Source organism: Lytechinus variegatus, chromosome 4, assembly GCF_018143015.1.
Source record: "Lytechinus variegatus isolate NC3 chromosome 4, Lvar_3.0, whole genome shotgun sequence".
NCBI lineage: Eukaryota > Metazoa > Echinodermata > Echinoidea > Temnopleuroida > Toxopneustidae > Lytechinus > Lytechinus variegatus.
The window spans coordinates 19861517-19922464 of record NC_054743.1 but is presented as its reverse complement, the minus strand read 5'-3'; the positions used below and the strand labels follow the sequence as shown (position 1 = coordinate 19922464).

General features: G+C 35.4%; 1 protein-coding gene across 3 annotated transcripts; it reads left to right on the top strand.

Annotated features, from left to right (window-relative positions):
- Nucleotides 1-733: 733 nt before the first annotated feature.
- Nucleotides 734-40796, top strand: LOC121413570 (CNK3/IPCEF1 fusion protein-like). 3 transcript variants are annotated; one of them, XM_041606434.1, is made up of 17 exons: nucleotides 734-897; nucleotides 7529-7746; nucleotides 10089-10221; nucleotides 15643-15825; nucleotides 16652-16720; nucleotides 17917-18200; nucleotides 19399-19452; nucleotides 20441-20640; nucleotides 20799-21315; nucleotides 21823-21889; nucleotides 23139-23321; nucleotides 25716-25789; nucleotides 26293-26471; nucleotides 30949-31119; nucleotides 36348-36541; nucleotides 37234-37394; nucleotides 38737-40796. In XM_041606434.1, exons 1-17 carry the CDS (start codon nucleotides 805-807, stop codon nucleotides 39140-39142), a joined length of 3186 nt encoding a protein of 1061 aa, XP_041462368.1. In that variant the 5' UTR covers nucleotides 734-804; the 3' UTR covers nucleotides 39143-40796. The 3 variants fall into 3 exon arrangements, with proteins under 3 accessions (XP_041462368.1, XP_041462366.1, XP_041462367.1); XM_041606432.1 differs by having other exon boundaries at nucleotides 30949-31446; XM_041606433.1 differs by lacking the exon at nucleotides 19399-19452 and having other exon boundaries at nucleotides 30949-31446.
- Nucleotides 40797-60948: the final 20152 nt, after the last annotated feature.

Sequence of the window (60948 nt, the reverse complement as noted above, 5' to 3'; positions counted from 1 at the left end):
CTGTATTCCATCTTATCGTTCTTCTCCGTTGAGATTTCATCCTTCTCCCTGGATTCATCATCACGTATCTCACTTTAAAAGTTATTAGTGTGATTGGGAGGTAGGATGATTAGTGGCATGACCATGTTGAATACTTCTCCATATTTGGTTCATTCACACACCACAGAAACTGCATTTTTAATCTTGTATGTCTTCAGAATAAATCAGAGAGACTTTTTTTCTTTGTGAAAGCCACATTGCCCTTCGTGTAGAACCAAGAATGATAACCCCATTATAAACAGATTGGAAAGTTTTTTTTTTCAAATTCCTTTTTGTGTAAAGGGGGCTTAGGGTTCTGACCCACTTCTCAAAATATAAACTGGCATATGGAAATAAGGTGCTGCAATAGTCCGTAAGGTTCATGGTCACCAAGAAAATGGAACAAAATTTGTTTCCTTTTTAGAAAAGGAAAAATATGATTGTGGGATTTCATTTGTGCTTTCACATGTAGGCCCATATATCCTTTTCACCCAAGTGTGCCACTCCTTATAACTACTGTTGTTGTTGATGTTGTCCTTTTGTTTTTTGTGTCCTGCTCATTTTCTATAAAATACTTTCTTCTTTGTATTCTTGTGTTTTTCTTCCTTCCTGCACAGTATGAAATATATATAAAAAAGGTTAATATATTTATCAAAGTTATGTAAATTGTAACTTATTTCTTATTTATCTTTTGTCACCATTCATTGTACAGGTTTGGATAGTGTACTGCAGCCTTACATCAACAATATATTGACCAAGAGAGTGAGTGGTGACCGTCTGCTCTTTATGACCACGTCACAGCATTTAGAAGATCTTGGCATACACAAAGTTGGACACCAAGAAATCATGCTTGACGCCATCAATTTACTATGCAATCTGGTAAGAATGGAAATGAACTCTTTTTGACAAAATGTAGGGTTTTCATACATTCTCCTCCCTTTGTTTCATCTGGCAAATTTCTCTAACAACACTCAATGCTGTTTGTAAGTTGACGCTTTCAGACATTGTCTTTGTTTTTCTTTGTCTTTCAGTGTCTAGCTCAATTAAGTATGTAATGAATTGTACCATGTACATTTGATAACTTGCATGCAATTTCCATTTCCTTATATCATAATGGATTGAAGCCCTTTCCAAAAGAAGGAAAGATCACATAACACTGAACATTGTCTGTGTAGACTGTGATTTCCAGGCACAGGTCAAGCGAGTGTTTCATGAAGCTTCTTGTCAGTCATTTTCACAGACAAATTTGCTCTAAGCCAATCAGATGCAAGGATTTCAGTAGCTTATAACAGTTGTCAGTGGAAATAATTGACTATTAGTTTCATGAAGTGCTCCCCTTGTCATGATGAGTTCTTCCTTCCTCCATGTATTCCCTCTTTTCCTCTTTTAAAGGTAACTGTTGAGTATCAAATTACGGTACAAGCATTTTGCATGATGACTGATAATCTACTGGAAATTACAGCTTCTGATACACTTGCTACTAGTAAACGTGATTTTTCCATAATTATTGATTATGAGTTTCATAAGAGTAGTTCTACTGAGCGCCGGTGATGGTAGCTCGAGCTAAAGCCAGGGTAATAATAGCAGCGCTTTGTATCCTCGGGCAAAAGGCACTTTATAAATACAGCTATTATTATTATCATTATTACTAGAAACAATATGGTTGTAGTATGTGTATCACCTCTCAAAATATTATTTAGAAATGGGGGGTGAGTAATACATTTCAAACAAGCTTTCCTCAAACTGCACCAAGGAAAAAAAATGTTGGTACTTGGGGTAAAATTGTCCCAAAATGCCCTAAACAGCCCTGGAAAAGGGACAAAGAGCAAATTCCTGTCCGGGATGTAACTATATTAATGTAGCAAGATTGGGCCGGTGAGCTAAAATAAAAGGGACCCCCGAAATAAAATTGCCCTGAACTAAAGTACACTCAACTAAAACCCACCAGGGTCCAATGGAAAGGGTGACACATTGTTTGGCAATTATTCAGGGGGAGGGGGCAATCTATTGATTTTATAATAAATTTTTTTCGTTTCCTTTATAGCTGATGATAATTGAAAATAATACCCAAGTACATACATGTGTGATACTATACATGGCTTGTAGAATGTTTTCTGATGGTTGGGGAGGGGTCATTATGAATAGGAATTTGGGATACTTGTGGATATAAAGCCAACAAACTTTTTTTTCAAAAAAAAAATATTGGAGGCCCCCCCCAAAAAAAACTCTTTTAAAAATCAGCCTTATTGGTACAATGCATTCATGGATGGGAAACCTCCATCGTGAATGAAGTCCCCAATTTAATTGCATTAAAAATTACTAATAAATTTATATTGAATCATTATCCTATTCTTCTACCACACTTGTAGATCGTTGCCTCATGTAAGGGGTGTATTCTTTCGTATTATGTAATCGACACCCCAATACATGCAGTTGATGTCACACTTCCTGTCTTTAGAGGTTAACCGCAATCTATTATGAGAAAAGTACTACATTATAATTAAATTATTAACCCTTTGAAAGCCAAGCTCAAGGCATCTTGGTCAAGTCAATGCTAAAAGTGTGTAAGGTATACAATTTAAGTGGACTCAGGTCTAAAGGGTTAAATGGCGCGCTTGTTTGTTCTGGAATCAGTGTCATGTGAATAATGGAATACGGCTGATTGTAATAAAGGAGTCATTTGATCAACCAAGGTTACAGGTATGACGAGGTGCATGCATTCGATGATGCAATTCAAAAGTTATTTGATGAGATTAGTCTGAAAAGAAAATAGTAAAATGAAATACTGAATAGATTGTTAATCATCAAAGTTGTTTTTGATGTTGTATAGAACCCTTGGTCTACTTCTAGCTATAACTACTCTCCAAAAAGTAGTTAATATGTTTAGTAGAGCTCTGATTGTCTGTTCTAACTAAACTAGGACCTACAGTAAAATGGGTGCATGTACATGTAAGTGTATGATATTCACCAACTTTGTGGTTAATATATATATATATATATATACATACAGCAGCTGAGAGTGGATGACATTCTTGTAGATTTGCATCATTTCAGGATTGTTTTTGTCACCTCATAAAATTTGGAAAGTGTCCCCTCTGTTCCGACTTGTGCCTGTGAATCAGAGAATCCTGGGGACAGTTGTACCCCAGGCCTTAATTTCATCCCCAAGAAATTGAGCCACATTGTGCTGCACTCACCTCATGTGAGGTAAACCAGGGACCTGGCTGGAATCATTTGTTCCTCGAAATTATGTGCTATTGAGAGTGGATAATAGCTGTTCAGGGGCCCGTTGCAGAAAGAGTTGCGATCAGACGCAACTTAAAAAATCTTGCGCAACTTTATTTTAGCCGATGAAGCACCCATGAATTCGGGACTTGCGTTTGTTATTTTGACTTGCGTTTAAATGCAACTCTTTCTGCAACAGGCCCCTGCTGGTTAATACCAGGGTAATTATGCTGCAGTACAAGTGGTACTTTCATGCTCTACAAATACATATAAGTGTCAGTTATAAATAAATTTATAGTACAAGTACATTGTACATATGCACTTTTACATGTAAATGAATAGCCTATGGTTTAAGTTCTGGTTTAGAAGATAGAGAACCATATTGAAAGTGAAAGTGAAAGAGAAATTATCTAAAATTTTCATTCCTTTTTAGAATTTTAAAAAATAACTCTTTAAAGGGACTTGGAATGTAAAAAGTGGATATTATGATCCAGGATCTGGTTGATAATTTGCTTGCACATTTCCCTTATCTTACCTTTCATGATTTCTTCTCCTCACATCAAAAGGAAGTCAACTTTGCTTAGTAATGGTCATTAAAAATGTGTGATCAATCAATACCCTAGCTGTTCGAAAACTGAATGCTTTATTCATGATTTTGTACCTGCCAGGCCACCCTGTCCAATAAGGATGTTTCTGGTATGTGTATTTCCTCTTAGCTGAAGGGAATTTTTCTCTTCGGTCTTCTTCTTATTGAAAATAAAATTCCAGTCCTACATTGCCTTGTAATATTATGATATCGTAATGAGTTTGGGACATTTGAGAATTTCCTCTTCATTACATTAGTGCTAGCAGTGATGTACAGGAAATTCCTTTACTTATGGTTTGTTAGTATATATATGGCTTTGATTTTGGTTTCATTTCATTTTATTTTGCTTAGAGTTTAATATCTCTCTTTTAATCAAAGAGAGAAAATGCATTCAATGCTTCCTCTTGTATAAAACTTGAATGCCTCCCTCTTTTGTTAGATGATAGAAAAAGAACTATTCTATATAAAGGCATATCCTTTGCTGTGGATATCAAAAGCTATGTTAATGGCTACAGGATGTCAACTGATGGGTTGACACATTTGATTGTTTTTCTGAGATATTTATTCTTGTTTTTTCTTTTTATAAGCCTTTAATTTTTGTATTATATAATGTAAACAACTGTTCCGTAGGTATAGATCTCTTTTTTCTCTTTAGGTTAATTCTATAAAAAAATCTCTTGTAATGAAAAGCAATTTCTGTATTTGATTTGATTGTTTTGGAGCTTGGCTTTTATATAAGGCTCAGCCTTTCTGCCACTCCTAATTAATTTCTATTCGAGTAAAGTAATTTTTCATTCTTGTTTTTTTATTGTTTTGCTTACTATTAATGTCATAATTATTTGTATTATATTTTGTATATGTTATTTTGTCTTTATATATGTTTGTTTTTAATGAAATCATTAATTAAATGAATTGAATTAAATTGAATTGTACTTAATTTGTGTTACAATATACTGTTGTCTGAAAAATATAGTACATGTATGTGCATTTACAGTAGGAGACCGGGGTTAGTTGGAACATGGGGTAAGTTGAAACATTGTAATTTTCTTTAACGCCTGTAAAATAAATTTATGCAATACTGCCCTCAATTTATTGCTATGATAATTCAACACTGTTGTATTATTAATAGCAATAAATTGAGGGCAGTATTGCATAAATTTATTTTACAGGCGTTAAAGAAAATTACAATGTTTCAACTTACCCCATTTCCAACTAACCCGGTCTCCCCTAAACTAGACATTTTGCAAAAGCCAGGTAATGGATCCATAATTCAATATATCAAAATTCATGGCTTGATGTCTTGATTTAATTCATCATTATGACACATCCAGTCCCCTCCATATAAACCAAGCAGCCCAGGTGCTTTACACATCACGTTCAGTTTCCCAAGTTTGGAACAATAAGTGATTTTGCACTTGATATAACAATTAGCTTCCTGCCAATATGTTGCATGCTATAAATGCAGATGTCACATTTACTGGTTTAGGGCAGGGGTGGATGACTGATAATGATTTTCACACTGCATTTCCTTAACCCCATACCATCCTTAACCCCATACTATCTTTTTTCAATTCACACTGTCTTTCTTCACCCCATACTATCTGCTCAGCCGTACTATTTACTGTGCTAGCCTACTTTGCTAAAATGTAGTTTGAACACGAAGTGGGCTAAGCTTAACCCTGGGAAATTGGTGGGGCTAATACCCCCCCTTAGCCCCACCAATTTCCCGGGGTTAAGGAAAAAAGGTGCAGTGTGAAAAGCATATGAGATAGGGGGGAGGCACTACATGTAATACCCCTTTCATAAACCCAATTATGCGGCTAATAGCAGCATAATTTGGTCGTAAAATTGGAGGAGGACCAGAGTTATCCGCATTATTTTGATGCTGCTATTATCCGCATAATAGCAGCATCGGGACAAGATTTTGAGTTTATGAACGCATTTCCAAATAATGCGGATAATTGCCATGGTGCGGTCACAAGGTCATCCTTTTCCAACACAACCGCATCGGAGGGGGCGTGTCCAGTTGTCATGACGATTATCCGCCTTTTTCAGGACGGGCGCTCGTAAAAAAATGTGGTTTATTTTCGGAGTTTGTGAACGCAATTTTTATTGAATTATCCGCATTACTCTTAGGCGGCTAATTGGAGGATAGGTTTATGAAAAGGGTATTAGACTGAGATCAAAACAGTGGAGTGGTATAGCCAAGTGATTTGAAAGGCTATGCTCACCCCAGCAAGAAAAGAGTAAAAAAATCAAACAAGCATAACACTGTCAATTCAATAGCCTATCTGATATATTCGCTTGGCTAGTGGGGAAAGTTCATATACTGTTGCACAAATTTAAAGAACACATGTTCAAGGAGACTAACCGCCTGTCAGTTTCCTACATGTATGCAATTTCTGCATGAATAATAAATAATTTCCCTAGTACTGGTTCCTCACATTTCTGATAGGTCATTCAAAATTGGATTAATGGAGCAAAACTTAGATATGCAGTAACTTTAATTTTGTATGTCCAATTTTGATGAAATTGTCATGCTACATTATGCTTGTCTCATTTCTGTTTACCATAGTCAAATTAGCTTCTTGTAATTGTTATAGTGGACTTGGCATTTAATAGTGACGAATTATTAACTCATGTTTTGAAAAAAAATCTCAGCAGGAGCATTACATATGATTTAGATCAAACTGTTGTTTGTCTTGTTAATATAAAAAATAGCTTGTACACCTGCATTTCAGAGGAAATATATTTTTAAAGTGTGTTAGAATGTGTGTTGGAATATATGCTTTTTAATAATTTGCTATTTTCTGTGGAATATGAAACATTGTGAATTGTTAAAAGTGAATTGGCTATTTAAAGTAACAATACTATCAGTTGTTTTACTACTAAAATACTGCAGCAGAAGTAGAGGTTTCACTTTCGGGGAAATTTAACATGAATCATCGTTGAGAGGTTTGCCCGTGCGGTACCTTATCCCATGGAACAACGCTCTTCCTTCCGGTCGGCCGGAAGGATGTGAGTGTAGTGCTTATCCATAGTGGTCGCTTCCTCATCAGTTTATCTATTTTCCATCTGTCGCACCGTTCAGGATCTGCTCGCTGTTTTCATTCAACCTCCACTCTAGGATACCTGACTTGCCAAGTTTGTTACTTTCTTTTCTTTGGACAGGTAGATGTTTCCTCAGTGGTCTTCATAATTTCATCTGTAGCTCTGATCGTCTTGAGTTGAGAACCTGAACTGCCTCACCACAATATTTTCCATAAAATATTGTTGTCTGTCTGAGAGATACAGTGTACATCTTTTTTTCAACAGAGCTCCATCTTATAATGTTTACTTCTTTTCTAACTGTAACATTGTAATGCGGATGACATTAGTTTTGTCATATGTCAACTATACGATCAAAACGAGGACAAACTATCTCAGCTAGATCTCCCATTCAGTGTTTTCTTCACTCTCTTTTATAGACAGATAAATTCATCCAGTGTTAGAAGTCTTCATCTTATACCTTTTTTGAAATAATATCCATCTGATCCATTCACTGCCAGGGCTTAGAGGACCTTAGAGTTGCATTCTATAGAAGGATGAACTCTCTTGCAATGTTGGTTTAGTAGAATTCAAAACAAAAAATGATTATTTTAATTTGAAGTTATAGTTTGAGTGATGGTTATCTTGTTCTTTTATCTCTCCCATTTGTAGCATTATCGGCAGAGTTTTGAGGATCTGCAGTCCGTCACTCTGAACCTGAACACCAGGACAAACTGTCTTACAAAGTTTCTTCAGAGTCGTAGCAGGAATGGTAGCTATCACACAGGACGTAATGGAACCAATGTACCTCAGAGTATCCCAGCCTCTGTACTGGTGCTCATTGCTGAGATCATAACGGCAGCCAAGACGGTCATATCCTGGCTTGACAGGTTTGTGATGGAACATCATTATTTCAAGTGGCAAGAATTTTTTTACCGGTATTCAAATTTGTTACATGTAGGTTCTGCCCTTAAAGACACTTATTTACACTTTGAACGCATAGTGAATTTCATAGAGTTTCTTGAATTATAGTTTATGTTGCTTCAAGAAACTGATGATGACATTGATCTTGTTTACATGTATGGCCCTCCAAGTGAAATGTTATTTCAAATTAAAGTGTAAAAGGACATAACCCCAAAATAATTCTCTTTGCAACTAGTCCTGTACTATATGAAGTATGAAGTTTATTTTATATATTTCATGACTATTATTCCTAATGCTGCTTTTGAATAAATTCTGGATCATCAAATCCCTCTGTATAATAAAGCTAATCTATGAATTTCATGTCAATGAATTTATACAGTACATAGATTGCTACATCTTGAAGATAGCTCTGTAGACCCCAATGCGTCCGAATATTTTGAAGTGTGAGTTATTAGCAGATGATGACAATCCCATCTGGATAATGATGGCTTTTAGTTCTAAGCTTAAGTCATCAATCATTGAATGGTATGCATCAAACCATATCATTGGTGAGGAACCAAAGGAATATATATTCTCCAACTTTGTGTTCGGAAATAGTCTGTATTAATGTTTACAAGCGAGCGAGCGCAGCATCTACTTGTATTGCATTTATCAATTCCAAGATGTGACCCTGATCTGGCTTCATTGCAGACAATTATAGTAATAAAAATGATGGAGATTGGTCTAGCCCTCACCCTTTCTATATTTTATTTGTTAAACGTGGGGGCATCGTGGTCTAGTGGTTAAGACTCTCGTCTTTCAATCTGAAGGACATGGGTTCGCTTCCCAGCCATGGCGTGTTTTCATTCAGCAAGAAATTTACACTACCACATTATGCTGCACTCAACCCAGGTGAGGTAAGTGGGTACTGGCATGAAGTAATTCCTCAAAAAGCTGTGCGCACCGGAATCGGTAGACTAGCTTAGCCGAGGTAGTAGGAGTGCCTTGAGCACCTAGCAAGGTGGAAACATGCGCTGTGCAAATCCTATGTTATTATTATTAAACATTTTGCATATTGTCTGCATCGATATGGATGATATCAGGCTATCATTAGCTGTGAGAGTGAATGCGTCCCTGTAGGCCTGTATACAATGTAATATTTACATGTAGGAGTTTTAAGTAACCTCATTTGACCCTCCCCTCCGCCCCCTCCCAATAGACTGCAGATTAAAGAAGCAATAAACTATTAGACTTTGAGTGTTTTTATTTGGGCTGTTATGAGATCATTATGATACTGATGGAAGGTGTTTTCTTGTTTGATTTGTCATATCAATAATGAATTTCAGACACCTATAAATTGTGGTAACCCATTGTTGTAAATATGAATGCAAGTCATATGAATGGAGTGATATTTGTATGTTTAACAGCAATCACATTTCACTTTCAACATTAATGTGACATAATATTGTTAAATGCAAACAGACACTATATAGTCATTATACAATATTTTGTGTGTATTTCTCTTCCACGATATTTCTCCTCCACGATATTTCTCCTTGTGAGAATGAACACCTAGGTCATGTAAATGTGGGTGGATGTTGCGATTACACATTTCAAACTGTAATCTGGTGATGAAATGTTCCTTTCTAGCTAATCAAACTTCTGAACAGCCCTGGCCCTATAAGCCTGGAGATTATCAGTCCGCCTCTTTAGATTACTTCATTTGAGGCAAAACTGCAATATATGCATATATTTTTTAAATTCTGATGGGAGATTATGGGTTGTAGTAAGAATAAAGACATATCTTTCTCAGCCAGGGTTTGGGAGTATGCCATGAACAGGTGGGATTGGGGTTGTATCCTAATTTAGCTCACTTTAATTGATATTGTACAATCTATCAGACTGTTATTACTCCTTCAGAGCTTGTAGGTGTTGATTAATAATGCCAATGAACACAGGGCAAAAATCAATTCTTGGTGTGGCTTATATGAAGCATGATAGTTGGCTAGATTTTTATCTAGATTAGTTTTTGAAAAGTAATTTTCAAATGAAAAAAATAATTTGTTTTGTGTTTTAATTCCTGAATTGTGACTTTAATAAAATTGATTATTGAGCATTAAGTGAAAGTAGGAATATATAAGGCATAAAAGGTATTATAGTCGTACAATGTAAATGTTCAAGAGAAGTACTAGATGAGCTATAAGTAAATACATGTGTAGATTTGAAATATAAAAATTAAAGAAAAAATAGATTGAAAGTAATATTAAAAATCAGAAGAAATCATTCAATTTTTATTAGATGTCCGCTTTTTCTTTTTATCACTTTGTAGACCTCCATTTGTCACTGGAGATCACTTCTTCAAAATGTTCAGGGAGGACATTTTAAAATCAGCCTTGGATCTTACACAAGTTGGTCAACAGACGGGATCTCTTCAACAGATAGAGGAACGACTCCTGGAAATTGTGAGTACCCAATTATCTGAAGAAAATCTTCTGAATGACCACCAATTTTTTTTTCTTACTCCTTTTTCCTCTCTTCCATTTCTCTTTCCTACTGATGATGTCGTCCACTCTCACTATTTCTTTTGTATTTTATTATATGAAGTATTCTAATTTTCTCCTCATTGTCAAGAGAAACAACTATTAATTCCTCCCTGAATATGTGGAATTGTCATAATTGTTTAATACTATATGGTTCAGTCAAGTTGGTCCTTGTCAAATCTGTAACAAATGAAATATTGTATAATTCAAACAATAAATAACATAAGAAATAGTGAGTGATGGACATCATCAATTGACTCATCTAGTTGTGCATATCACTGTTTTGTGAAAAATAAGTGAAAATTTAAAATGCCATAACTTTCTTATTTTACATCCGATTTTGATGAAATTTTCAATGTTATGGTAGTTGGATTTTCTCTATTTATTCAAATCAACATATTTGTGGAGTGGACTTGACCTTTAAAGTTGGGAGTGTGCACAGTACGTTCTGAGTAGCAGACAAGGTGCACAAGTCCAAAATCATGAATGGCAACCCAAGCCCGGTGGGGGCACTTACATTGACGAGTGGATACCATGCGCGACCAAAAAAACACTAAAAAGGATGTCTTTTTCAAGATAGGGCATGTGATGTATGTAACGTGATAAGGGTGTCAAAAACACAAAATTATTGAAAAAAGGGTATCTATTTCGCTCGGAAAAATATATGTGTTTAGGGTCAAATATGCGAAGATGATAAAACAAAATCAAAATGTTTTATAAAGGATGTCCTGTTTGCCCCAACACTACAAGTTTAGAGTCCGATTTGCACGAGGTGTGGAAGGTGGGGCCGTACTTAACCAAAATGATGGTGTCTAAAGGTAAAACCGACAACCGACGGACGCGTGACATAACAATAAAATATCTCTGTACTTGTTTAGGGGTTCATTTCAGGGAATGCTTGCTAAGAGTATCGTTTTTTACGTTTTCAGAATATGGAAAAAACATCGCTGTACTTGTTTAGGGGCTCAGTTCTGGGAATACTTGCCAATAGTATTTGTTTTTGAAATACTTGTTAAGGGTAGGGTTTCACACGCCAATACTGGTTAAGGGGTGTATTTTCAGAATATGGGAAATACTAGTATGTGTTTAGGGTGCTTTTCAAGACCCAGTGGTATCCACTCGTCAATGGAAGTGCCCCCCCCCCCGGAACCCAAGCACCCTCCTTCCTTGTCTCTCTATCTTGTTCTTTGAGCCTCCTTCTTCCTTTTGGTCCACTTCCTGCTCTTCTAATTTTTAACAGCATGTGTCTTCTCTTATATGAATGTTTTGTTTCTATGTCAGTAATTGTCTTCAACCAATCTATATTTACATGAAATGGAAATCATTCATTTGCACCTCCTTCCCTTGTCTTACCTTGAAAGCCCACATATCTCATCTTTGCCAATTTACAAAGATTGATAAATGAGTGATGTGCCAGAGATATTTCTTTGAGACACAAAACAATCTTCTTTGTGTTTGTTTTTATTTTCCCAGCTCTATCTAATACCCTTTCATAAACCTATCCTCCAATTAGCCGCCTAAGAGTAATGCGGATAATTCAATAAAAATTGCGTTCACAAACTCTGAAAATAATATGCACTATTTTTATGAGCGCCCATCCTGAAAAAGGCGGATAATCGTCATGACAACTGGACACACCCCCTCCGATGTGGTGGTGTTGGAAAAGGGTGACCTTGTGACCGCACCATGGCAATTATCCGCATTACTTGGAAATGCGTTCATAAAGTAAAAATCTGGTCCCGATGCTTCTATTATGTGGATAATAGAAGCATCAAAATAATGCAGATAACTCTGGTCCTCCTCCGATTTTACGACCAAATTATGCTGCTATTAGCCGCATAATTGGGTTAATGAAAGGGGTATTATACTCTATCTGTTCATTTCCTCTGCCATTCTTTCTTTCCTAAGTTCCTTCTTTCTGTCCTTTCTTTCCTTTTTTTCTTCCTTTCTTCTGTATTTCTTGCATTCTGTGTTTTCTTCCCCCCTTTCTCTATTTTAGTTTTTAATTTTTATTAATTTTTTTATTTTTCTGTACACTGTATATCATTTTTTCTTTCTCCTTTATTTCTTTTCTGAGTCTCCTTTAGCTGCCTCACTCTCACTTTTCTTTCACTTTCTATTTCAAGAAGTGTGATGATTTGATAATGAGTTTGTTGTGGCTACTTAATTGGTTGGTGTTATCATTAACACAACACAGGTTCAACAGCTTGACTTCATCTGTGTTAACGATCATTAGTGTCATTAATTTCATTCGTTTGCACTAGTCAGCTCAGACAAGGAGCACGTCTTATTGCAAGAAGAGTGAACTTTGGATGTTCAGGTTAACCTAGAATCATTTCCCATCCTTTGTGTAATTTTAAGATTGTTGCTATACATGCGAGGAAGGATCAATTTATTAGTGCTCTCTCGTAGCATTTACCCAAATAATTATGCGGTTGCCACGTGCACAGTTAAGTTACCTCCATTTTGGACACGTGTGTACTCATGCCCTCTCGTTGCCAGACTTGGCTAATGCACAAAAAATGTGTAGGAATGAATTGGGACAGTTGTTAAAATTCTTTGAAAGGAATTTTGGGAGTTATTATTTGTTTCAAGGTCTATTGTGTTTATTCTGGGGACTTTTTTGTCAATGATATTTATACATTGAGCAATTATTCAATTGCTCCCTTTACATTGTGCAATGTGTATTCACTCATTAGTAATGTTAATAAAAACATCACTGATGGGGTTAGGCTATTATTCAGTTGTTTGTACAGAACAGAAATTCAACAATTAATTTCTGAGCAGAATATGGTTATGAGTAATTCTGGAGCATTTCAGGCAGTACATTGGGCAAGATCATAACTTTTTAGAATTTCAGTTGTATTTCATTTAGAAGAAAGATTGAAAAGATTATATGTATTCACTGATACAGAAGCAAAATATATCACTTTGACAGTCATTATGGTTTTCATGTTTGAAACCCTTCAATTGAAAACTGTTTTCATATTGATCTGACTGATACATTAGGGGGGGTTATCGATAGGCTTATCGGTTGATACTGAATGATAGAAAAAAGAATGAATATATTCTCAATTTTCTTTGTGAATAATATTGATCCAAATAACTTTTTACCCTCGCATCATAGTTCTGTCCAATTGTTGGCCTGTATAGTTTAATAACTCAACCCATATTTCAGTACAATATTTGTTTTGTTGTAAATCAAATTTTCCCTCCTCATCACCATAATAGCCTCTCCTGCCTCGCAGATTTGATATTTTCCATCCAGCTTCTTCCGTCTGGCATTCTTTAGTGAAAGCTTTAAAGAAGGAAGGTCCAGATTTTCTTTCAATGAAGCCATCCATCTATGACAGGGGATGAATGATAAGTTTAGAATCATAAAACCTTCCGAAGTACAACAATCAAACAAAAGAGACCAATAGAATTGATTGTAAACTCTGCTCCAGCACTCACAAGCAATAACAATAGAACTACATTGCTGGATGGATAGTCAACCCTGGGATACATACTGTACAGGTGATTGGGGTTAGGAATAAAATGATAGTAGCTTCCTCCTTCTCTCCCCTCTCTCTTCTGCGGGATGTTTAAGTTATTGACTTCCTACTGTGAGGACACACTTGTTTTTATAACCATGGACTCTGTCTTGAATGTAGCTATATGATATTCCTTCTTGGTGAGTAGGTGATTTGAGTTACGGTAGGTGTGTTATCAGAATATTGAGTATATAATTTGAAATACATTTCTTACGGAGCTTGGAACAGAATGAATGGAAGTATGTAAAGATGTGAATGCTGTGGACATTTTTGTACTTTGGATCCGATTCGGTGCAATGCACGGAAATTAGACACCCGTTTCGTCTGCTGTTTTGAATAGATCATGGAACAATTCGAGAGCTGTGCATGGGTGTAACTTTATGTTGGTGAATTTATCATATGAAGCTATTCTTGTTTTGATCTCGAGTGATAAGCTTTATAATGAATGCCAATATTGACTTACCAGGAGGCTGATTGTTGCAATTCCAGTGTCGCGGATCCGTGTTTCATGTTTACATATTATTAACTGTAATACTCTTGTAGTAATAGAGCTTGGAAGTGTACTTAGTAGTAGTAGTGGTAGTCATGTTAGACCTACATGTACATTTACGTTTTTTTGTAAGATTTGATATGCTTTTGTGCAAATCCTACATGCACATGTAGCTCACAAACCAGAGATACAACTTTAGAAAATCACTCCATCAAATCTTAATCAAGATTGAATAAGGTATACCAATCATATAGGCCTATGCTATTTTTTTGATTCATTATGGCTTTAAACTATAACCATGTAGGCCTACACTCTTAATTTAAGGATTTAAAATAAATCTAGATCGGCAATGAATAAGGACCAGTCAAACGTTTGGTTTAAATTAAACATTGTGGATTTTAATTTAAAGTGAAAAGATTTGAATATAAATTCTTTGAGATTTAAAAATAGGTCCTCAGGATTCAAAATATATTCAATATTTGGCTAGTCCCTATAAAATCCTTCAAATTCATATTGTAGCCTACATGCATATGTATATACAGCAATAAGCAATAAGTTTTATGACATGGTAAATATTGGACGTTCCTTTCTTTTTATTTCATTCTGGTTCAGTTGTTCTGATTTGGGGAAGAACTCCTTTCAGCTATAGTCATTCATTTGTACACAGTTTTTGTTTAAAATGGACTAATTATGAATTGATAAGCATGGGAAAGTCAAAGAGAGAAAGAGGGTAAGAGATGGTGGTGCAGAGGTGAATTCACAATGAGTTCATGTCGAAATGGGCTCTAAAATTCATTGGTTCTTGGAGTAAAGACGAACCTTCCAAAGTCAGGTCTTTTGACATATAGCACCAATTCCATTATTCTGATAGAGGAACTTCATGAGAAAGCATTGGACCATTTCTTTATCGCTAGTACCCTTTCCATTGTGGGTATAATTTGATGTTATTTTTGTCAACAGATTTCCATCAATCAATCATTATTCTGAACATCACGGGATAAAGAAAAACTTTTAGAACGAATCCAACTTCAGAGCATAGCAAGTTATGCCTGCCATGACTGTGGAACTCCCAGTGAAGAACAAAAAGCACTTTGAATGGGTGATGCTACGAGCTAGGAGTGTTGCTATGTCAGAGAATGTATTATTGTATGCAAGGCATATTTAAACCCCCTCCCTGTTAAAAAACAAACAATAAAACAATATTCAAAGCAACTACTGGTAAATGGCAGGGCTCCCTTGCGATGCAGGTGTCTGCCTTGAAAGGAAAACAGAATAAAATCAAATCAGATTTCATTACCCTTTCTGGTTTTGTTATTGCAGAGTAAAGAGCTAGGTGATTTCAGTGATAACCTGGTGAAGAAGGCATCAGATCCTCTCATTATCCAGACGGCTACCATCGACTTTGTCTCCATCAAGAAGAAGAGATCGGACGAAGAGCTGGGACTGGAGATTAGGACGTCTGCTATCGATGGGACACATCTTATCACACTAGTCAAACCAAACGTGAGTATGCTGCCTTTTCTCTGTTAATCTTGCCCGTTCACATTAATTCCAGTTCAACCTTTTTACACTTTTTCCTACATCATTATAGCATAAATATTTTTAGCACATTGTTTAAGCCTTTTTACCAAAAGCATTGTTTAAACTTTGTTTGAAATTTATTAACTTTTTGAAACAATTGTTTAAAAACTTTAAACAACTTTGAAAAAACTTTAAACAATTTGTTTGAACAACTTGTTTTTAAATAGAGTGAATATCGCACTAAAATGTTAAACAGCATCTTGACAGTGTAAGTTTGAAATTCGTAAGCCAGTGTTATGCTCCTTGTGGCCAACCTTTGCCTTGGAACTGGCTTCAAGGACAGTTTCAAGAACATTTATATACCCTTGGCCTTAGACGTCTTGGTTGTGGCCTCGGAGGTCTGGAAAATGTCCTTGGCCTTAGCATTTTTACTCCAGATCTTGCCCTCTTTAACCAATTTTTAGTTACATTTCTCTCTCTTCCTCTCTCCATTATTTCTCTCTATTTATCTACATATCCTCTGCATACATTTTTGTACACAACCTATGCACATAGTTGTATATTGACTCAGTCTAATTATTATATCCCACATATTTGTACTTACGCTTTAAAGTGGAAAGCGTTTTTGAGAAATTGGGAACTTCCTGAACAACTGTTGTCTTTCCTGTGCTTTTAGATAGAGGTTTACATCCCGTTAACTACATGTATACCTGAAGTAATCCAGTTCTTTATTTGTAACCATAGCATTGCTATTATGAGTAGACATGAATGATCAGCTGCTTTCTCTTGTGTGTGTGTTTGATTCCAGAGTGCCTCAGGATCCACAGATAGAGTTCATATTGGAGATGAGATACTGCAAGTGAACTACCAGACAGTGGTGAGTTTATTTATTGATTGTTGTGTCTATTTATTTATTAATTAATTGATTAATTAACATGTCTTTTTATTAATTCCTCCACGTTTATTCACAAAATCATTTTGATATAAAACTTATTGTGTTGTAGGAAATTTTTGCATAACAATGACATTTTGTATTACAGGTGTGTAAATTTATCTGTTATATTTAGTTGAAAATTAAAATGAAGAAATAAGAAATAATGTTAATTGCAAGCTTCTATTTTAAACTACTGGAATGCTGATGTTTGAATGGGTGATATCCAATTTGTCACAGAGCACTTGAATTTGTTTACAACTATAATTCCATGAGAGGCATACTTTCTGAAGGGTATGGCATTGTTACTGTTAGCAAGAATTTAGCCTGAAAGCATAGTTGGTGCGGTACATACCAATCTAAAGGAGGAACTATGTCACAAATATCAAATTGTAGATGACCAATTGGTTTACATGTAAATGTTATACCTAGCCTGAATCTATAATGAATCAATTTTTAGTTACTCATGGTTGTTCAATGAAATTTAATCATTGGTAGAGTCATATTGGCCCTATTGTTACCTTTGATTTGTTGACGTCTTTAGAGTTCATCAAACCTATTTAATTGGTTATCATCTAATTTGCGATAGAACTAAATCTACATGCACAAGATTGCTAGAGCTATCCCTTATTTGCTTCTAGCACAAAATCAGTTGACATATGGAGGTAGACCAGGGGGGCATTTCATGAAATTTTATCCGACAGTTACCATTGGAACAGTGCTTCTCAGCCAATCAAAATCATGGAAAGATGTCAGGTTAGACAACTTGTCGGATGAAAATATTGATGAAGCGCTCCCCTGGATCTAGTGGGAGTGGAAATCAGAGATCGACACCGTCATATCTACGGGTCATTATGCTCTTTGGATGTGCAAGTTGTCTAAATGTTGTAATCAAATGGCACTAAATTATGGAATATATACACAAAGCAAGATTTTACATTTATATGAAATGAGGATATCAGAAAAATTAACTGATGCCTGTTGCCCCTGATAATGAGCATATTTTTAAATTTAAATGTGGTTTAAGCCCTCACTTATGACCAGTCTCATGATTGGATTATTAAACTTTTTAGAAAAAAAACACAAGTGAGGTATTTGATAAATTGTGTGAATCTGTTAAACATTCTGTTTTCATTCTAAAGGTTGGTTGGCATCACAGCAAAGTCATTGAAGCGTTGAAATGCAACGTTGGCGACATCACATTCACTCTCAAGAAACGACCAAGACATCTTAGCCAGCCGGGTCAGATCCAGAGACCCAAACAGAACCCCTTCCTGCATCCAAGCAACCTTGGAATCAGCTCGTTGCCATACCGACGACCTTCAGCTGGACGCAAGAGGGTAGTTGTCAAGGACGACATGTATCTTCCTCACAGGGAAGCTGAGAAGAGACAACAAGGGGAGGAGGAGGAGGAAGAAGAAGAAAGGTATGTATGAAGCACAAGAGTCTAGTGTTCCTGGTGGTTGTTTCATAAAGCTGTTCTTAAGTTAAGAGTGACTTTAAGAACGACTGGTGATCATTTCTTGTGGTAAATGGTATATACCAAATGTTCCTTGGCGATGGTTTAGAGCGGAAGAAAAGTTCACCAGTCCATTCTTAAAATTGCTCTTAACTTATGAACAGCTTTATGAAACAGCCCCCTTGTGATTTTATTGCCAGGATAGTTGTTCTTTTCTTGGTTTACAAGTAGATGGTCTACTTCTTATACCACATGGGTACACCCAGTTGGTCCAATTGCCATTTGGTTTACATTACAATTGGTCTCATGCCCACTTTAGTATTATTCTCATTTTGTCTATTGCCTAGGATGGTCTCACTTGCACTTCGTAAGCTTGTTTTTGATTTGCTTTGTAAAATGAAAATGTGGTTCATAAACAGTTCTTGAACCACATAGACTCAGTGCTGTTAGACCAAGTGAAGAGTAGTATGTAGCCTGTGTGGAAATAAATTAACGGTAAATAGGCAAAATGGCAATTAGACTAAATAGTTTGTGGACGAACTAGTTATAGTAAGAATTACCTTACCAATCAAGCAACCTCAAATGCAGGTCCATTTTTGTTATGCCCTCCAGAACAATGCATCATTTATGTTTTAGATAGTTGTGACAAGCACAAAGGCAAATCATGGTGCTATAACTTTTTCCTCATCAAAATGAATAATTAACAATACCATGAAATTATGTCCAGTTTATTAGATTTTTCCCTGCCACCTTGCCAAGAAAGTGAAACGTTATTGGTTGTAAGTTTGTGTTTGAAACCCATGGGAACATTGCAGATTGTACTGTTCTGAATGGTATAAGTTTAAAGTATGTCATAACATGGGTCAAAATATACTTTTGATTCATCTATACAAATTGTTAAACTTCTCTCAAAATTATGATGAAAATTTTGGATGATCTCACACATTTATCTTTGGGCGATAATTTGACATAAACTGTAGCAGTTTCAGAAAAAGTTCTTTTTCCTCCTTGGAAATGAATAAAAATGATGATACAGGTAGTGTATCAAAAATGTTTCATTACATTCAAGGAGATCATTTTCTCTGTTAGATAATCATATTTTGCCTTTTTTATTGAGTTAAATGAGGATGAATGTGACAGATTGGAAATGTTTTCTGACTTATAGGTTCGGCATCACCATCACAGTACCCAAGCGGAAACAATCTTTAAAGCAGTTTAGGTATACAACAATGACATTACCAGTTTTTCAGAGTGGATCCTATCTTTTCTTCCTGTCATTTTAGATCTTTTTTTTGAGAGTGGGGAACTATTATCAATAGTCAATAATACCTCTGTCTATGAAAGCAATTTATTCAATTATCTGGAACTTTCTGTAATATGCTGTGTTTGGATTATGTGCTTGTTGTTGTTGTTTTTTTGTTCATTTGTGGTGTGTGTCTTCTGAAGACAAGATGCATGGATTTTTTTTGTTTTACTTCCAATCCAATACTCTAGCCTTATATAATTTTCCCAGGTTTGCTGTTTTCTTTCTGCCTATCTATAAATGGCTGTGTATTTTCTTTTTTTTCTCTAGCTTTGCTGTTTGTTTATGGATTTTTTGTAAACTCTATATACATGTATTTCTATTTTGGAGACTGTTTCCCGCTGAGAGTTTCCCTCAGAATTAACATGTACTTCAAAAGTTTTAAAACAGAATTTTCTGACATTCTAAACACATTGTTTATAGTAGCTCGAAACCATTTGCTGATCTTGATAGTAAACTTGATTTAATAATATTTCTTTTAATCTTCTTGAACTCTAAGAATTATATCACACAGTTTCCTTTCAGTTTCTGTTACTCATGCAGTAATTTATATTAAAATATTGCCACCCCTCCCCCTTTGGTTAAGATTATTTTTTATTATTCTTAAAATATATTCCATCATGCCCCTCCCATCCCACAAGACAACAGTCCCTACACTTCATAGGCCTGTCAGCTATTCCATATGAGGTGGAACTTTTGTTACATTTTGACATCTTTTTGTTCCTAATTTTGAATACAAAACAAATATCATTATCAAAGTAAAATGAGGAATGTCATTGAGTCATTAAATTTAAATTAGAATATGCACAAAGTTGTCATAATCTCTTCTCTACATTTGCTTATTTGAATCTTTATATTATGAAAGTTTACTTCATTATTTTTCTGTTCTCTCCTTTTTTAACAGACCCCCAGACACCCCATCAGGGATCCTTGATTCGCCCCTTGACTCGCCCCTGGCTGATACAAGCTTCCTACCACCTAGGGGATTCCCCCTCGGTCGACGCCCTACCATGGTCCCTGGTATGGCCCATGCTAGGAGGAAGAACAAGGTCAGGCAGGATAGACCACGCTCACTACCATCTGATCTCGAAGAGCTTAGAAAAGGTGAGATGGAGTTGTTTTTATATTATAATCATGAATCCCAAAACAACATCATTAATGCAAACACAGTCAGTTACTCCAGGATAGAATTCAAGCAATTTTTCCTCTACGCTGTTTCTCCCTCTTCATTTATATGACTTTTTCTCTTTTCCTCTTTAAAGAACTGAACAAATCATCCCTGGGAAAGACGGACGAAACCACCGAGAAGATCAAGCCATTACCGGCAGACTTCCGCATTCCGACCACAAAGATCAACGGTAGGTTCTCTGATACGGAGCCCATGCCAGAAACCAAGAGTCTCTTCCCTCAAAGTGACAAGGAAGATGATCAACAGCAACAAGCCAGTGCAGCAGGTGCAGCATCGGAGGCAACAGATGCACCCCAGTTGATCCGGAAGACCACCGCAAAAGGGGTCAGCGTAAAGTTCAAGGATGATGTTGTGAGCCCGACGAAGGTCTCGGATGACCACCAAAGCGACGAGGTCGATGGTGTTACCGGACAGGACGGTGGGGTCAAAGGTCAAGGGTCAAATGACAGTGCAAGCGTTGTAAACACAAATAACAATGAGGACACTGAGATTCCTAGCGAGCTGAAAGACTTGATTGAAGTGGTAGATGATATGACAGTATCTGATGAGTTTGTGGTGGTAGAAATGCCAAGTCCGGATCAAACGGATGGGTAAGTCCAGTCTAAATTAGAGCTACATTGGAAGAGCTGCAGTACTTATGTTTCAAAAGATATATTTTAGCTCATTAACTTTTAATATAAATTTAGTTATTGGTATTGATCTTGGCCCATAACACCTTAACAAGCTTTTGTAATCACTTGATTGTGTACTGTTGCCTGTGATGACTAGACTTATTCAGGTTGTATGAAAATACGGGCCAGACTTGAAGGTACGGATTTATTTTGAACAACAATACCTCAGTTTTTTTATTCATATCTTTTGATTGATGATTTTATTCATGATTTACTACATGTTCAATGCGTCTTCCACCAATCATTTTCAGTTAACTTGCCACCATCTTAACTGTTCATTATTCCAACAAGTAGATGTAGGTTATTTTCTTTTCATGCACACTCTGTATCATTTCCACTTGTAATATTGACTCCATATAGTTCACCATTGTTGAATGATTATGTCCATATAGAGTGAACTTCACTTTTGTTTTTCTTTGTCCTCAGACCTGGAAGATTGTTGAAACAGACAAAGAGATCTGAATCGACATCTACGGTTGATTCCACAGATTCGGTAAGTTAATGTCAATTTTGTAAATGACTGACGGTAAAGTACGTTGTAAAATTTGGATGTTTACATTTTACTTTGGCTGAGTGAGTATATTTATGATATATACTTTGGTCAATTATGTGTTTTTGTGGTAATACTGTTGGAATTGGTATCAACCAGTGATAGATTATTAGATAGCAAGCTTCTTGAAGAATCTAAAGATTGCAAGGTAGGTTTTTTTTTTGAGCCACTCACAAGGACAAATATTTTGCTTCTCTTTCGGTTACAGACTACATGCCATCGTACATTTTCCTAATTCAAATTTAATTCAACTTTATATATGTATATATTTTCTTTAGAAAGATTTTGAAGGATTAAGAGAAATCTCTTAATGCACTAGGGCAATTCCTTGTGTAGAGAATTTGAGTTTTGGAGGTGTTACTCTAGTCCATCAATTGTGAGTGTTAACCATTTGAACGCAATTTCAGTTCAATATATACATATTTCCCCATGCAACCTTGCCTGAGTTATCTCGAGCATAGTGCTCTACATATTAAAGGTCAAGTCTACCCCAGAAAATTATTGATTTGAATCAATAGAGAAAAGTCAAACAAACATAACGCTGTAAATTTTATCGAAATCGGATGTAGAATAAGAAAGTTATGACATTTTTAAAGTTTCGCTTATTTTTCACAAAACAGTTAAATGCACAACTCACCGATATGCAAATGAGAGAGTCGATGATGTCCATCACTCACTATTTCTTTTGTTTTTTATTGTTTGAATAATACAATATTTCAATTTTTAGAGATTTGACAATAAGGATCAACTTAACTTAACCACATAATTGTTAAAATAATAATTCCACCTGTTCAGGGAGAAGTAAAACTTTGTTTCGCTTGACAAGGAGGATAAAATTAGAATATTTCATATAATGAAATACAAAAGAAATAGTGAGTGGGTGACGTCATCAGTCTGCAAATTTGCATATCGGTGAGTTGTGGATATGCATATAACTGTTTTTGTGAAATTAAGCGAGACTTCAAAATGTCATAACTTTCTTATTTTACATCCGATTTTGATGAAATTTTCAGTGTTTTGCCTGTTGGATTTTTTTACTTTTTTTCAAATCAATTTTTTGTTGAGGTGGACTTGTCCTTCAATCGAATAGTGAATTGAATGATACATGTATATAAGCACATTTTCCCTATTACTGTTATGATCATTGCTGTAGCTGCTTGTCATCATCATTGTCATTTTGATGCTATTGTAGGTCAGATTAAGAAAGCACAAGACCAAAGGTCGATTCAAGAGAGGCGTCTCGTGTGCTGATCTCGGACCAGGAGAGTGCGAAGGACAACTGTGGATAAAGAGACAAGATAGGATAGGACAAAAATGGCACTCGATGTGGTTTGTTCTCAAAGAGTTTGTCCTATATTACTACAAAGATCAAAAGGTGAGATGTTAAAAGAGGAAATTTCACTATGATTACGCAGCGCGCATAACAGCTGCACTGCTAAAGCCAGGGTAATTATGCTGCATACATACTGTAGAGCGCTTAGAGACTTCTGACAAAGTAAGTATCAAGCGCTATACATGTATAAGCAAGTATGAACCTTTACGATGTCTTTTTCATTTTCATAAATGCATTATCATGAGAGGAATAGGTTAATGAAAATAAGACAAATCTAAGATGAGAGATTTATGGACTTTAAGTTCTTTAATGATATCTCATGCAACCAGCTACCCCATCCTTTGTATAAATGAAATAAGTTACCACCCTTAACTACTTCATAATGATTGAAAATATATTTCGAGAAACATGTGTATTTTATGTGTGTGATGATATGCAGGTACATGTACATGTACATATAAAAATTGCAAGTAAAATTATTTTGAATTTTATGAATATTGGCAGGGGCAATGGGCTTGCATGTTAGATTTTTTTCATATTTTGGTAAATATAGTCAAGTTTAGTACATGTACTACGTGCATGCGACATACAGCTTGATGTATTTCTCAGCATGTAAAGATGCTCTATTTTGCTGCTTTTTCCGATGTTATATTGATATGGTGGTCGTAAGATATCATATTCAATATGTCTTAGTAAAAGTCTGATGTTCGCTTCATTTGGAGCAAGGCTCGACATTAGCGGTGGCCCGGGGCCACCAAAAATTCATCTCGGGCAACCATTATTGAAAAAATGTTAAGTTTTGGTGGCCCGAATCGGGCAACCAATAATTTTCAAAGTAGCGCAATTTTTCTCCCGATTTTGCATGCATTTATCAACTTTCTACAGTTCAAACTGCAAGTCAATTCGTCATGCGCCTTTTTTGTTAATCTACACACAAATACACACACACAAAGATGGCATAGTCATGACAGTATGTAGGCCTACCGCTAGCATACAGTAACTATTATTCAGCCGGCCGTGCCGGCTGTCTGGCTGAGCTTTGCATGTGTGAAACCACTGCAGCTGGCTGTGCGCTAGCAGACTATTCAGACTCAGGGAGCTGCGATGCGAAATGTTACTGCTAAGAAATCTTCCCCAGAACTTTGAAAATCTACGTCAAAGTCACATTTTACACCAATGAAATGCCCTTCTACAGTCCATATTACTGAAACCTGATAATTTGCAAGCATTAAAAGGAGGAATTATGACCTCTCTTTTGACTCAAAAAGACCGATTTCCAAATGCATTAATACACATAAAACACATAGGTGAGTACATCACAGTCCCACATGTGCATTTGTATGTATGTTGATATTTGGTTTATTTTCGAAGCTGTCTTGAATAGACAGCTTCTTTCTTTCTTGTTTATAAATGACTTCTTAAACCACTCCTAAGGAAGTAAATACTTTGGGAAGGCATTTCATTGATATGAAATGTGAATTTTTTCCATCATTTTGTCAAATATAGGGAAGGAATTTTCTCACTGTTTTTTCCAGATAACTTTTGCCGTTTTCTTATTTTTTCTGTCATTTTTTTACAGTGATTAAACCATTTATACCCCTTCCCATTGAATATGCCTGATTAAAGAACATGTTTCTACTGAATAATAATAATAATTTTCCCCATTTTTTCTGATAATTTTGTCTTATTCATTTTTCTTACATTTTCTTTTGTTTTTTTCTCAATTTTTTTTCCTGTTCTTTGTTTTTTCTTACTTCATTTTTTATTTGTCTTATTTCACTTATTCATTTTCACAATTTTTGTTTCTTTTTTCAATATACTATTCTAAAAATTATTTTTGTTTATTTCCCCCTTTTATACATTGTTCTAATTCTGCAGCATATTTTCTGTGATTTTCTCCTGCTATAATATGCTGGAAAATAAACTGGATTTGGGGCCTGCATAATCTAGGTTTTACGATCAATAAGAAAGGAAAAATCATTGTTTTGTAAATCAATCTGAGTTTGCTATATGCACTATTTACCGTATTCACTTTACCATTATGAGTGTGTGTCTATACGGAGATTAAAAGTCCACACAACCTGGGAACAATACAATTCTTTTATTCTCTTTCAATCATTTCATGTTCACAATGATAGAACAATTTATATATTACCACAAAATAAGCAAAGTAAAATAACAGCAAGCACGATTTACATACAAGATGTACAAAGAATAGTGGTACATGGTAGTGACTACAGAATATTTCAGTTTGTTTTATTCATTTTTAATTAATGTTTTTCTTTATATTTTTTGGGCCACCAAACTTTACTAATGGGCCACAAAAAAAATTATTTGAAGGTTTTGGTGGCCCGAACGGGCCACCACCAAAAAAAGTTAATGTGGAGCCTTGTTTGGAGTATTTGTTTGCTAACTACTTTCATTCATATTTTACAGTCTGATAAGGCGAAGGGTGTGATCTGTCTGCCTGGGTTTCAAGTCATTCTATCACCGGATAGTAGGAGATCTTAGTGAGTATCTGATAGTACTTGATAGTACCTTGATGAATACTAACCACTTACCTAGTGGTTCTTGGCTATTTGTAGCTTCTCTTGAAGCAATTTCTTTTTAGTTTTCAGTTGACTGAAATCCTTTCCTCTTGGCTGAGAGTAGACTTGTTTGTGAAAACCTCCAATAAGATGCTTCGTAAAACACTGCGTGTGATAGACACTCTACAAAATTGTTTTCAAACTCTATTATTTTTTTCTTTATCTTGCCAAACTTTATTTCATATTTGGCAAGTGTTTCTCTTAAATTGGAATATTCCTATTTGGGGAAAAGCAAATGTTTGGTTCAAACAATTTCTTGTTTAAAAAATAATCTTTTAATAGTATTAGGAAATTTAAGAGTGTTACTAAGCCTTGCGACTTTGTTCCTATTTCATGAATGTCATGATGGGCAGGTATGATATTTAATGATCTTAAGAATTTGAATGATGTAAAGAATTGTTATCTTATGATTTCTATTTTTTTAGTGCCTTCAAATTAAAACATCCTGGAAATATCAAGGATATCTTATTAGCAGCCAATGATCAAAAGTGTCTTAAGAATTGGATGGAGAAATTACAGCTAGCCACCATCATGCTCCAAGATGAAACGAAAGTTAGGCAATCAACTATCATCACAGAGACCATCCTAAAGAGATTAGATCTAGGTAAGCTTATATTGATAATAATAAGCTTAGATTGATAATGTGGAGGAGCCGTGGTGTAGTGGTTCTGACTCTCGCCTTGTAAACAGAGGGTTGTGTGTTTGAATCCCACCACGGTCTGGCGTCCTTTGGCAAGGCGTTAATCCACACTTTGCCACTCTCGACCCAGGTGCTAAATGGGTACCCGGTAGGATGTGAAAGTCATTGTAGCTTGTCCAGTACTGTGTGCGCCTCACAGGCGACTGACTGGAATACTCCCCAGGGAGTGGAGGATGTGTACACATTGTGTGTGGGAATGACTGACTGAATCCGACGACCGGGGTAATAATATATCTGTAAAGTGCTTAGACACGTCCTTCCGATGGATTAAGCGCTATATAAAAGCGGATTATTATTATTATTATACAAATAATGAATGTTTTTTAGTGCAATGGACAGAATACTTCATGAGGTAAAAGATAAAATCATCCATTCAACGAGGCTACGCCTCGTTGAATGGATCATTCATTTCATCTTTCACCGAATGAAGTATTTCGTCCATTGCATAAATGAAAATAACATTCATTATTTGGTTTATATGAAAAAAAAAAAATTTTCATATGAAATTTGTGAATTTCGATGCAAAATATGCTAATACATTGCGAGCTCGGTCTGTTGATTATCTCGTACATACAACATGCACGCTGCAAACCCGAGTGGTGCCTGTAGCTGCATTTTGGGTGCACGCGTGCAATGAACAAAATCGAATGGATCTAAAATTGCATGGTTGATGACCATCATTGTAAAATCGGCTGAATGATCGATATCAAACAACCAATCAAATGACAAGGATCTATCTAGGTGTCATATAATCACTCTTATTTACCAAGGGTAGCCACTCTCAGCTGTAAGCTGTTCTTCCAGTTGGCCCTGCATAATATAATATGTTATTATTACCCTTCTCCATTCTCATATGTCAAGTGCCTAACAAGAAGTCTTTGGTATGACTCCGTTGGGTATCTAACCCACAACCTCTTGTTCATGGAGCGGGCGCTCTGCAACTGAGCCGTCATGTCCGGTGTTAGATGGTTATGATGATTGATGATGAAGATAATGTCAATGATGATGATGGTGGTGGTGATAGAATTGATGGCTATGATGACGGTGGTAGTAAAGCCCCAAAGAAGTTGTTGTATGGGAGTAAAGGGTCATTGGACAATAAGGTACTGTAGGTATGGCAGTGTGCATTTGTTCTGTTTTTTTTTTTTTTGGGGGGGGGGTGGCAATCTGCATATACCACTGTGTACACATGCATTCCCAACTCTCACACGTGTACATGCAAATGAAGACAAGTTCATTTTGCTATAAAATGACTGGTTACCCTATACTCAAGCCTGAGTCATGCATCACCTCAACGGACCAAGAATAAAATTCCAATATTTTTTAGAGTAAAATGGTGATGCACAATATTTTTAATATTTCACAGCGAATATTCTATTAGGCTTTTTACACAGGATTTTCTTAACCCCGGACTATCGCTAACCCTGTACTATCCTTAACCCCGTACTATTTATTTTCCTTTTCACACATGCCAAATTGTTTTTGCTAACCCCGGATAAGGAATGCTTGCTTTTTACACACGAAACTCGCTAACCCCGGACTATTGGTAGCTCATGAATATTCACGACCGCACTGAGGGGTCATTCGGGTCATATCCAAAATCGCTGACTTCTGGCGCGCGCTTTTTTTTTCATCGCCGTGATTGCTGTTCATGAATATTCATTATCCTTACCTATAATTGGACAACAGGGCCGGCTCTGTTGCGGGGCATGAATGGGAGCGCTTAGCCCACTTTCGTTTTACACATGCGATCTTAACCCCGTACTATTGCTCTTAGCACCGCAATTGGTGGGATAACCCTGCTTTTTTGCAGGGCCAAATAATCCCGTACTATAGGTGGGGTTAGCCCACTTTGCAAAAACGCTGTGTAAAACGAAAGTGGGCTAAGCTTAACCCCGTACTATAGGTGGGGCTAAATTGCCATTTAGCCCCACCAATAGTACGGGGTTAAGGAAATTTTAGCCTGTCTAAAAAGGGTATATGTTTGATAATTTTGAAGGGGCAGTGGAGAGGTGCAATTATCAGCCAGTTTTGTTTTGTGATGACCTCGAAAATGCTTGAAGTAAACAAGGGTTTCATGAAGCTGCTGAGAATGTGTCCCATTAAAACTGCCATAACTTTTATAAATGACCATGAATCTGATTGATATTGATATTTTTGGGAAGAAGAAGAATTTTTTCAACTATTTATCTTCATAGTTCTGCTGTTTGTGTAATAAAAATACGAAAAAAATGTCACAGAATTCTTTAAAAATGAAAATGAGCAAAGCAGAAAAAAGAGTGGAGGATGTGCATACATTGTGTGTGGGAATGACCGGGGTAGTAATATATCTGTAAAGTGCTTAGACACGTTCTGATGTATTAAGCACTATATAAAATCAGATTATCATTATCTCCTTGCATTCTAATGGCGGCCCCAATCGTACCTGATCTAAATGTTGTCAAATCGTGGCAACATCGGCATAGTATATTTGCTGTTTGGACCAACAATTTCTTCCTCATTTTGTTGTAAATTTTTTTGAAAGACTAGTACCCACATGTCAATTGGTCTTTGATCTCTATTATATTTTTTTTGCTAAGCTTTTTCCTGTCAGGAATGTCAAAATTGATTACTCTATAGGATGGCTTTGTGGTTGAAATATCATTTTCTCTTTCTTTCCCACTATAAAGATTCATAGAGTGTGGCTATATCGCTCCTTGAGTGTATAAGGAAGTAGATATACAGTATCAACCAGCATATTCATTGACATGTAACTTGATGCAGTTGTACAGACATTTTAGGGTACATTCAAAATAAGGGGGGGGTGTAGAAAATGGTTTATATTGTTCAAGGCTGATCCAATGTACAATATGTATACAGGTTTGATTTGATTTCCCATTAAAAAAAAGCAAACTTAACTGTTCATTGTTTTACAATGTGTCCTATGGTAATATATACAATCAGTTGAGTCAAACCTGTTGCAATTGTCCACCTTTTTATATGTTGATAAATAGTTTTTGCTGCATTTTTTTTTTGGGGGGGGGGTAGTGAATATATGAACATGACTTTTGAACATCTTCAGTTTCACAAAATTAAAGATATTATATTCCACCCCAGCTATTTTTTTTACATTGCACTATGATGAAATTCATTCAAATACTTTTCAGCTGCCAAAATAGGATTAATTCAGATTTATTGCTGAGAGTGTCCTGTCCACTTAGATTCTCTTTGGAAGATTTATGAAGTATTTCCTGCTGGTTTAGATTTGGGCAAAGTGCCCTCCATTAGTGTAATTTCAGTCAGTTTGGACTTTTTTTAATTACATTAATACTATAGATATATTGTACTGAAACAAAAATGTGTTCTTATATAGATTCTACACTGCACACTATGCATTTGAAACTGTTAGGACATGTTAAACCCTTATTTACCCCCCAAACCTATTCTTGGTACCTGTATTACTTACATATCCATTTACATACATGTACATGCACATATTAACACATGTCTAGTACAGGCAATCAGGAATCTTTGTTTTATAGTTGTGTAGCCTCTACTGGTACTCGCCAGTTATATTCAAACAGTGGAAGAAAAGTTGCGTTATTCAGTGGGAGAAAATGGGGAGTCGAGGAAGAGTTTTAAGTTTCTCACTTTTTCACAAGAAAAAAGAGAAAAACGATGATACTTCTGTGAAAAGTAAGTTCAGATTGCTAAATGGTAGAAAGGAGTTTGAATATGGTGTGAGTGGTTTGAATATTGATTGATTGATTGGTGGTGATTTTTTACCTGACTGCTAAGAAAGCATGAATGCTTGTAAGCAAGCAACCAGAGGACCGACGGCTTAAGGTCCTCTCTGAAGGACCTGGTACTGAGGATTAATGCCTTACCAAAGGGCACTAGCGCACCAAGTGGGAATCGAACATATGAGATGTTCATGGTGGTCTGAAACACTTACATATTCTGGTCATTGAAAGGGTCATTTATTTGCAGTTCTTACGATAAATTTTATAGAAAAAAGTACTCGTAATAATCCAACCGTTAACCCACAAGCCTGTGAGCATCAAGACTTCATTGTTTTGCCTGGAAATAAAAATAAATGATTAATTCCAGCAGAACTCAAGTAAAATAATAAATATATCATTGTCATTATTTTGCTCTGAATCTTACTGTTTAGTAACAAAAGAGTTATCATACATGTATATGGACAATTCCATATGTACATCCGACCCTGTATATTTGAAATCTCTGATTTCTTGTTCTATTGACCGTCTGTAATTATCTCAAAAGACAATGACTTGGTCAGCTTATGAAGTGAAGTTAAACTTTAATAAATGGGGGTCGGACATACAAAGTGGTTGACCATTTTATGGAATTACTCATATTGTTCCTGCCATTGGTACAGGTGGATACCACAGCAGTGAAAGCACAGACGAAGAAAGCCGCAAAGGAAGCTACGACCTTGCCCAAGAATCTGGAGATTCTTCCGATGCCACGTCAGTAGGTACCAACAGCCAACCAGGAAGCATCAACTCTATGAGCCCAGGAGCTGCCGAAGCCATAGAGTCTCTCAAAGGTGAGCCATCCCCCATCAGCATCATCAAGTACGACCAAACGACGTACCCTGCGGGGGCAAGGGAGAAGAGCAGGCGTCCCCAGGGGAAATTGTTTATTCCCAGCAGCCCTCCATCGTCGACGGACTCCACCCCGTCGTCGAGCCCTCAGGTGCAGCACAGGGGATGTGCGCCACGACTGTTGGGCAAATCCTCGAAATCTCCTAGAGGGATGCAGAAGGAGTATGATCTGTCTACTTGGGAGCCGGGGCAGGGAGGAATACCCGGATACACAGAGGTTGATGAAGGCAAAAGAAAAACAAAAGAAGATAGAAAGGCTAAACAAAGCGGTAAGGAATGGTGGCTTACTAGAAACTTCATTTCAGAACCAGGATAAAGGAACATGGATAAGCTGTCTTAGACAGACAGGCAGGGTCATATTGCCAGATAACTACATGTATGTTAGCAAATACATTACTCGTGTTGATTTGATTTCTGCAACAAATGATCTACGCTTCCAAAATCAAGTATGGTACCATTCCGGACTTGAAATATGTATTATCAAATAATCAATGAAACAAAAAAGGGGAATATCATTTTCTTTGGCCTCAGGGATGCCAGGTTTCAGGCAAAAGCCTGAATTCAGGCTCTGTCCATTTATTTTCAGGCCATAGTTTTAGCACTTTTGTGTACAAAATATTGTATTCTTGGTGATTTTCAGGCCCTCTGATCAATATCAACTGGCATCCCTATAAATTGAATAGTCAGACATTGTTTTGTTATTTTGTTCTCTTATCCTGGTTCCTATGGTATTACATTATTTTTTATATGAAGAAATGTTCTGATTATCCTGATTTGAAAAATAAACTTTATTACAAATGTTCTTTTAATCATTAACCTTAAGAAGCCTTTCGTTCTGGTTTCAGACATGAATCAAAGTCTGAAATGCTATTATGCAAAAGAAATATGAAAATATTGTTTCAATTTTAACCTTTCCCTCTATCCAATCCGTCATTCAAATCTCATATTTTTATCCAAGATCAGAGATAATCAGAAAGTTCTCTTCAGGCTTGGAAGTAGAAATGGAGCTCGTATCAATTTATAACAATTCCGTGGATTCTCACATGCTGAAAGCTTATTTTCATGAAATTACTTAATTTGGTCAATATAAAGAAATTATATCCCTAATAGTACATTTAGGTGTCGTGTCCTCTTTAAACCCCAATGAAAGTCAATCTCTGCTGAAACCACTTATTATGTCTAATATGCGAAAAGTGATTTTAAGATCTACATAATTTGGTGACTTTACATATTAGAATCTTATTTGATACTACAATAGATTAATTTCCAATGGATAATATGCTAACACTATGCATGGGGGGAGCCTTACAACATAATCTTAATCACAAGAATATCAAAAGTTTACTTTTTGTCAATCTCATGGAAATTTATTGTAACCCCCCAGCAAATTCTGTTTGTACCTTTCCATATTTCTTCATGTGAACCATGAAAGTCCATTTCTATTTCCAAGCTCAAATAATCGTATCTATTGTTTTCATTCATTTCATGCATTCTTGTGCCTGTTCATTGCATGTGGGCATTATTTTATTACTAAACAGTTATTGATTAAGAGGGGGAAATGCTTCCTCAGCATGCATTATTTTTATGATTGTTGTTTGATAAATATTGAAATCATTTGCTGTGAGTGTTTATGTTGCATATAGTGTGAGAAGCAGAAACCCAGGAACTGGAGAATATGCATTTATGGATCACCAATGCGTTATCAACTAAGTCTACCCAGATATATCAAGCTAGTTTTTCATAATGCCCCCCCCCCCTAAAAAAAAATAAATAAATAAATAAAAAAAATAATAAAAAAATAAAAAAATGAAAGGAATGCATTCATGTAATTCTTATGAGAATCCAAGAATAACAGAGCTATGAAATTTCTAAAGGTTGGGTTTTGTGGTGTCAGATACAAGCAGGTGCTCAATTTGTCATTTAATCTGAATTCCTGTTTTTTTATGGTTCATGATGAATGACAAATTTTTCTCATGTTTGAAATGATTTTTTCTGATGATACATTGTATACTGAATGCACTGATAAAATCACATGGAGGTGCTCCACTGTGATATCCCCCAATTAAAAAAAAATTATTAGTAACTCTTTTTGGCAATTCCATAAAATATATATCTCCAACCCCCTATGTGTGGCATCTTTATTTAATTTTCTGTTTCTGATTTCTGGTTCTTTTGACAGTCTGTAATGCTCTCAAAATGAACATGACTTGGTCAGTTTATGAAGTGAAGTAAGAATTGAGAAAAATGGGGGTCGGATGTATGAAAATGTTGATACTTATAAATGGAATTGCCCTTTTATTAATCTCAAGATGATTTTCACCCCATTCTTCATTGATATACATGTCCTTCTGTCATTTTTTTCGATATTCACTTTTCAAACCAACCTGATGTCGTGGCGAACTTCTTCTTTTCCTAGATATCAGTGTTAATGTTACAGCGGCATGAGAATTATGCTTTTTAGCTGATATATATCAGCTACATGTATTTTTGCTTTTGATTTTCAGCTTAATTTCTTATTATTTTAGCTTTGCTCTGTACAATAGTAGAGAGGCTTTTTCAACTTCAGCTTGTTTCTTTTATTTTTTTAAGGGTTAGGGTTTTTCTTAGGGGTCATTCTCACCCCTGATACTTAGAAATATATATTTTTTTATTAAAAGCAGAAGTAACAAATTTTATTTTGTGCACATAGATGTTTGTCTGCACATAGATGCCATTTAATAGAGACTTCATGCATAATGCAGTTGGGTTTATCATCACTTGGGAGGCTAGGCCTCATTTCTTATTTTTAAAAAGAAAATTACTTTATTTCTATCTATAGTATACAGTATTAGAACAGTTATTGAAATAAGATATTTCTTAATATCATTTTCGGATTTATATGCATGCATGAGGTATCCCCAAGCACCATTGGATTAAATCTGCATACTTGATCCTCTGTACCGGACAGAGAGAGCTTAAACCCAACTAGGCCATTCAATTTCTTTAGATCAGACATGAGGGGGGGGGGGAAATTCGGGTTTTTGCCCCGGGTTTTTGCAAATTTTGTTTAACTTTTGTGCATGATGGTAGCAGATTTGGACTCGATAAGGCCCAAGATTAGCAACAAAAAATAAAATACTGTGGCAGAATCCCTTTTAAACTTTTCGCACTTAGCAGGGGCAAGGCTGATAAATGGAAATGAGCTGTCTTTACCAGGGCCAGGCATTTTTTCTGTGATCCTATGATATTTGATATTTCCTTCGTGTAGTTTTGTTGAGTGGTGTCTGTTTTTCGAAGGTTGTTATTTTTTGTTGTTCCGTATGCATGAGTGTATAATTTTGCATGTGGATTGATTTGATGGATCATGGTCTGCATTGATATGTATGTTCTCCTTGTACTTCATCTTAAGTTTTGAGCCCATTTCAATTCATTCATTTTACCATGTACATTAATAAGACAAACAACATTTCATACTATTAACAAGGAAAATGATACAAGAAAAGTACTACATTCATATAATGAGCATTGAATGCAATGTTTGTACATGTATGCAGCTTGTGTTAAATGGAATTGAATGTACTACATGATTCTTGTAAAAAATATGGCAGCATTCAATTAGTCATTGAAGAAACCTAACTTTAAAAATCACAGAAAATATGCTCAGATAATAAATGTGATAATTAAACGCAAATTACAAAAAATATTGTGCGAGATAAACTAATGTTTGATTTGATTTAAAACTGCATTATGAAGCTTTGTGTTATATATATCAGGATTTGTTTAAAGGAATTTTAAAGCATGATCTTTTTCTTTATGTTGTTTTTTGGGGGGGGGGGTCAAAAGAAGAACATCTAAAAGACTTATTTTTTCCCAATAGCATTTAAATTCATTATTCATAATTACTATTTTGCAATCCAGCTTTACAACATGCCTTTTTTGTGCTTAGAAATTTCATAACATTTTTATCACCAGTTCTATGAATTCTGTAGCATGTCACCTTGCTTACCGCTGATTTCCAGCCATTGCCTGCATGCATAAAGCCTGCCTGCATAACATGTCATATGACCAAGGTCAGATTTTCAAAACAAGCCACCATTCTTTACAAACTATGTTGACCAGTGCTTTTATTCAGAAATGTATTTATTTTCCTAAAGCTCACAAGGTACAGAGTGTAAATTCAAATTCAAAGGTAAGCCTTCATCATCCTCTGTACATGGGTTTTCTCTCCATTGCCAACTACACATGTATGTAATTCGAAGGACGTTTTCATAGATTGTATGTCTTCCTCCATGAAAGTATAATACAGAGATTACAATTTTTCAGAAAGGAAATTATTCTTGTGCTATGAAGACAATTAGGGATGGATCCTTTGTCAATTCTCTTTGACAGATTATTCCATAATGTTGGATCTGGGGCCTGTAGCAGAAAGAGTTGCGTTTAAACACAAGTCAAAATATCAAGTGCAAGTCCCGAATACTGGTGCTTCATTTGGCTAAAAATCAAGTTGCGCAAGATATTTTGAGTTGCGTTTGATCGCAACTCTTTCTGCAAGCATAAGATACAACCCCACCTCAAAATTTCCTAAAAGTTGATAATTTTTTTTTATAACTCATTTTTATTCTCGGGTTTCCAGGAGTATGTGACTCGCATCAATTGCTCCACAGTAATTCCCTCAAATTTTCCAAAGCACATTGATTATTGGAAATCAATCGCCCTCTTTCTTCTTGAAGAGTTAATGTGATACAAAATTTTCGAATGGCATAAAATGGAAAATATTATGATAATGATGATGATGATGACAATGGAAAGGATTATAGTGATGGTGATGATGATGGTAATTATGATAGTGATGTTGATGATGATAATGATGATGATAAAGGTGGTAGTAGTGATGATAATGATGATGATGTGATGTTGCTGCAGCTGATGATGATGATGGCACGATAATGATGATGCTAATTTTGATAATGAATATTTACAAAAATTTAAAGATCTTTGTTAAAGACTGAAACTTCACATATGAATGGTTTTGACTACCAAAAATATCAATATGTTCATTGATAACTATGTTGATGATAGGGTTATTACAACGCTCTAATAATGTAAATATGATTATGAAATTGAGCACTGCTGATGATAATGATATAGATATACTATCTCATCTGATTTCCTTCCTTTTCTCCAATTATAGAAAAATCTAGTAAAAAAGATGAGTACGGGGAGGAGTGGGAGAAGATCCGTGATGTTCCAGTCCCAGTCCTCGGTCGAAGTATTAGCTTTCGAGGAAAGAAGAAAGAAAGACCTACTCTTAGAGTACCCAAACAGGAGATGAGTGAAAAGGCTAAGAAAGTCTACCAGAAGAGATTGCTTGAAAGAAAATTAAAGGTAAGCTTTAACCATTGAAAGGAAAATTGAACCCGAGCTACTTCGGCCGACAGTCTTGACATAATTATCGTGAACTGATTATCCTGGCACATAGAAATATTTCTTTCAGTTTTCTTACTCTGTAATCTGCATAGGGATGCTCTTGTTTTTTTATTATTTTTTATTATTGTTATTATATTTAATCCAAGTTTGATACATGGGGGCTATGCCACACTTTTAGAGGCTGATATGTTATTGTTGTTTTTATTTAATTCAATTCAATTCAATTTATTGGTCAATAATTAACAACATACTATGTAAATGTTTCCTACATCGGCTTTTACATACAAGCCAATGTAAAATATAATTAGGCGTTATGTACGTAATGTGTGTAAATAAAACAAGATTACTTGCTCCCTGTGTGTTTGTTGTTGTTGTTGAATGAGCTTAGTCTGATCTAGCAACAACACTATCTTTTGTTGTTCCCAATATCGTGGGTTCATAGTGTATTTATAACAGGTATAAGAAGCCTCATTCAACCTTTAAGAAACTTTCATTCGTTATATACTTTAAAATTATTAGAGATGTACACGTTTCTTTACTGTTGTTAACTGCATTCAATATACATTAAAAATTAAAAACACAGATCAGTGGATACATATTTTTTTTTTCCTATCATGATTTATATTTTAATAATATATTGTTTTTCTCAGGCAAAACAAGCAGAGTTGGAGAGTGTAGAGCTTCTCCTGGGCAAAGATCAGGTGGTGTCATCAACCGTTCTGCACGAATGGAGAGAACAGCATGATGAATTCCTGAAGTCACTAGATGGGCAGAGCAGAGACCAGTTGAGCAGTGATTCAGACCCTGATAGGTAGGTATACATATAAGAAGTGAAAGAGCAGCATGCCACACCACCCACAAAATACATGTGCCACCAGAGGGGTGTTTCACAAAGATTTAAAGGGGAATGAAACCTTTGGAATAAGTAGGCTTGTGTGGATAGAGAAAAAATCAAAGAATAAGAACAAAGAAAGTTTTAAAAAAATCGGACATATAATGAGAAAGTTATAATCATTTGAATATTGCAATCACTAATGCTATGGAGATCCTCCTATTGGCAATGCGACAAGGATCTATGATGTCACATGTGAACAACTTTCCCTTTGATGGACTATGAAATACCCTCAAAATGTCTCTTTTTGCTTTTTCATATGGTGATATAAACTCTTTATCCATGATGTACTCTTTAAAAATCTGTTATACATGCCCTCCTATAGAAAGAACACATGATCCACTGATAGATGTGATAAAAGAAGCAATTTAAGTGAAATATATACTTAGTAATAGGGAGAGTTGTTCACAAGTGACATCACACATCTTTGTTGTATTGCCAATTGAAGATCTCCATATCGTTAGTGATTGTAATATTCAAATGCTCATAACTTTCTCATTACTTTTCCAATTTTTCTAAAACTTTCGTTGATCTGTTTCTTTGATTTTTCTGTTTTCACACAAGCTATCTTGTTCCAAAAGTTTCATTCTCCTTTAAGTATGACTTAGAATCACACTTAAATGCTGACGCTTTACATGATATGCAACGTAATCTCTTTGATCAATATGCATTAGTGCATGACCTCTTGGCATGATCTGACCGATGCGGTCACGCCTTTGTTAGGCATGCAACGAGACATTGAAGTGCGACTCTAAGTCATGCTTGAATCTTTGTAAAACACCCTTCAGACCTCGTCTAGGGGCCCATTCAATTAAGAACTTGCTCCTATATTGACAACTACCAAGTAAACTTAGATCTTGATTGGCTGCTGTGCTTTAGTACCATGGTAGTTACCATAATGTCACCATAATGGTGAAGTAAACTCCTTTATGAAATTACCCCCAGATGCGGTCAAGAACCCTGTAATATAAAGGATACAATCAAGAGGTTAATTCAAGGTAATATTTTATGTCTATGGTCAACCTTTTCTGAATAAATTGCAGTCGGTTGTATTTATCAATCATATGTGTTTATGTTACTCCACCTGGGCAACTCAAACTGCCTTAGAATCCTTCTCCGAAGGTAATATTTAAAATATGTTTTTGTGCAATACATTCCCACAACGAACCTGATGAATTTATCTACTTCTCAAATCGATCCTGTTTTCCCGTATTACCCGTTCAAGTCTCTAACCTTTCATGATGTTGTTTTTTTTTCACAGCACTGCTGACATGCCAATGTCATCATCCATGTCATCGATAAACACCAACTCCACGACGACATCAGCTCATGAAAATCCCACGATCCTGGGCGAAGACATGACGACGGTCAGCGACGGGACGACGTCTGGCTGCGATGTCCAAACACCCTCTAGTGATGTTGCACCAACCATTGGTGACACGGTAGAGGATACTCTCAAATCAACCGATAATTCTTTGCATCAGTCACCCACGAGATTGGAAGCTAATGCAACGACGAGAAAGGCAGACTCAGGGACATTGTGTGATGATGGTGATTCTGCCTTTGCCAAGTCTGAGGATGTAGGTGTGGTGGCCAGTAGAACCAAGGACAGTGAAAGATTAGCCACTGGACGATCGGAGAGCGAAGCATCTGAGACCAGTCTTTAATGTTATCCAAAGTTCCCTAAGACTCTTATCATAGATATAACCTATACATGACTCCATCCAAGCTCAGAGCTGTATCATTGATGTTGCCTTTGGAAAATGACAGCCACCGCATCTCCTATCAAATCCTTGCCTGTTGTGTTGACCGTTGCGATATAGCCACTTTGTAGCTACTATCATGATGGGATTGTAAAATCCTATACCATTGATAATGTCACTGACAATGTCGTAGATTGTCTCCAAAGTGTATCATCCTTTTAGGAATGCCTGTATTTTACTTTTTATTTGGTTTTAATCTAACTTCATGAATGTTACCCTCTGTCTCATGGATCGAGGTTTGGCCCAAAGCCTGTACAAAAACTTACAGGGACTACAGAATTCAGTAGTCAATATATATTAATGCATATCTGTTGCCTGTGCCGGGTGTCAGAGCATCGTCGAACAAGAGTCAAATGGATAAAATTTATGCCTAGTAGAGATCTTTTTCAAAGCTTGAAGATTTCTGGACTGAGCAGGTTCAAATCAAAGTTTAGCCAAAATATTTGCATAAGTTGACTCACTTGAGCAATATCCTACCAGATTTTGAAAAGCTTGTGTCGTTCCCCCTCTTCTTATTCAAACTCCTGCCTAAGTCAAAGAAATTTCATAGCATTTGTTGAAGTAGTTTCTCTATGTCTTTCACCCAGAATTTCTTGGTGACTGATGAATGAGCTCATTGCTTTCAAGGAATTCTTACTTCTACTGCTACACATCAACACTTAAATGGAGCATGGCAAAAGGTATATTTTGGTCTTGCCAAGGACCCTTAATGCAGTGGCTGAACTCCAACCACAATCCTTGTGATTTCCAGTTGATAATGTGTCCATCTGATATCCATTCAATTAATTTGTAAGATGTGCGTTTAAAGGCCCATTTTAAACATATTTTCATTACAAAAATTATGAAATTCTAATTTCAGGAAGAATCTCTACAAAAAGAGCTCTACAATGGCCACCACACTCTTGTAAAATTGGCATATTAGATTAACCTCCAGTACAATTGTCATTATGGACTTTTATGGAAAGATAAGGAAAAAGGACTTTTAAGGAAAGGTATGGAAAAAGGAAAGGCAAATCCATATTAAATCAGAAATAGAAATCTACAGAATTCATTTTGCCCAATTGATCTTGGGCCTGGCAGCAACTGAGCAGTGCCAGATCAATGTTGCTCTATCCTTTAAATTGTTGAACGACAAACAGTGTGGCATAAACTCCCATCTTTTTAACGTCTTTTGAACTCCCGACCTCAAGCTTTGGAGATGGACTCGTACCAATGGAGCCAATAGACTGGTTTTAGACAGGCTTTAGGAGAATAAATATTTGATATTCATGTATTACATATACTTTAATGTCATGAAACCTCTAGTAAGTAGCGCAAAATGTTCTTGGTGCTTATTATCCGAATTGCCAGCTTAAATCAAAATGATAGGAATGTCATGCCTTAGGTGATGTTTATGTAAACTAGGACTTGTTTTGTTTCTTGTTTATTTGTTTGTCTTTTGTCTGCCACCTGTATTGTAATGCTGCAGCATGTTGCTTCCATTCTATGTGCCTGGTCAGTGTTTCTGAAAAAGTTGTATGCAACATCTAGATCTGTTTCTGTTGCCAGCAACAAACAATAAAAGATTAAAAAAAATATTGACTTGCATGCATGAATGGGTTTGTGTCACAGTAATGTCCATTCTAATCTACTATAAAACAATTTACAAATCTGATATGTTGTTGAATCTCATAAGAGTATTTCATCAATTTTTGAAAAGAGATTTTAAAAATAACACATTGATTTCCTTACATTATTATATTAGATTTTACCAGCATGAAGTTCAGAATATAAAATAAAGATAATGATATTTGATTATAGTAATATGTCCAATTTATAAACCATACAAACAGAAAGTTGTAATTTATTTCATTTTTTGTAATAATTTTGTGTTGATAGCAAGAATCTGCCTGTCACCATAATATGTTATACTTGTATATCTGTTCACATTTTCACAAACTTTCAAAGGTGCAGGCTCAGAACAACCCATATTCATTAGAATTCTTTCTTACATTATTGAAGAAAGGCATTAGATTCAATGTATAACATATCCTGGGAGATGTTTCACAAAGATTTAAGTATGACTAAAGTCACATCTAAATGCTGACACGTATCTGTAATACAACGCGCGATCTTATTGATAGATACGCAGTAGTGCTCGTCCTCATGACATGATCTGACCAATGCGGTCAAGCCTTTCATACCATACGCAACTCGGTATTTAAGTGCAACTCAAAGTCATACTTAAATCTTTGTGAAACACCCCCCTGGTCCCTGTAACACAATACCGATCAATTGATTGTCGGGCTGACTTTTGTGATTGATTGCATTTAAAATAATGTGCTATCAATCAAACACACATCATGTGTTAGATCAATTTCAAAGCTTTGTGTTACGGGACCATGGAGATACGTGTATTTCAAATTGTACAGTTTTCATTGTATGCACTATGTGTCATTGTTCAGTCACTTAACCATCACTATGCAATTGATGCAGTTTTCACAGAATACTTGTTTAATTTGTTGGTAATGTACATATGTATCATTGTAAATATGTGTAGATCAAGAGAATGTCTATAAATATTGTCTCTAACGAGATGGAAAATTGAGAGATTGGGTATCAGGCTCAGCAAAGAAAAATTATATATTGAACACTTGCCTCGTAGAAGAACCATCTCCCGATGCATGTAATGTATTAGTGGAATGTTTTATATATTTATAAATCAATTTTTATATAAATTCACAAGGGCGATTTACCCCCTATATCATGTTTGATGAGAGGAAAGAATAAAGCCTTTTGGTACAATTTGCTTTTTTCATGGGGGAGAGGGGGGGGGGGGGGGGGTAACAAAACTACAAATATGTTTAAAATCTCTTTGATTAACTCACACTTGTTCCAGTTTTGTGGCAATACTCAAATTGATGTAACCCTTGATATGTCAGTGATACTGATATCAAAATTGTCAAAATGGTACCATTTTTGTAATTTGGATCAATTTCTGTTCTTTTCAATTTCATTCCACACATGCAAAATACTTTTATATTATGGTATAGAATCTATGTCTGTATATGATTTCACTTTGAGAACTTGTAGTCATGGATGCTTGTATCTTTCAGTCACACTATTGTAACATGTTCCCTTTTGTCACAATGCTTGATTTTTATACACATCATATTATGCAGAGTAACACTGAGTGCTGAAAGGGCTTTTATGAACAATGCCGCAATTTGAACATAAAAGTGAAGCCAAGTACCTCACCGGCTTTTGTATTTTTACATTTTTGTACACATTTTGCATCTTTATATTATCGACCAGATCAAATCATGCAATCGCTTCATGTTTGTAATTTCTGTAATCTGTATGCAGTGTATGATACCGTACCACTCAGAATTTTATTATTTTTGTTTCAGTAGTGATCATGACATAAGAGAAATCAGTGAAAATTCAAATTAGTTACGTTATTGCATTCAAGTTCTAGAAACGTCATTAACTATACATGTGTGTTGCAACTGATGTTTTATTCAGTCTTAACTGAATGATAACTTACATTCAACCCTGAGAAATAAATTTCTCATATGTTCAAACTTTGCCTGTGTCAAAGACCCTCTTTGTTTAGGCATCTAAGGGGTCTTCAGAGGCTGTTGCATAACTCCCAAGTGCATTATATGTTATGATTCCTTTTTTTCTGTTTCATTAAAAGCCTGTTATAATTTTATGAGAAGTTATAAGGTATTGATATCATGTTATATGATTGATATCAATATATTCATTAATTTTAACTTCTATTAATAAAAAGCTTCATAAAATTGGGTCTTGTGCATTAAAGGTTTCATATGTAGCAATGGGCATTTAGATGAAAGAATATTTTTGTAACTTGTTTATGGCCTACCTTATCCACATGATTACTTTATTGGAGTATGATATGTTATGAACATTTTGAGGTAAACAAAATTGATTCCCTTTTTAATCATTTCTGTATAAAGAATACACTTTCATGATTTTTAATGGTTTTGTCAAAAATGCTGTTGTTTAAGTGATTCTATATTCTGACCTACACAGCTGAAGTTTTAAGAAAGGGGAAGAAAATCAATTGAACATCATGTACTGTATGCAACAATGAAAAACATTCAGATTCTTTTATAGCTCTTTATTATCATCCCCATCATCATCCTGTATGCGCATTCCATGTAATTTCAAGTGAAGTAAATATACAGTGATTGAAAAGATTTGAATCAAATACCGAGTGTGCAGGCACAGATGATTTTCTTTTTCCCGATGGTACCGGGTCTGAAGCAGAAGAATAGACTCACTCATGTATAAGCCAGTTCACGGTTAGCTCATGATCAACTATTCTCAAATGACCTTTGTGATTTTGCATTAGGATAAGCACTATCATTTCCAAATGTAGATGTTGTGTAAGCTTTACCAGTAGAGTATTCAAATTCTAAGAACAAAAGGCATTGTATAGACCAGGTGACTAGAATAGTACATCAGGGATAAAGTTTGGAAATCTGTTTTATTGTCTGCCTTTGGTACATTTGACTATTGTTTGTGCTACTGTTGAATACCAGTGATTATGAAGGCTCTATCTTCAGCTTGGATGTGATAAAATGAATATTTTGAAAGGAATACATGAATAATCATCAAATCACAAATGCCTATGTCAGTGAATTTGAAAGCCACCTTCATGGTTTTCTCCAATGACCTTTTTCTGCTCGTGCGCAGTTTACAACCGTGAACAGGCTTATTGTAGATGCTTCTACCAATTGTATTTGATGCAGAGAGTTTGGTGTCTACTCTTAACCCTAGACATGGTATTATTATTAGTATCAAATTTGATTTTGTGCTTGTAGATTAGACTCCACTTCTACATGTATCCCACCCCACCCCATCTTCACTACACTATTGCCATTTTGCCTGATAAGTGACTATTTTATACAAACCTATGATATAAACTGCCTTTTTGAAACTCCTATAAGCCTTTTAGAATTTAACTTGTATAACTGCCTTGGTAAGTAGGAATATGAAGGGAAACCCAACCTTTGACGTAATTCTATTTGTACGAAGGTGGAAGTGGAAAAAGAATGGTTTGAAATAGAATTTGAAATAGATTTGACTTGCATAAAACACAGAAAGGGAGCTCTGAAGTTGTAAAAATTGTGAATAGGAATTGATATGTGTCCAAATAGATCCTGAATCATTTTTGCTGCAAGTTGTAGCGTGGACCTCGTCTGTTTCTCCCTGTAATTATAGATCACCAAGCATGTTTTAGAAAAGAGTCATAGATGGTGATTTCAAATTAGAACATACTTATCACATAGTGAGATTGAATAAAGGGAAGACATTTCAGTTTTACAGCTTCAGCCATTTTCCATGAGAGTGATATTATAAAGGGTGCAAATGATATTAACTATTCTCGGTCTAATTTGAATTGAACTTTCACCATTCCTCTTTATTTTCATCTTTCTTTGTTTGCTTTCAAGGTTGGACTTTCCTTCAAGTAAAGTGTAAATATTGGTAAAATTCACAGGCCTTTAATTTCATAATCTTTCTTACTGTTTTTGAAATAGTAGATAATTACAAACTTACAGAGTAATTATCTAAGGCATTTACTGATTATTTTGTCCTAAAATATCACCTGAATACATCCAATAAGTTTGAAGAGCAATGAGAACAAATTATTATGTATATCGGATTCATCTAAAGCGACAAGGTACGGTAATCTATTATTGATATTTGCAAAGATATTTAAAACCAGAAGGAAATCAGTGTGCATTGTAATTTGTACATCAAAGTCCTTATTATATATGATTATATTTGCTACTGAATTTATCAAGATATATTGCTATGGAATAAAAGATTATATGGGACTTACTTCTTTTTTGTCAATTTAAGTGTGTGATTGTCATTTGTATGAAGAAGGAATTAGAGATGGTCATATCCCTATTCAATTAAATTCAATTCATTAATTTTCTCTTTCAATCTTTTTACAATTACAATGATAGTTCAATATACATATTTACAAAATTATATCATATAAATCATTTCTACAATACAATAATACTATGAAATCGAGAGAGACGACACCAACTAAAAAGCAGAGCTTGTAGGGTGAAGGCCCCCTTTCATAAGTACATTTTATGAATAAAAAATAAGATAAAATAAAGAAATAAACAGAAAATAACAAGGATAAACTTGTTAAACCACCATCAAATTAAAGGCGAAATCATCAAATTATGATTTAAACAGATAGAGTAAGATTAGACAAACACCCCCCTCCCCCATCCAAAAAAAAAACTGCATGAACAAACACAATTTTATTTATATTTTATTTTTTTGCATTATTTGAATGAAACGATTCTATGGATGTTTCATAAATGTGGAGTGAGTAATTAAAGGGAGGAGAGAGAAGAGAAGGAAAAATAACTTGGGTGAGCGAATTTAGGCGAAATATCGAAGGTTGTAGGCCGTTGAAGACAGGAGAGGACATAAATAATGTCAGAAAGAGGACGTGCCAAATTCTTTTCGCTTTTATTTTTCAATTTTAACATCGTACATGCACACTATTATGTGCCGAGTGTTCTTGCATGCTACCCATGCGCAAACGCTCATCTAGGTAAGAACCAATTAAATGTTAGGGATTTGCAACCATTGTGATGCAAACGTAAGCGTCATAATGATGTAATAGGTCAGGCCAAGTGCGCGCTTTTTATTTCATCCAATCATATCTGATGACAGAATTCATCTTATTATGACGCAATCTAAACGCAAGTTACTGAAATTAATGCAGGGGTGGTTACTCGTATCATAAAGCATGTAAAAGTTTATAGTTGGCCTACGTTTCCGGAGTATATTGCCCGTTGTCAAAAAGCAAAGAGAATGTTATTCGCATAGTTATTTGATTCACTAGTTGAAATTTTATTTAAGGCTATTGATATTTTGACACTAATTGTCATGTTTCTCTCAAATTCTACATTTGGTGTTGTGGCTTCTTCAAGCCCCCAGATCGTGGTCATCGATCACGGACAAACAAGCACTATTGAAGTCAACGACAACGATGGTTATCGATCTCACGAACATTCTCTTCAAGATTCTCTTCAATCGTATTCCGATCAGCCATTAGATTTGTCCATTCGAAAACGAAACGCTCCCAAGCATAATGAAAAAGGTGGATTTTCATCCAAGGAGGTCGGCACGAAAGGATACGGTTCTCACCGAAATCAAGCCTTGGTTTCAGATATCCATACCACAGGATCATCATCTGTCAGTTCTGACCTTTCTGATATCAGAATCACCAATGTTAGATCACTTGATGATGATAATTTTGCGTCAAGATTGGATGCGTTTCCATGGTTACGTGATGAGCTACATTAGGAAGAAAGTGGTAAAACATTCGATCCCGACATCAGACAGATGAAGAGGAGCGTAACAGAGTTCAGTGATCATTCAGAATTGAATTTTGTTAAGAAAAGGGCGCGCAGTTTTTCTTACCCAACATGTTCAACAACAGATGGTGTCAGTCCTTGCTCGATTCATGCACTAAGAAACGGCAATGAATTTTCGCGGGAAAATTGTGAAATCGCTCTTACTTTAGGACCTGATAAATATCCGATACCTATGAAACTTTTCAGGAGTAGTGAACAGGGCGAAACGAGTTTTTCAGCGACGAGTAATCGTAATTATAGAACAGAAGGAAAACGTGAATTAATGCAAAGCAGTACGAATTGGACGCCGGAGTATCAGGAATATCTAGGGTAGGTTCTTTTTAACAACATTTAAATAACATGTTGATTAATACAACTAATATAATTAATTTGTTTATTGGCTTGTTGGTTTTCCAAAGTTACATGATGCAATGATGAATGCAATCCAGCAATGAGGAGATAGATATTCAGAAACTGACACTTTTACCTTTCCATCCTCATGTAATGGTAATGGCATTCATGGAGTGGGTAGATAATGACCTTAAACTTTATAAATTCATTAAAACGCTGATTTTGTTATATTGATAACAAATATTTTGTTTTTCGATCTTATTTTGTGTTTCTTAACCTACTCAGAAATCAAGTATTCATCCTCCCTCCTTCCATCCTGGAATACAATAAATCATCGAATGGAGCATGTTTAGAAATTGGTACCAAACAACCACCTCATCGAATGATAAGCCATCAGGAGCCGGGTTTCGACGCGCATTCAGTGCAGCGGTGCAGCGCGCCAAATACTTCATCACAAAATTCATCGTTACCAACCCCTTTATCGCCTGCAAGAGTTATTTCTAATCGTCTGAGAAAAAGCAAATCTCGAAAGATGTCGAGTTCCACCCGTAACCGTGGTAACATCGAGGAGAGTTTGACAGAGAAAGATGGAAAGAGTAAACCACTGCCAGATGAATACCTCGTCGATCTCGAAATTGTTCAAATTCATCGTCGGCCGTATTTCCAGACTCAAGACAGCAGGGAACTTGTAGAGGTTCGACCCCGTGGCTTGAGGGATGATGGCCCAACTCTTCTCGCGTTTAGAGCATTGTCAGGACATATAATGATCGACTGGACAGCAAAGAGCAACTATAAAGCGGCAGAAAGGATCAAGGTAAAGGGGACTGGATGGATGGGGGCAGGAGTAGTTATAGTCAATCAGAAAAAAGAGGGGGGAGGAAAGTGAGTGGGTGGGTTCGACGGTGGTGAGGAAGGGGGAAAAGGCAGAGCAGAATTACGATGCTAAAGCGCTGCCTAGAAAAAGCCATATTCTTTAATTCTTTTTATCTCTAAATTCGTATTATTTTACTCGTCATTTTCTTATTTCAAAGCCTGTCTGTAATTGTAAAGATTTTAGAATAACGATACAATATGGAGAGTAATAACTCCAATTGCAAGCGCTACCTCATGCTTTCAGAAAGCCTTCATACGTTTTATATAGGCCTACTATCTTATTTCTTATAGAGGGAAACTTCTCCGAATTAATCCGGTATAGTTATTGTTAGGCAAAATAATAACGCTAGACAGGTACTATGAGTTGGAATCTATTCATTCTCGAGTGCATACCGGCTTAAAATCTGCTGCTGTTGTTGGAAATGTGACTAATTTCATAATTATATTATATTATATCTCATGAACTAGGAATTGATGCCATTAGCATCCTTGCAGGGCCCACGTCACGATCAACTGCACGAACCAGCCCCTGCGCACACACAGTCCTCAACCATCACTGCGCAACATCCTCGTGACGTCACACTACTTGTTGTCAATGGCATCGTCTATAAAGTCAGCGACGCGTAGTTTATTCTCAAGTTACACAATCATGAAAACCTGAATACGTAAAGGGGGGGGGGGGGGGGGGGGGTTATGTAACCAAAGTCAATGCTTGTATTTTTCGTTTTTGCTGAGAGCTATTTGGAATTTGTTATTAGTAAATCAACATATGATCATTTTGTCACTGAAATGATCACTATTATTGCCCAATGTCATACTTTATAGAGCACAATACACATGATACATCAAAAATGCCTAAATAATGGATAATGTATGTTTAGCCTCGTAAATTATTACATATGGATTTTATTATACCTTTACTGATCATCACACTCTCCTGGTTTATTTTATGACAGGGGTAATCTGGAAATGTTTTTTTAGTATTACTCTAGGCATGAAACTAAAAATGACCATTATCCATTAAATACTGGGATACCAGGAGTAATCATAGGAAAAATAACGAATGAATGGTTTGACATGTTTTAGAGTGTATAACAATAATATATATATGTTTTTTTATTCTGTTGACTTGCAGGGCAATCACTTAATTGCTCTTAATCATGCACTATTATATAGATTGCACTATTTAGAAATTTATTGTTAAGGTGTTTTCAAGGAGCTCAAGACTGAATGGTCTGCAGCTACGATTTTGAGGCATTTTGCTTCAAAATCCAATTTACTTACCTTATCCAATTTACTTACCTTAATTTTTAACTTAATTTTCTCTGAAATTAAGGTATGGGTGGTGAACATTACGAAAGAAGATGCAAGTGGTATTTCAATTTTTGATTGTTTCGTAACAGATCTCGTGTGTCTCTTGTAGTTGGTATTTGATATTTTATTTTAATTATGGTGATAACATAGAACTGCAAGTAACATGTATCTATAAAAACGAAGTTTGACTAATATAAGAAAACGGCAATAGCTGCTAATTTGATACGTTCATAAAATTCAAATGGAAAACCAATATCTGATCCTCTTCAACCGCGTAGCCAGGATTTCATTTTGGAGGGGGCGGTAAATGCACGCGAAGCGTGCCAACACTTAAAGAGCGCACGAAGCGCGCTCCCTAGGGGGTGGGTGCAGGGAGGGGGAGTTTCCCCCTCCCGCGCGAAGCTTTTGGTGTTTCATAAATTAAAATGAAAAGGAGCCGTCTCTCTTGTCTCTAGTGCCTATTTCAGCTCCAATTCAGTTGACTCCAGGGTGCTATTGTTTTCATGAACCTTAATTTGTTTTCAAAAAGTGATTGTGAACGCACAAAAAAGGAATACATTGGAGGAAATTAAAATAATAATACCCTCGCGCGAAGCGCGGAAGCTAAAACGTTTTATCAGTTTTTTTTTGCCATGAAAAGGGTCCCGACTAAAGGGTCTTCTCAAAGATATATTGAATACTTCCCTTGGAAAGATCAGATTTGATTACAAACAATTTAGCGACAGTGCATATCTTTAACTCGCAAAACAGAGGAGAAGAAGTGTATATATGCCGGGAGAAAGATATTCAGCCCCGCGCATAGCAATGAAACTGTGAAATTTCAAAGGGCGGACGTTTCATCAAAATAATGCAGATATGTCTAATACCACCATCGGCTCTAATTAAAATGATTTTCTAAGATTATTGAACTTCTTTATGAGGAAATAGTGCGCAGAAAGTTGAAACTTCTGTGATTTATTTAAATTAAATTAAAAGAAAGAGGATTCCTAATTTCTTTGACTTATCCTGAAGTGCTTCATTTTGAATAATAAAGAAACTTAAGTGTCATTCAACATTTCAAACTGAGGGCGCAAAACAGGGCAGGAGATGAATGTGAAGGGAAATGACATGAAGTTTAATAGAATTTGATAAAAAAATTATATTGTGCTTCTTTATTTAATACGACGCGAATTTTAGGAACCTGTTTGCCCCAGAATTATGGTTGTTTGGTAATGAGCTGAAAAGCAGGAGAAGTTGACTTTATGGAGGTGGAAATTGATATAAAATTTTACCCGCCCGGAGCCGACCCGACCAGAAGTTGCGCAATCAATTAAAAAAAAGATAACTTCATATACTTTGGCGTAGCCTTACTCTAATTCCATGCCATAATGGATACATTTGAACTTTAACCGGTAAGAAACACATATACCTGAGGTGGAAAAACAGGGTTAGAGAAAGGGTGGGGGAAACAATGGAGAATTGCAATATTGTCATTTAACCGCGCGCAGCGCGGAAGAAAAATTCATATATAAATTTAGAGCAAGAGTGATGGAGTTTCTCTTTTAAGAAAAAAAAGAAAAAAAAAAAAAACACAAAGCTACCTTTCTCCCCTTTCCTCCCTTCCCTTTTTCTTTTCTCCTCTCTTTTTTTCCCTTCTTTTTTTTTCTTTTTGGGGACGTTTTTTTTTTTGCGGGGGGGGGGGGGGGGCGACCGCCCCACCGCCCCCCTGGCTACGCGCCTGATCCTCTTAAAAATACATTATTTGATACTGTTTTCTTCAAATGCGTTTGGGTCAAATATTTAAGAAAGTCTATCAAAATAAACCAAAAAGAAATAATGGTAAAGATTTAATGGACAGAAAATGACACATTATGTTTACCAACCATTTATTAATGCATGGAAAGACATGCAGTTCAGCGGACTTCCTACTTGGTTAATTTAAGTTTATTCAATGAAATAAAGGAAAATAAATTTACTAGTTTATTAACATTTCAATGTCATTTTGTGATTCAGATTGTTATTGATTGCTCTTTCTATACCTCATTGATTAAATCGGTAAAAACAATAATTCCTGATCCTGTGAACAAAGGCATGAATAGGCCTTCATAGATTAATATTTTTTTTTCTTAATTAATGATTCCTGCGATTTATTCATGAAGAAAAAGATGACATTAAAATGATTATTAATCAATCAATCAATCAATCAATCAATCAACCAACCAACCATTCAATCAGACAACCATTCATAATCAAGCAACACCATTCAACCAATCAATCCATCATTCAAGCATTCGACCAATCAATCTGCTTTAATCTCTCTTTAATCTATCACTTTTCCAATGACATTCGTATAATACATCAACATTACTTTGACTGCTGCTTGCGCTGAATAAAAACACTTATGAAATGTGATTTACTTTACTATAGAGGAACATCACAACTTTATTTTCTTTAAAACTTTGGCATAAACTCTCAGTCTGTACGAAAATAATAAGTATTCCTTTACCGTCTTTGTCATTCATTCATATGACCATTTTCAATTATATAATGATATAACAATCACTATCACAAGAGTAGATTTTTAACAATATCACAAATAGGCGTGGTGGTCATATTATTATTCACTTGATGAATTGGCCACACACGTGACATTTGCTCCATATTCATGCATTTTATGATATTTGCAATTCTTGTCCACAAAAATTGACACGTGTCAAAAATACCTTATTCTAAAAAGAATATTCATATCATTAATCGTTTCTAAGGTTTGCTGTCTTTTGGGGAGTTTATAATTATGTAATGTAGATTCTAATGATTTCAAACAATTCGCAAGCAATGAACAAAACAAATTGAGTAAATACCAAACACAATTAAAGATTTATGGTTTCATCTTACAATGAAATAATCATCATAGTGCTATGAATTAATTAATGTATGATTATCACAACACATATCAAAATCCAAAATCATTCTACGGATGTAGTCGCCGTTCACAAGAGGCGCACTGTAGGCAATAAACATTAAACATAACAGTAAACAGTATTAGGACCTATACATGTACAATGAACGTTATAATCATGATAATAGACATGGTAATATATTGTAAAGTAGTGGTAAATATATTAATAGTGACGCTATCACATATATAGCACTAGCGTTGGGTGAATCACTAACATTCCATTTAGAATGCAAATAAAAGATTTGTATTCCATCAAAATGTTTTATTCAAGCGTCTACAATCAGACAATCATGTACATCGTAATTTTGACGTATTCCGTTTATGACGTCAACATACACAATCATATATATATACAAAAATATTTACATTTACTTAGAGCTATTTACTTTGCTCTTGTGCAGAGTTCATTGTGTTTTGTGAAACATTTATCAATTCAGCTGTCAAGCTCCGATCCCATTGTTTTGACAAATCATGAATGTTTATCTTGAATCTACTTCGTAAACAAACTAAAACTGTTTGTTGCAACATCTGATAAACAGATATATCACACCGATATATGGGTTTTCAGTTTCAGTTTCAGTTTAGTTTATTTCACTTCCATTTTCTAATAATAAACATAACAAACATATAAATACATATGTATGAATGCACAAAACAGAGTAAGTGTCATAAGAATACTTCAATAATTAATTAACAAATTCGTAGGAAATAGATGAAATATATACAATTCTTTTTGTTCCATATATATTTTGATGATAAGACAAATTATAGATTAGTTAGCATGTGAAAATGAAAATGAGGGACTTATTAAAAAGCGAAGCTTGTAATTGTAAATCCCATAGGATAAATTTATAGTAATCTTAATCGTATGTAATTAAAAGTAAAGTAACGTTCAAGTGACGTTTGAATAATAATTTCATTTCCAAAGGCACTAAATCCACTTTTGCTGTTTCAGAGATAAAACAACATTAGTCTATACAAAATCTTGTGCAGACTTCAATGGAAACTTATCTCAGTTGGTGCATAATCGCATTGTTTTCAAATTTGAGGCTGATTGTTTGGTCTAAAGACAACAAAAATATGAAGTACTGATGTCAAAGCTATTTCAACAAAAGTGGGTTTAACCCATTCAATATTTTTAACAACACATCATTTATCATATAGATTTATCCATATACTCTATTATTAACATGAATATAATAGTATTCAATCAGCTGCCGTTTGCAGCATTTGTCGGTATCAGAACAAATACAAACACAACATATGCAAATCAAAACATCATATAGTAACAGGTTCAACACAACTCTCTGATAGTACTATACCGCAACATTATCATATAAATCGTTGTGTCGACTTGTCATGCATGGCCCTAGATTACGGTGTATATGATACCGAAAATATGATAAAATTGGAAGACAAGATGTAAATTTGAAATCTAATATTTACATATTAAGCATATGGTCACAGTGCTTTGAATTTCAGTCGTGTATTCACGATTCGCCCTCGCAAACAACATACAAATTAAATAACACAAACAATGCATTCATCATCTTAATTATGAACCAAAAACTCTTTATGGTATATTTCGGCTATATTTACGACAATTAAGAAGACAAAAAGTCAAACTTTGGGCATTCTATATCTACAATAATACAACTATCATATTCTATTTTGTAAGAGTAAAAATACCTCATTGTATTGCAAAGAGAAAGAATTAAAAAAATTATGATGTACAGTATAAATCATCAATGATCATATGGATACCAACACTCATCATGCTCAGTCTGGTATTATTCCTAATATTAACGATAATTAAGAAGAAAAATAAATTTGTTATCCATTACACAGGCAAAATAATGTTCAAATTACTGTGTTTGGCAGAAGTAAATAGACTTTCAAAGAACACAAGAAAATATTCACAAAAACAAGTGATATATACACTGATATATGTCGTTATGATTATGATCAAGAAAATCCCTTGTATTTTTTTTACATTCGATATATCAACGATAACAAACAAGAAAAAAAGACAAATTAGCATTCTTTTCATACTAGGTAGATGCCTCTAATTTGGAAAAAAAATACCATATCGAATTACAAGAAACAAGAATGATAAGAAATTGAATTCTGATAATGAAAAAGACCACTTCTCGTGGTACATGTTCGCTAAATTAACGATAAAATTAAAGGACAAACCCTTGACATTGTACATTTGACGTTTAAACCAATATGAAAACTCAGATTCAACATCGAAATGCTTGTTCTCGGCTATGAGAGGATATACAAAAAATAAGACGAAACATGAAACAGATTTTTACCTGTTTGTATATCTTCCGTTATAAGATCAACGAACGGTTTGTTAAAAGCATACAGCTATTGTGACTACTGTATATTCGATATTGTGCATTAAACTCAATGAGCCTAAGATTCGGAAAAAAACGACAAATATTCTTCTCTTCAACATTTCTCTTAAATCTAGCTGAATTTCAAAGCATGTCATACATTTCCAATTGAGAAAAGGACAGAATGTATATAATAGTATACTCTTGAAGCAAACACACTCGTATGCTTTCTCGTCAAAATCATTCGAGGTGGGTGCAAGGTCTGATTTAGCCTGTTTCAACCAAACCGATGCTCTAAGCATATTTGGCTCGGGTGCATCATCAAATGATGGAGGACAATGTCTTGATCTTGAATTTCCAAAATATCCGCTTTCTCTAAATTCGTTATCCATTACACAGGCAAAATAATGTTCAAATTACTGTGTTTGGCAGAAGTAAATAGACTTTCAAAGAACACAAGAAAATATTCACAAAAACAAGTGATATATACACTGATGATTATGATCAAGAAAATCCCTTGTATTTTTTTTTTACATTCGATATATCAACGATAACAAACAAGAAAAAAAGACCAATTAGCATTCTTTTCATACTAGGCAGATTCCTCTAATTTGGAAAAAAATACCATATCGAATTACAAGAAACAAGAATGATAAGAAATTGAATTCTGATAATGAAAAAGACCACTTCTCGTGGTACATGTTCGCTAAATTAACGATAAAATTAAAGGACAAACCCTTGACATTGTACATTTGACGTTTATGGCAATATGAAAACTCAGATTCAACATCGAAATGCTTGTTCTCGGCTATGAGAGGATATACAAAAAATAAGACGAAACATGAAACAGATTTTTACCTGTTTGTATATCTTCCGTTATAAGATCAACGAACGGTTTGTTAAAAGCATACAGCTATTGTGACTACTGTATATTCGATATTGTGCATTAAACTCAATGAGCCTAAGATTCGGAAAAAAACGACAAATATTCTTCTCTTCAACATTTCTCTTAAATCTAGCTGAATTTCAAAGCATGTCATACATTTCCAATTGAGAAAAAGACAGAATATATATAATAGTATACTCTTGAAGCAAACACACTCGTATGCTTTCTCGTCAAAATCATTCGAGGTGGGTGCAAGGTCTGATTTAGCCTGTTTCAACCAAACCGATGCTCTAAGCATATTTGGCTCGGGTGCATCATCAAATGATGGAGGACAATGTCTTGATCTTGAATTTCCAAAATATCCGCTTTCTCTAAATTCGTTATCCATTACACAGGCAAAATAATGTTCAAATTACTGTGTTTGGCAGAAGTAAATAGACTTTCAAAGAACACAAGAAAATATTCACAAAAACAAGTGATATATACACTGATATATGTCGTTATGATTATGATCAAGAAAATCCCTTGTATTTTTTTTACATTCGATATATCAACGATAACAAGCAAGAAAAAAAGACAAATTAGCATTCTTTTCATACTAGGCAGATTCCTCTAATTTGGAAAAAAATACCATATCGAATTACAAGAAACAAGAATGATAAGAAATTGAATTCTGATAATGAAAAAGACCACTTCTCGTGGTACATGTTCGCTAAATTAACGATAAAATTAAAGGACAAACCCTTGACATTGTATATTTGACGTTTATGCCAATATGAAAACTCAGATTCAACATCGAAATGCTTGTTCTCGGCTATGAGAGGATATACAAAAAATAAGACGAAACATGAAACAGATTTTTACCTGTTTGTATATCTTCTGTTATAAGATCAACGAACGGTTTGTTAAAAGCATACAGCTATTGTGACTACTGTATATTCGATATCATGGATATTGTGCATTAAACTCAATGAGTCACAGCCTTTGTATATACTAAGATTCGGAAAAAACGACAAATATTCTTCTCTTCAACATTTCTCTTAAATCTAGTTGAATTTCAAAGCATGTCATACATTTCCAGTTGAGAAAAGAGCAGAATATATGTAATAGTATACTGTAAATAAGGCAACGCACTATTCCAATTTTAAACATTAATATACATACAAATAGTGACATTTTACATTTTGGTGATGTGATGTAATGAAAAGGAACTAGCAACGAAAGGCCTTCCAATAAGTAATCTGTATTTTCAAAATCACATATTATAATAATAAATTGGTTTTATGTCTCCATAATGCTGAAAAACTCGAAAATGGGTGTAAAAAGCACACACTGTATAGGCGGATCATCATTTAAAAAAGTTGTATGAATGTGCATACAACTCATAATAATAATGGAATAAATATATCAAGTCATACAATGAAACATAAATTGTTTCGTTGAAACTAAAAATCACTTTTGTGATTTATAATCAATTTGTAATTTAATGATTTACCGACGACGACAAAGTCATCCACGTTCAACTTATCAGTGTTGTACTATATACATGTAACAAAATTCTTCCTCATTATTGACTATTATTTTTCTCATTCTAAATACAAAAAAGTCCACAATTTCGGCACAAACAAGTAGCCGCAGTGATAAGAACATTGTAAGTGGCTGGTTATTTATTGTTATTCATGTCATTTAATTGCTACGAATGCTTATCTAACAATCAGAAAAAAATGCTTATCTAGCAATCGGTCTAAATACCGACGGCTTTGGAGCACCTCAGAGGGACATTGCTCTACCAGCTATAGTCCAGTCTCGTCTACATGTATACTAGATCTGCCGAAATCGTAGAAGGGTACAACAGAATTGCATTGCACACCGAATGTTCATGTAATCCATATTTACAAATATATAAACATGAATGGGATGTATAATTGTAGGTCGGTTAAGGTCTATTAATGATTATGAAAAAAAATCATTTACTTTCATTGTATAAATTGGTTGCAACTGACCATCCTTCTTTTGCACGATTTTCACATATTGCAGCGTTAATATTCAAATTGAAATAATACATACATAAACATACACAAAATGAAATTAATTACAAGGTAGGTTATTACAGGGCAATATCAAATACTTGAGAATAATAAGTATATCCATTACTATCAAGTAATGTTCAGTACTCCGTTATTTAAGTTAAGTGTTCTGTATTAAGACTATTCACAGTCGATCGAATAGACATTAGATTATATGTATAAACATAATGATTGAAAAAAAAAATCAGTACCCGAGATCAAAACTCAAATTTGATGGTTTTAATGTAAAATTTGGAACAAGAAATAGCGAATTCACTCACAACATTGGTTTGTAATATACAATATAATTTGACATGTGTGATATTTGTCTGTTTGTTACGACAAGTTGAGTAATCAATATTGATTGACGTGTGCCGAGTATCTTTAAAAATGTTAAACAATATAACCTTCTTACCGGTGCTCACTATAAACCAACATATACATGGTCTCATCTGAAACACAATGCTTGTAATTATCATAATGTAATTGATCATAATATTCCAATATAAATACACAAGCAGTCACAAAAAATGCTTTTCAATCCGAAGTTTAGAACTGCTAAACTGCAAATTGACAGTCAGTGTGGCCATTTTTCCAATTCAAGCTTGGAGCCTATGCACCAGAGAAAAAAGTATACAAAAATGAAACGGTGGTGTTTAACAAGAGCAGTTGTTACAAATTCGAACAAATGCCCTCACATCAATAACACTGTAACGCTTACCATATTCATAATATTATTACATCGATATTATTCATTTATTCATTTGATTACATATTAAGATTATCGGGACAAAATGGTGTAGTACAGTGGAATAAAAGTCCCATCAAATACATGAGTTTAGAAGAAAACGCAATGCTCTAACGTATATTTTTTGCATGTGTTCTTTTGCCACATTTCTTTCAAATCATATCTAAATAAAAAAAAAGAGTTGTCAAAGCTGCTGCACATCATATAAAACATTGTCAGTCAATGCTGTTAAGACTGGTGACGCATACTTAACAGCGAGCTCAATCATGACTACAGATATATGCAATGCAATTTTTCCTCTTCAGATCTATTGATTGATGTATATACATTGCATGAATTTCAGTGAAACATATATACAAACATAACAAGAGACTAAAGTAAATTAATAAGTTTGGCTATTAATTACACTTATTGTTAATTTTCTCAGGAGAAAACACGTAACTTGAATATTTACTGTTGAGAGAATACAACTGTGATCACCATCAGTATGGTAGGGAATAAAACGATAATGTTGGGTAAGTTTGGTCTTCTGAATATACTCACGATAATCACTATAAAAGACCGAAAGTTTTAACGTAAATTTTCGAATTCTATCATAATCGACTGCTAAGTAAAGATGTAAAATTTAGCATGTTCAATAAACAATGTTATGCTTAAACTTACTTACTAAAATGAATTGTAGACAGATACTTCATATTATTACTTAGTAACTCCAGAATGGCCTAGATGAACGATCTAGAGCTTAAAATGCTTTTGGATTATTCTCACGATGTCACTTGCACACAACATGGCTCTCTCTGAGTCGGTACGGGAGAATCTCTCACATGGGGGTGTTTGTAGGAGGACTCTATCCTTTGGATACAAACATTCACTCACATCCACAAGTCGGTTCAGTTCGTAAGCCCGATCAGTGAGAGTCTCGTTACGAAATTGGCCCTTCAAATCAGTAACCAAGACTTGTAGGTTGTGTGAGTGGCTAGGAGTCCCACGAGAGGCAAACAGGGCGGCCTTTAAAGCCTTTTCAGCAGCATGGTAACTCTTGAAGCAAACCCACTCGTATGCTTCCTTGTCAAAATCATTCAAGGTGGCTGCAAGGTCTGATTTAGCCTGTTTCAACCAAACTGATGCTCTAGGCATATTTGGCTCGGGTGCATCATCAAATGATGGAGGACAATGTCTTGATCTTGAATTTCCAAAATATCCGCTTTCTCTAAAGTTCCTCTGGTATGATTCTCTCTTCCTCCCTTCCTCTCTCGCCCAATTTCTCATAAATTCAAAGAAATCATCATCGAAGAAACTGCCACCGCCCCTCGGATCACTTGAGCCACTTTTACCAGTATTCCCAGCTTTTCCGGTGCGCTTTCTTCCCGCCTTCAGGCGCTCGATTTCATTTTGCAAATGTTTGAAGACTTCAGTAGCGAATATCTTCCTTTCTTTTGGATGTTTGTCTGGATGCCATCTCAAGTACATTCTCCTGATAGCTTTTTTTCGTTCTTCTTCATCAAGTTCCCAAATTTCTTCCAGTTGATTAGAAACCTCTTCTTTTGCTTCATCGATGTTATCTGGATACGGCTGAGGTTTTGGTGGAACCTCTGTCTGAGGAACTTCTGTTGTAGGCGGGGTCTGTCTTGAGGCGGTGTCTTCAGGTCCATGTCCATCGGATGGATGGCAGTACACTATTATTGACATGCCTGTTTCAACAGGCTCATCTGGCATCAAGAATTTGAATAGGTTCAATCCACTAACCCAAACAGGATCTTCCGCCCCTACATCAATTCGATATTTGTTGCGAAGAGGTGATAGCAGGTTTTCAGGAATATCTAGTACTTGAGCGTAGATGTGGATAGGAACGACGTGCTCTCCAAGGTCGTTGTCGAGCTGATACGCCACATATTCCCCCTTTACGAACATGAGGTAAGGATTTTGCTCGAGCAAATGCAAGATGTCAGTAGGGATCCTGGAGCCCAGTTTCGGTGGGGCAATACCTTCGTCATGATCTTCAGTTCGTTCGTTTGGTCTGATCAGCTTGTAATTACGAAGGAGTCTTGGAATCTCACGTGAGGAATCAGCAGACAACATGTCTTTCAGGAACGGTAAATGCTTTCGATCAATCCCACCTACATGTTGCACCACTGCTTGGGCAACCCCCGTCACTACTTCCATGTATGCTGAACGCTCATTGTCCTCAGTATGTGTAACTTTTATGCATGCACCATCATCAGTATTCATGCAGGTGGCAGGTTTTGCTAAACTACCTTCAATCTTCTTCCCGTCAAGGAATAAGAACGTGGGTAGCTCCGCCATGCACTGCAGTTGAAGACTGTGAAGTTTAGCAATACATTCGTGATCAGCATCAATTCCTGTATCACACCCTTCTTCGATTAAACGTTTAACTGCTTCAGAAAATTCCATTGACTTAATGATGCCATTTAGTCTGGTTCCAAATTTACACTGGCCATTCTGCTGGTACAAACAAGGCCTTGCTGATGTACCCACCCTCTCGATCACACAGGATTTTAGGGATCGGGGTCTGAGATGTTGTGGAAATGAATCTATCAATGACTGGGCATTTTCAAACGGCTTCGTAAGTTCATCCGGCATAAATGGTACGCGAGATTGGACAAGGCGTTTGGTGTGATCGGTATCGTCCTTGATGAAGATTTCTATTGAGGGCAACATTTGTCCTTTCGAAGAACCAGGAAGATGAACAATCTGAATATCTTCCAAGTCAGCTTGCAACGTTTCCCTTCTCAGTGTGGTACCTGTTGTCAAGGTCTCGATCTTCTTAA

Bases quoted from the DNA above. Each gene is read 5' to 3' on its own strand.
- LOC121413570 (XM_041606432.1), top strand. From the start codon at position 805: ATGACCACGTCACAGCATTTAGAAGATCTTGGCATACACAAAGTTGGA. The intron at 10,222-15,642 runs GTGAGTACCCAA...TTGTTATTGCAG, and splicing joins AGGAACGACTCCTGGAAATT to AGTAAAGAGCTAGGTGATTT. The intron at 15,826-16,651 runs GTGAGTATGCTG...GTTTGATTCCAG, and splicing joins TCACACTAGTCAAACCAAAC to AGTGCCTCAGGATCCACAGA.